This window comes from Oncorhynchus tshawytscha, linkage group LG01 (genome assembly GCF_018296145.1).
Source record: "Oncorhynchus tshawytscha isolate Ot180627B linkage group LG01, Otsh_v2.0, whole genome shotgun sequence".
NCBI classification, from domain to species: Eukaryota; Metazoa; Chordata; class Actinopteri; order Salmoniformes; family Salmonidae; genus Oncorhynchus; species Oncorhynchus tshawytscha.
The window spans coordinates 18,806,896-18,878,984 of NC_056429.1; the positions used below are offsets into that span (position 1 = coordinate 18,806,896).

The following is a 72,089-nucleotide window of genomic DNA, read 5'->3' on the forward strand; positions in this document are numbered from 1 at the left end:
AAAACGCAACAATTTCACTAAGTTCATATAAAGAAAATCAGTCAATACAAGTAAATTCATTAGGCTATAATCTATGGCTTTCACATGACTGGGAATACAGATACGCATCTGTTGGTCACAGACACCTTAAAAAAGATAAGGGTGTGGCTCAGAAAACCAGCCAGTATCTTGTGTGACTACCATTTGCCTCATGCAGCATGACATCTCCTTCACAGAGTTGAACAGGCTGTTGATTGTGTAATGTTGTCCCACTCCTCTTCAATGACTGAAGTTGCTGAATATTGGCGGGTAATGGAACAAGCTGTCGTACACGTCGATTCAAAGCATCCCAAACATGCTCAATGGGTGACACGTCTGGTGAGTATAAAGGCTATGGAATAACTGGGACAGTTTCAGCTTCCAGGAATTGTTTACAGATCCTTGCAACATGGGGGCTGTGCATTATACTGAAACATGAGGTGATGGCAGATGAATGGCAAGACAATGGGGCTCAGGATCTCATCATGGTATCTCTCCATTCAAATTGCCATCAATAAAATGCAATTGTATTCATGTCCGTGGTTATGCCAGCCCATACCAAAACCCCACCATAACACACACTTTTCACAATGTTGACATCAGCAAACCACTAGCTCACATGACCATCTGCCCGGTACAGTTGAAACCGGGATCCACCGGTGAAGAGCACACTTCTCCAGCGTACCAATGGCCATCGAAGGTGAGCATTTTCCTTCTAAAGTCGGTTAACGACGCAGAACTGCAGTGAAGTCAACACCCTGGTGAGGACGACAAGCATGCAGATGAGCTTCCCTGAGACGGTTTCTGACAGTTTGTGCAGAAATTCTTCAGTTGTGCCAACCCACAGTTTCATCAGCTGTCCATGTGTCTGGTCCTAGAATATCCTGTAGGTGAAGAAGCCAGATGTGGCGGTCCTGGGCTGGCCTGGTTGCACGTGGTCTGCGGTTGTGAGGCTGATTGGACGTACTGCCAAATTCTCTAATATTGGTGAAGGCTTACGGTAGAGAAATTAACATTCAATTATCTGGCAACAACTCTGGTGGACATTCCTGCACTGCATGGTAATTGCACACTCCCTCAAAACTTGACATCTGTGGCATTGTGTTGTGTGACAGCCTTTTGTCTCAAGCACAAGGTGCACCTGTGTAATGATAATGATGTTTAATCAGCTTCTTGATATGCCACACCTGTCAGGTGTATAGAAGATTATCTTTGCAAAAGAGAAATGCTCACTAACGGATGTAAACAAATTTGTGCACAAATTGAGAGAAATAAGCTTTTTGTGCTTATGGAACATTTCTGGGATCTTTTATTTCAGCTCATGAAACATGGGACTAACACTTTACATGTTGCATTTATATTTTTCTTCAGTATACATTTCTAAAAAGATAATTCCACTTTGACATTATGGGGTATTGTGTGTAGGCCAGTGACAACTATTTAATCAACTCAAAATTCAGTCTGGAACAACATTTGGAAAGTCAAGGGGTGTGAATACTTTCAGAAGGCACTGTACCACATCACTTCTTACCATTAATAGATGCATTGTTTTAGAAACATCTCAAAGCATGCTCATCCGTATGTGGTTTTCGGGGTAAATATAGCAAAAAAAATTACAGCAGGTATAAAAAAAAAAAAATCTACCTGCCACAGTGCCTAGTGGACCAAAATGTTAATTTCAGTCCCTGGTGCTGATTCAATAAACAAAATGACTGCCTTCACTCAGCTTGGTTGTCAGAGATGGCTGCCATGGTGACTGATTCCCTGTTGACATATCACTGATTAAGCAGAGTGAACTGTCACAGTGGGAGTAGCCTATGGGGGAAGAGACGAGTGCCACTGTCGGCATCATTTCGGGAAACAACGTTAATGGAAAAATACTGAGAACAATTTCAGCTACCCAGGCTAAAAATTAGGGTGGCAAAAAAAGGTGGAGTTCATAACCTAATTCAAGTCTGCACTTGCGACAAAAAGGCCAACCTCTTACATCACTGAGACATGTGCCAGATTACCGACTGCACTGATCAGCCATTTTGCCTAAGCCACAACAGTGTGATCTTGTCCATAATAAGCTTTTCTGTTGGGGTTGCGCTAGCAGAACTGAGAGTAGGTCTATTCTCCAAGCAGGAACAAAACCCATAACCCATTAGCGGTGGTGTTACTGTTCAGACTATCATATGCAAACGCCACAGCAGACATGTGAAAGCAAAGTAAGAACCATTGTCAACCTTGGAGCTCAAAAATCAGAGTAACAGTGATATTAAGTATGAGCGACGTCATAGGCTCATCACTCATTACTACGGTATATTGACTGGAATCACTTGTGGTTCTAGTGAACGAGGTTCCTTTGGAAACAACCTGACCAGATAATTGCAAATAAAATAAAACTAAAACTAGCATCCTTATGTAAAATCCCTGGCCGTTCACAATCCACCTGTAAATTGTTCCCACAGATTCAACTGCACTGCTATTCTACGCCATTCACAAAATTTCTCAAAATCCCCAGACACAAACCATTCATGAAGCGCCTTAACTTGACAGCTGGCTTAGTCAGGTGGGAGATGAGTCCACCACTTGCGTAACAGACTTTACCAGTTGAATGAATCTGATGTGGAAAAATACTGCCTGGCAGAAAATAGAATAGATATTTGGCCAAAGGGGAATGATTTTGGGGCAGTTATGGACACCTTGCAACCTGTACTCAAAGCACTTAAATGGTGGCACTTGGGACTAAGTTTCAAGAGACATTTAGCATTATGCTCAATGCCCCACCCATACAACAAACCATAACAGCATTTCACACCCATTGGGCACAGACTTGACCAAAACGTGCAAATAGTGCTGTGTCCATTCTGATAGAAAACTATACTACACAAGTCAACAGTAGTTGTACTTAGTGAGACTCAGACTGCCGAGGCTAATCATGACGATTTGCAACTATTGAGAATAATCAAATGGAAAATACTCCATAGTGAGCCGACGTGTGTTAGGGCAAGGTCTTTAGTGTTGTCTAGGCTTTATTGGTCTATACTAGTTTTAATTCCCACAGATGAGAAGGGATGTAAATTCTGATAGGGTTAGTGTACACTGCTGTTCCTTAGCTGGGTTGTTTTTAGCTAAATAACCAACTTTTAGACTGCACATCCTGTACTTTGGTTTCTAGGCACAAGTACTGACTGGGAACTGAGCCAATGGGTAAGTTAACTAGTTGTCACTCATGTTACCTAGCTAACCTAGGTCGAAAGTATATTGTCGACCCAGTCAAGTCGTCGCAGGTTTTTATTGGCCAAACATATGCGAGTGCACGTATGATATTGATACCTGCAGGTGAGAAGCTACAAGTGTTGAAGGGTTGCAAGCTACATATTTGCCGCAATGGCTAACTAACGTTCGCTAACTGGCTGTGTGACTCTTGCTTAAAACGCACTGTCACTACGTTTCTAGCTACTAACGTCGACAAACGTCTTCCAGAACATTCGACGAAATAAGGTGTTAATCCAATTATCCCAACATTATTGTGAAAACATTTTGCCGTGGCTAACGTTAGTTGGTTTATTAATGCATCGCAAATAGAGCAATTAGCGTTAAACAGTGCATTGACAAAACCAAAGTAGCTAGTCAAAGAACGAGCTGGCTAGTTAGGTAGCTAGTTAGGTTACCAGCTAATGCTAACGTTAACCCGTTAGCCAAAAACGTCAGCATAATGCTAAATGACAATTTGTTCGAAATAAACAGCAACCAACTTTAATAACATTATACAGACTTCAATTAGAGCTAAATATAGTAAACTTTGAGATAAAATGGCAGTTCGGCACAATATTGTTCCACTGACTTACATAATATCAACTGTAAAAACAGTAAACAAGTTGCTATCGGAGTAAGGTTACAGTTAGCTAGGCCTCTGCTACTGACCCAATGAGTAATCAGCCCTTCTGACAATTACAACACTATCTCAACTTACCTTTCACTCTCGGGGTTATTACCGGGCAGTTCGTTAACTGGCATTGTGGATGTGGTTTTCTCTTTTTCTCTGACAAAACAGTGGCTATTTAATATCGTCTGAAGGTTGGATTTAACCATAAGGCCAACAGCGTCCAAGACTGCAGATCCCTTTTGCTTCTCTCCTCACCAAATAATTTTTCTCGTAGGCTCAGGCTGCCACAGCATAAGGGGAGGGCTGCTCGAGTCAGCAGTCACAAAGGAAAGGGAGTGTCCTAAAACCATGACGTTTGATGAATTAAACTTTGGAATTAAACCATAGAATTGGGAATTACAATAATTTAGTAGGATCTCTATTGTCGTGACTGTACTTTCATTAATCTGATGACTGTTATTTATCAAATCAACTATGTTTAATTATTACCCGATTACCTGAATCATGTAACAATTAACTCATTAGGATTTGGGGGACTACAAGAGCGGTTCTTTAAGGATCGTACCGTTTAAAAAAAAATTGTTATCCTAAAATTACATACAGGCAGTTAGATTTGGGTATCTCAGGACCTGAAGCAAGGATATGAGTATTCTTGGTGTCATTTAAACGGAAACACTTTGAAGTTCGTAGAGATGTGAAATAAATGTAGGAGAAAATAATACATGAGACCTGGTAAAAAGGTAATACAAACAAAAAAAACATTTGAAATGCAAGAGAAAGGCCATACTTTCAGATAGGAGTCTAGGTGTAATTTAGATTTTGGCCAACAGATGGCAGCCGTGTGTGTGAAAAGTATCAGACTGATCCAGTGAATAATTACATGACAATATTACATGACAATAGTTTGTATCAAGTCTGCCAGGAGTTGGCCAATTTGTACATAACTATTGAGAACATACAAAAATGCTATGGTAATACAAATTTAAGTTTACAGAAATGTCATACATGATGGATCATTAGCTTATACACTAACTTTCACAAATCTAGATTTTTTAAATTTGAACCTTTATTTAACCAGGTAGGCAAGTTGAGAACAAGTTCTCATTTACAATTGCGATCTGGCCAAGATAAAGCAAAGCAGTTCGACACATACAACAACACAGAGTTACACATGGAGTAAAACAAACATACTGTCAATAATACAGTAGAGAAATAAGTCTATATACAATGTGAGAAAATTAGGTGAGATAAGGGAGGTAAAGGCAAAAAAAGGCCATGGTGGCAAAGTAAATACAATATAGCAAGTAAAACACTGGAATGGTAGATTTGCAGTGGAAGAATGTGCAAAGTAGAGATAGAAATAATGGGGTGCAAAAGTGCAAAATAAATAAATACAGTAGGGGGAGAGTTAGTTGTTTGGGCTAAATTATAGATGGGCTATGCACAGGTGCAGTAACTGTGAGCTGCTCTGACAGCTGGTGTTTAAAGCTAGTGAGGGAGATAAGTGTTTCCAGTTTCATTGATTTTTGTAGTTCGTTCCAGTCATTGGCAGCAGAGAACTGTAAGGAGAGGCGGCCAAAGAAAGAATTGGTTTTGGGGGTGACCAGTGAGATATACCTGCTGGAGCGCGTGCTACAGGTAGGTGCTGCTATGGTGACCAGCGAGCTGAGATAAGGGGGGACTTTACCTAGCAGTGTCTTGTAGATGACCTGGAGCCAGTGGGTTTGGCGAAGAGTGAAGCGAGGGCCAGCCAATGAGAGCGTACAGGTCGCAGTGGTGGGTAGTATATGGGGCTTTGGTGACAAAACGGATGGCACTGGGATAGACTGCATCCAGTTTATTGAGTAGGGTATTGGAGGCTATTTTGTAACTGACATCGCAGAAGTCGAGGATCGGTAGGATGGTCAGTTTTACAAGGGTATGTTTGGCAGCATGAAAGAAGGATGCTCTGTTGCGAAATAGGAAGCCAATTCTAGATTTAACTTTGGATTGGAGATGTTTGATGTGAGTCTGGAATGCGAGTTTACAGTCTAACCAGACACCTAGGTATTTGTAGTTGTCCACATATTCTAAGTCAGAACCGTCCAGAGTAGTGATGTTGGACGGGCAGGCAGGTAGCGATCATATGAAGAGCATGCATTTAGTTTTACTTGTATTTAAGATCAATTGGAGGCCACGGAAGGAGAGTTGTATGGCATTGAAGCTCGTCTGGAGGGTTGTTAACAGTGTCCAAAGAAAGGCCAGAAGTATACAGAATGGTGTCGTCTGCGTAGAGGTGGATCAGAGATTCACCAGCAGTTAGAGCGACATCATTGATGTATACAGAGAAGAGAGTCGGTCCAAGAATTGAACCCTGTGGCACCCCCCATAGACTGCCAAAGGCCCGGATAACAGGCCCTCCGATTTGACACACTGAACTCTATCAGAGAAGCAGTTGGTAAACCAGGCGAGGCAATCATTTGAGAAACCAAGGCTGTCGAGTCTGCCGATGAGGATGTGGTGATTGACAGAGTCGAAAGCCTTGGCCAGGTCAATGAATACGACTGCACAGTATTGTTTTTTATTGATGGCGGTTAAGATATTGTTTAGGACCTTGAGCGTGGCTGAGGTGCACCCATGACCAGCTCTGAAACCAGATTGCATAGCGGAGAAGGTATGGTGGGATTCGAAATGGTCTGTAATCTGTTTGTTGACTTGGCTTTCGAAAGGCAGGGTAGGATAGATATAGGTCTGTAGCAGTTTGGTTCAAGAGTGTGTCCCCCCCCCTTTGAAGAGGGGGATGACCGCAGCTGCTTTCAAATCTGGGAATCTCAGATGACACGAAAGAGAGGTTGAACAGGCTAGTAATAGGGGTTGCAACAATTTGGCAGATAATTTTAGAAAGGGTCCAGATTGTCTAGCCCGGCTGATTTGTAGGGGTCCAGATTTTGCAGCTCTTTCAGAACATCAGCTGACTGGATTTGGGAGAAGGAGAAATGGGGAAGGCTTGGGCGAGTTGCTGTGTGGGGTGCAGTGCTGTTGACCGGGGTAGGGATAGCCAGGTGGAAAGCATGGCCAGCCGTAGAAAATTGCTTATTGAAATTCTCAATTATGGTGGATTTCTCGGTGGTGACAGTGTTTCCTATCCTCAGTGCAGTGGGCAGCTGGGAGGAGGTGTTCTTTTTCTCCATGGACTTTAGAGTGTCCTAGAACCTTTTGAGTTTGTGTTGCAGGAAGCAAATTTCTGCTTGAAAAAGCTAGCCTTGGCTTTTCTAACTGCCTGTGTATATTGGTTTCTAGCATCCCTGAAAAGTTGCATATCACGTTCTGCATTAGCATCGAACAGCCCGTTCGATGCTAATGCAGAACGCCATAGGATGTTTGTGTATTGGTTAAGGGCAGTCAGGTCTGATTAGAACCAAGGGCTATATCTTTTCCTGGTTCTAAATTTCTTGAATGGGGCATGCTTATTTAAGATGGTGAGGAAGGCATTTAAAGAAAATAACCAGGCAACCTCTACTGACGGGATGAGATCAATATCCTTCCAGGATACCCCGGCCAGGTCGATTAGAAAGGCCTGCTTGCTGAAGTGTTTCAGGGAGCGTTTGACAGTGATGAGTAGAGGTCGTTTGACCGCTGACCCTTTATGGATGCAGGCAATGAGGCAGTGATCGCTGAGAGATGGCCCGAGCGAGGTGGGTGTGGAGCCAGAGACAGCAGTGGGGTCAAACTGTAAATCCCAGTTCCTACATTTGGACATAAACATTGATTGTATCAAATAAAACTATGCTACATTTTATCTCTGAGACCCTTAGGATGACAAATCAGAGCAAGATTACTGAATGTCAGTACATAATTTCCCTTCAGAGATGAATGTATCAAAGCAGTTGCCGTGATAAGTTGTTGGTGTGCACTCTACTCAAACAATAGCATGGTATTTCACTGTATTCGCTACTGTTAATTGGACACTGCAGTTAGATTAACAATAATCAATGCTTTCTGGCCATATAAGACATGTCTATATCCCAGAAAGTTGGCTGTTGTATACAACGTCATTCTAGTCACATTAGTAACAACCTTCCCGGTTTAGGGACACCCACCCTGTAGAGGTTAAAGAGTTACCCTCTCCCGAATTAAAAACTAAAAAAAGTCTCTATCTATCACATCCATAAACAGTCAACGTATAATCTCGTATCAAATCATCATTCTGAAGAGTCGTAACCTCATGCATCTGCAAAAACCTGAGCCTTACTTATGATTCAGTACTACACAAATTGGTTTAATTATTTATTTACTAGCTAATTAAATGGTAACACAGGGTAGACATACACACTTAATACATTAGAAACAGGTCCCTAGCAGACTGACAACAACATGGCTGCTTGTACAAAAGAGATAGAGGTGGGCGGGGGGCAGAGAGACAGAGACATAATACTTTGGTACATTTAGAAACTACTCTCACAGTGATCATATACTTTGCACACGAACCGCCGCCCGATTGGAGTAAGATATCATGAATGTATTTACGTGTAAATGCCTAGATTCTTTGTGTATTTGTCGGAATCAGGCCTTCTTGGAAAGAGTGTTGGGCCTTTTCGTGGCAGGCTCCGATAGTCTCCGATTGTCCGAAAGAGGTCCCCACCCGTCTTCTACTGTTGTTCTCCTCTGCAGTCGTCCGGTATCCGGTGACTTGTGTTTATTTTATTTCTATTCGCTCTGAAAGATGCTTCTTTGAAGATTTGGCTAGCCAGCGGTGTAGATGGTTCCCAGTGGGGTGATGAGAGTAGCATACTACGGTGGATTGAGCCAAGTAGTAGAATGGTTCCACTTCAGTTTGCTTTTCTAGATACTTTTATTAGGACAGCTAATCAGCCGTACCAGTGATTGTCCGGGAGGTGACTTGATCATCTCTACCTTGTGTTGAGATTGAGTTCAAACCACTTTAAAACGTGAGCTGCAGCTTGACGTCTTTCTTGTCTGCTATGCTAATTCTTAACCCATAATTTTATACAGTTTGTTCAAAAGGGGCAGCTCCGTCAGGCTGACACTCTCGGACCTCATTCAAGGGCTCAGTGACTACTTACTTGTACAAAGTTATAGTTTCTATAAGGTTACAAGGCGAGACCCAAATGCAGACACAGGAGGCAGATGGTTGAGCTCCGATATTTATTATTACAAAAGGGGTAGGCAAAAGGAAGGTCGGGGACAGGCGAGAGTTCATAAACCAGGTCAGAGACCAAACAGTACCAGGCGATAGGCAAGCTCGAGGTCAGAACAGGCACAGGTTCAGTGATCAGGTCCGAGGACAAACAGTACAAGGGGATAGGCAGGCTCGAGGTCAGAACAGGCTGAGTGGTCAGGCAGGCGGATTCAGGATCAGGACAGGCAAGGGTCAAAACCAGGAGGACTAGGAAAAACCACTGGTTGACTTGGCAAAACAAGATGAACTAGCACTGAGAGACAGGAAACACAGGGATAAATACACCGGGGACTAATGAGTAAAACAGGTGACACCTGGGTGGAGGTGGGTGGAGACAATCACAAAGACAGGTGAAACAGATCAGGGCGTGACAAACAATTTCCTCTTATAGTTTCTAAAATCATGTCTCTCTCAATGAAAACACTCATCAACGAGCATTTTATAGCAAAGCCCATCCTCCTGGATGTTCATGACCAACAGAAGTATGGAATGGGTCACAAGGTTACTAATAATTCACAGAAAACAGTATCTGCTAGTAAATACTGTCCTCATTGTGTTGAGACCAGGGTCTGCCCCGAGCCATCTCCATTTGTACCTTATAGAATAGAAACACCAACTCATGCTATGGAATGCGGTCTTGTTAGGTTTATCACCCAAAGCATCGTAAATATTCTGTCAGTGTTAAATCTCCCAGAGGCACATCCTCAGTAGAACACACACAGATGAAAGTGTTCTAAGAACCCACTATTCTGTTGCATAAAACAATTTGATGCAATAACAGCATAATAACAATCTTGTAATTTCCCCACCATACAGAACACTTTGTTGTATAGTTAATAGTCTGTAGCAGCAATCAACAGTATACATTGCATTCGCAAGGTATTCAGACCTTTTACACATTTGGTTTAAAAAAATAAATAATTTAAATACTCAGTCTACACACAATACCCCATAATGAAAAAGCTAAAACAGGTTTATAGACATTTTTGCAAATGTATTAAAAATCAAAAAATAAACTGAAATACCTTATTTACATAAGTATTCAGATACTTTGCTATGAGCTCAGGTGCATCCTGTTTCCATTGATCATCCTTGAGATGTTTCTAGAACTTGGAGTCCACCTGTGCTAAATTCAATTGATTGGATATGATTTGGAAAGGCACACAGTTGACAGTGTATGTCAGAGCAAAAACCAAGCCATGAGGTCGGAGGAATTGTCCGTAGAGCTCCAAGACAGGATTGTGTCGAGGCACAGATCTGGGGAAGGGTACCAAAAAACTTCTGCGGCATTGAAGGTCACCAAGAATTGTCTCTTCCTAGAGCTGGCTGCCCGGTCAAACTGAGCAATCGGGGAAGAAGGGCCTTGGTCAGGGAGGTAACCAAGAACCCGATGGTCACTCTGAAAGAGCTCCAGAGTTCCTCTGTGGAGATGGGAGAACCTTCCAGAAGGGCAACCATCTCTGCAGCACTCCACCAAATCAGGCCTTTATGGTAGAGGCCAGACGGAAGCCACATGGCAGCCCTCTAAGAGTTTCACAACATGAGAAACAAGATTCCCTGGTCTGATGAAACCAAGATTGAACTCTTTGCTCTGAATTCCAAGCGTCACATCTGGAGGAAACCTGGCACCATCCCTACAGTGAAGCATGGTGGTAGTAGCATCATGCTGTGGGGATGTTTTTCAGCGTCAGAGTCTGGGAGACTAGTCAGGATCGAGAGAAAGATGAACACCCCAAAGTAGAGAGAGATCCTTGATGAAAACTTGCTCCAGAGCGCTCAGGACCTCAGACTGGGGGGGAAATGATTCACCTTCCAACAGGACGACGACCATAAGCACACAGCCAAGTCAATGCAGGAGTGGCTTCCGGACAAGGCTCTGAATGTCCTTGAGATGCTCAGCCAGAGCCCAGGCTTGAACCTGATCAAACGTCTCTGGAGAGACCAGAAACTAGCTTTGCAGCAACGCTCCCAATCCAAACTGACAGAGCTTGAGGATCTGCAGAGATGAATGGGAGAAACTCCAAAAATAGGTGTCCAAATAGAGTTAACATAATTTAAAATACTACTTAAGTAGTTTGTGCTCAGTCCTCATTGCCTATGTGATTTTAGAGCAAATGTTCAGTTAACACTCTGTAAATAAAATATTTAGTCTATACCGTCACTGGGATGTTTAATAAGTTTACCTTTCAAATATCTTGCATTAACAAAACCCCAATATTTACCTGAATTTACAGGACACAACAGATCCAGAACAACATCATCTGAGTGTCTTAGCAGTAATAAAATCCTTATTCATTACATTTCCATTTCTACATTCAGAAAATAGTATATTTTGTCCCATGTTGACCAACCACTCTGTCTACTTCTAGTGTCATATGAAGGTATTTTGTCCATCCAAAGTTTGAAGGAGGTTGAGAACCCATGGAAAGGCATTACTCTAAACCGTTGCATAGTGTTGGCCATCATCATTGTGCTTGTGAGCTCAGGGGTGAATGAAGTACATGGTGAGTGTTGAAACTTATAATATTAAAAATATAATCAATGCACACAGACTAGCTCATGCATTATCTCTTGTGGTTTAGATGCACTGGGAGTATTTCTAGAGAAGAATGATCTTACTCAGATGTTACTTGGAGGCACAGATCCACAGCCAGATGGCACAGCTCAGGTACAGGGACTTATAGCTTACACTGAGTATACCAAACATTAGGAACACATTCCTAATATTGAGTTGCAACATGACATCAATAAGGGTCCATCGCTTTGCCATGGATTCACCTGGTCAGCCTGTCATGGAAAGAGCATTAGGTGTTCCTAATGTTTTGTATACTCAGTGTATTTTCTGTCCCCTTCTCATTTGTTATTCAGTGTGTTAGTTATAAGTGCCCTGCTTTGGAACCTTATGTTGTGTACCTGGTGTTTCCCCTCTTCCTGCCCTCCAGCCTCTCTGTGTGACAGCTTGCCGAGTTGGGGATAAGACCATGGAACAAAAGGAAAACCAGAGAAAGAAGGGGAAGTCTTGAGGATCAGAAACAGAGATGCCTGACAAAGGGCTGTGAAGGAATGAGAGAGCATGATGGAGAATAGTAAAGCGGCTAATACAACAAATAGGCTGACATTTTCAGAAAGAATAATCAAATCATGTCAGTTTGCCCGGTGCCTATTCTATCAAAGTGTATATATATACATACACACACACACACACGTGTGTATATATATATATATATATATATATATACACAGTGTAAGCTATATATATAGTAGTTTACTACTGTAGAAAGAACCAATTTATAGAACAATTACCAAACATCAAATACAATTTTACTTGTCACATGCACCAAATATAACAGGGGTAGACTTTACAGCAAAATGCTTACTTACAGGCTCTTTCCCAACAATGCAGTCAAAAAGTCACACATACTTCACAATGTGTTTCGGGGCTGTGTTTCGGGTCGTTGTCTTGCTGGAAGGCCCAGCCACGACCCATCTTCAATGCTCTTACTGAGGGAAGGAGGTTGTTGGCCAAGATCTCGCGATACATGGCCCCATCCATCCTCCCCTCAATACAGTGCAGTCGTCCTGTCCCCTTTGCAGAAAAGCATCCCCAAAGAATGACGTTTCCACCTCCATGCTTCACGGTTGGGATGGGTGTTCTTGGGGTTGTACTCATCCTTCTTCTTCCTCCAAACATAGCGAGTAGGGTTTAGACCAAAAAGCTCTATTTTTGTCTCATCAGACCACATGACCTTCTCCTATTCCTCCTCTGGATCATCCAGATGGTCATTGGCAAACTTCAGATGGGCCTGGACATGCGCTGGCTTGAGCAGGGGGACCTTGCGTGCGCTACAGGATTTTAATCCATGACGCAGTAGTGTGTTACTAATGGTTATTTGAGACTGTGGTCCCAGCTCTCTTCAGGTCATTGACCAGGTCCTGCCGTGTAGTTCTGGGCTGATCCCTCTCCTCATGATCATTGATGCCCCACGAGGTGAGATCTTGCATGGAGCCCCAGACCGAGGGTGATTGACCGTCATCTTGAACTTCTTCCATTTTCTAATAATTGTGCCAACAGTTGTTGCCTTCTCACCAAGCTGCTTGCCTATTGTCCTGTAGCCCATCCCAGCCTTGTGCAGGTATACAATTTTATCCCTGATGTCCTTACACAGCTCTCTGGTCTTGGCCATTGTGGAGAGGTTGGAGTCTGTTTGAGTGTGTGGACAGGTGTCTTTTATACAGGTAACGAGTTGAAAAGGGTGCAGTTAATACAGGTAATGAGTAGAGAACAGGAGGGATTCTTTAAAGAAAAACTAACAGGTCTGTGAGAGCTGGAATTCTTACTGGTTGGTAGGTGATTAAATACTTATGTCAAGCAATAAAATGCAAATTAATTACTTAAAAATCATACAATATGATTTTCTGGATTTTTGTTTTAGATTCTGTCTCTCACAGTTGAAGTGTACCTATGTTAAATTACAGACTTCTACAGACTTCTACATGCTTTGTAAGTAGGAAAACCTGCAAAATCGGCAGTGAATCAAACACTTGTTCTCCCCACTGTATATACAATAAACAAAATCATTGACTTATATGAGTAATGGTCCACCCATTCAGTTGGCCTGGCCCTTGCCATTATTACTGTCATTGGACCACATGGAGGAAACAGTGGCAACCACACTCCTTGGCACACATGTTGGGTTTGATGGAGATCTTGGTTCCATTTTGATCCAACTCCACCACCTTGAGGTCTTCATTGTCAAAAGGCACACAAAGGTGAGCGCTCCAGGGCCCCTCTGGACCTGGCTGTTCAGGAGGGCCTGGTTGTTACCGTTGGTCAGGGGAAAGTTCAGTAATGTTGTAAATGAGTAGGTAATGAGTTCTAACCTGTTTGTAAGGCTGTAGATTAACTGGTGAAAGTGATGGCGCTTAAGGCTGCTGTTCTAGGTTTTCTAAAGGCAAGGAGCAGTATGAACTTGATCTTGGAAGGGAGGCAGAGAGTATCCCATTTCATTCAGAATCAGATCCATAACTGGTTGGGTGCCAAACATGTAGCCCATGTTTCTCTTTGTTGGCGTCTTCAGCTAGATTGCTCACACAGCTGGTGCTCCAAACTCCAACACCAAGTCAAATCCTGTCTCAGATCGCTTTCCTGGACCTAAACGTCACAAATTGCTGAAAGCATATCCTCAACTACCTCTACATGAGCTGGTGTACATCCAAAATATGGAGTGTCCCCACACTGGACAGCATCAGCATCAGGCAGAATGCGCACCACAGCCTCATGGCAGCCCGTCATGTCTGGATCTAACACATGGTTTGGTTCAGGTCAGCAAGGGAGAATGGTTTTGTGTAGTACACTGCCTCAATACCATGTGATGTGTCCATTGAAAGATGGGGGAAACATTGTTTCCTCAACATGTAGAGGAACAGTATGCTAAAATAAATGTTCTGTCAGACACCTGGATAAGTGCAGTGAAATGGGTTGTTTTACATGGTCAGCCATACTAGTACAGCCACCCTGGGGCAAATGAGGGTTAAGTGCCTTACTCAAGGGCATACCGACAGATTTTTCCCCTTGTTGGCTCAGGTATTCGAAAAAGCAATCTTTCGGTTACTGGCCCAACACTAACCGATAGTATTCACAGCTTTGGGTGGCAGGTAGCCTATGGTGGGCTGAGAAAGCTATGGAAAGGAAGCACAAGACTACGGAGCGTTGTGTATGTCGCAGATTGACACCTGGCCTCCCTGTGGGTGAGGATAGACTGGGGACTCACAAACACCGAAACAAAGATAAGGACGCTTGGAGACAGAAAAACATGAATGTAATCACGTTTCTAAAGGCCTTTCATGGACAACTGGCCGACTCTAAACACTATCCTATCGTTTCAATCTCCTGCCTTTTCTTAGTTTTTCTACATAATGTTTTTTCTTCCAATGCACAAACAGATATTGGAATGTTCATTGAATTGCCTCACAAGTGGCTGCTTTTAAAGGTGACGAATTGGATGACAGATTAGACACATTTGCATTCAAAAGTCCTCTCAGCAGTTATTCTAAGGACAGTGGGATGGATGTGCTACATGCTAGATAGATTACAAGTGTGTGCGCTAAATAGGAGCGCCCTTTACGTCTGACCGATTAAAGGATCTCTGATGGCCAGACCATGAGATGCTGCTGTTGAGACCTCTGGGGTTGAGAAGGGCCTCCTGGACAAATTCCACAGCTGCAGCCTTCTTTTGCAGACAACCAAGGTCATTGAGTTGAGGCTGTCCTGCATGGTGGTCAACCATGCCAAGTGATAAAACCAAGGTTCATTTACAAATTCCTACAGGGATTCACAAATCCACAAACAAAATTACAAGAATGGTAATTTAACAGCTTGAAAACAGACGTAATAATGCAAAACACTATTTAACAATGTGTACTTCAGAGTAATCCCAGAACATGACATCAAATGTTGCTATTATTTACTAGGCCTACAGGAAGATGGTAACAAGTCCATTATTTCCCCAATTGTGGACATTTTTTTCTGAAATGTGCATTCCCCACTAGACAGACAGGACTGAAGAGTAATTTCTCAAAACACTTGTCCATTTTTGGGCAAACCGATAAACCTAGCTTTGTACAGAACGTACTACTCTAATAGTAGTAGAAAAATTATGAACTTATCCCACACCTACATAGCGTCATTGTCGGGCTCCTTCACTTTAAAGCCTAAAAATCTTGAATAAAAAGCATAAAGAGCACCTTTTTAATATGCATAATATCACCAATAAGCAGAGACGGAAATGAAACACTTCATAAGAAAACATTTTATTAATCATAAAAAGCTAAACAAATTTCAATTTGTCATTAATCATATTTAAGATAAAAGCACCAACACCAAGAGTTTACATGACAACCCAGGGTGTTTTGGAAAATATGTCTGCCTATTTCACATCAAACCTGCCCTGGATTTACTGAGTTAGTTAAATTAATTCCTTCAACTACACAGCGTTCTCCTATGTAAGGATCACAACACTGAAGGTCAAAGGACATTTCATTTTGAGAAAGAGGAGAGGGATTGAGACGTGTGAGAGAGTTGGAAGAGATGAGGCTTTTCCACGACATCTTCAGACTAGTCGAACAAACCTGCAGTCTTTCGCTGACGTGGCTGGATGTGTGTGACAGTGAGAAATTGAGACGACAAACATACATCTAAGGCAGTTTGTCAACTCATAGCACCAATATCAATTTAAGTTACATCAAAATATAAATGCGGTCCCTGGTCCTGAGAAAGGGAGAAACATAAGTCCCAGTTTTAAGATAAGTGGGACATACAGTATTCAAAGTGTTATAGCATTTCAAGTTCCTGAGAGAGACTTGGCAGGATTCAGTCTTGGTATGTGGAAAAGTCTTCACTGTAAGTTATGCATTGAGAAAATGTATAGAGCACTATATGACTTCAATATATATCATCCACATTTGCCAGAGAGATCATAGGCGTAGTTCTTCAGTGGACATATTAGAAATGGGGCATGTTGTTAAAGTTCGTTAAAACCTGAACAATATTCACTACCCAATACTATTCTCACTCCCACACACATTGCCACTCCAGCCAACTAGGAAGTATATATATATATATATTCAGATTAAAAAGTAAACGAGAGCCTGTGTTGAAGTTTAAACCTCCCCCCTCTAGCACAACAGGAGAAGTGTATTAATCAATAGCTGCATTTTCCCTCATTTTAAGTGTAGGAGAGCACCGCACTGTCTGTTTAAGAGTATTAAAACTTGTTCTGAATCTTGTCATAAAAGCATAATTGATACCAACTGTGATGAAATCAAACACCAAGGGAAAAAATGAAAACAATAATTACAAAAAAGGCCTGTCAACGCTGTTAACAATGGAATTCGCTTTTTTGTTCATGTCTGACATGAACAAATCATTGTCCTCACTTCACTTGAACAGAAGGGTTGATAAACATTCCTGGTTACAAAGCACTCGTTTACCGGACCACATTGTGACTAATGCTTTGATGAGTCATTTTTCTTTGAGGGTATAGGTGAAACAAACAAAACAATGAAGAGAAATGAATGTCCTGCTGCTTCACGTCCTCAATTAATAAAGACTCATTTGGCAATCAGATCAAAAGGAATCCTGATTGTTGCAAACTCACATAATACCTACTAGTTATTCTACTACCAGTTATATTGGAACAATTAACATGTAATTACAAACAGATGTAACATGCTCACACTATGGGAAGGAGGCAGTTTTAAGACATATCCCAGGCAGTAGAAATGAGATGACATTTGGTTTTTGGATGCACCCAGAACATTTTCTGAAATCAGTTTGTGTGGTTGAAAGAGCACCAGTATACGTTTTTCTTTAAAAAGCGTAAAGTAAATCTGATACAATCCAGACAGTCTAGTTTCACCACAAAATCTCTGTCTGCATGTGTTAAGCACATAGCACAAGCGTCGAGTTTCTCTAGATAAATATATACATTATCAGTCAAAAGTTTAGACACCTACTCATTCATGGTTTTTATTTTTAATATTTTCTACATTGTAGAATAGTGAATAGATCAAACTATGAAATAACATATGGAATCATGTAGTAACCAAAAAAAGTGTCCAAACTTTTAACTGGTACAGTACATCTCAGAGGAGCCCTCATTGACACTGAATATAGTCATGGTGTTTCTCACTATTAAAGCACTGGCTTAACAACTCTGCACCTCTGTCTCCCTTGGGTCCTGGCCCAACCTGTTTGACAGGTTGTAGAAGTTGGCCACATGTCAGCCCCCCCCAAAAAATAATAATTAAATAATACCCCAAAGCAATCTAGGCGTTTCATATTCAGCAACACACCCTTAAACTTAAGTTAAAATTAAGAATACAAGAAAAACATTTACAAATAGTCCTGAACAAGTGGCAAGTTTCTGAAAGCAAAAGGGTGTTTCGCAGTATGCCAAAAATACTGTGTGAAAACATCTAATGAGAGCGTTACCTATTGCCTTAACTCTGAGCCAAATCGTCTGCAGTTGTACACTAGTACAACAATTCAAAAATCTGATAACTACACTTTAAATAAGAGAAAGAATGCCAGAAAATGGCATTTAAAACGTCCCTGTGTACAAGAAGCACCAAGTATCGACAGTTATTGATGTTCTTAATATTGTATAAATAAAATGAGGCACAGTCCAGAGTTATACAGATTGTAGCACCAATGTTTTCAGACTACGTTAAGTACACACTTATACCTAATGCATTCTACACTGTTACACATTTCAGGAGAACAAAATAAACAAAAAACATGACAGCATAAATATAATCAAAATTATACACAATTAAACAGTCAGAATGTCTCCCATTCACAGTACAATGTTGTTTACAAAAATGAAATAAATCAAGTGAAAATTGCCCAGTAGTTTGTTGTTATTCATGCATTTACCAGTGTGTGGGTGAGGGTGTTCGTATACCAGTGTGTGGGTGAGGGTGTTCGTATACCAGTGTGTGGGTGAGGGTGTTCGTATACCAGTGTGTGGGTGAGGATGTTCGTATACCAGTGTGTGGGTGAGGATGTTCGTATACCAGTGTGTGGGTGAGGATGTTCGTATACCAGTGTGTGGGTGAGGATGTTCGTATACCAGTGTGTGCAGGTTGGACAGGCTGCAGAAAGTACCACTACAACCTTCAGTGGACAAAAGGTGACACGTAAAACATTTTTTTTTTACCCATCCCCTGTGAACTCCGTGAGATAGGGTTCCAGAGACTTGCCGGAATACAACACGGACCGTATTAAAAGTCCCAAAATTACACCTGCATTTTTCATCCTAGCAGTGTTTCAGCAGGGCTATAAAAACAAAACCAAGAAGCTTAAGTTAGAGTAGTTGAAATTCCTACTTGTGAAGAATGCACACTGCGTTGCAGGTCCCTACTCCCTAGCTGGCTCTATAAGTAGTGATTATCAACTGACTGTCTCAGTAATTGAATCCTGTTTTCCCATTACATCCTCAAGTCTTTCTGCTGTTCACTTCTATACATTTTGACACAGCATTCAGATGAATGAGAAGACCCTAGAGGCTTACTATTACATTTCCAGAAACTGTCGTTATTAACATAAATGATCACACCAATAACTTTTTTCCTCTGAGCTGACTATAGTGCTGTCCCTGCACCAGGGATGTTGCCACAGTGAGGGAACACAAATATGTTATCCAGTGTGTTTGAACCAACAGCTTCTCGTTTCATACTGTATCCTAAAGCTGATGTGGTCAAATCATATTTAATTCACTGTAGAAATTATCAGGGTTAAAGGTCAGCTAGCAGAGCGACAGAGATGCAGTCACAGCTGCATGGTCCCTAGTCCTGTACAGAGTCGGGTTAAACTGGTCTAGACTGTGTGTGTGATATATATATATATACACACACACAGTGGGGCAAAAAAGTATTTAGTCAGCCACCAATTGTGCAAGTTCTCCCACTTAAAAAGATGAGGCCTGTAATTTTCATCATAGGTACACTTCAACTATGACAGACAAAATGAGAGAATTTAAAAAAATAAAAATAAAGAAAGAAAATCACATTGTAGGATTTTTAATGAATTTATTTGCAAATGGTGGAAAATAAGTATTTGGTCAATAAAAGTTTCTCAATACTTTGTTATATACCCTTTGTTGGCAATGACAGAGGTCAAACGTTTTCTGTAAGTCTTCACAAGGTTTTCACACACTGTTGCTGGTATTTTGGCACATTCCTCCATGCAGATCTCCTCTAGAGCAGTGATGTTTTGGGGCTGTTGCTGGGCAACACGGACTTTCAGCTCCCTCCAAAGATTTTCTATGGGGTTTAGATCTGGAGACTGGCTAGGCCACTCCAGGACCTTGAAATGCTTCTTACTGCCTCCTGGGTAGCGCAGTGGTTAAGGGCGCTGTACTGCAGCGCCAGCTGTGCCACCAGAGACTCTGGGTTCGCGCCCAGGCTCTGTCATAACCGGCCGCGACCGGGAGGTCCGTGGGGACACACACAATTGGCCTAGCGTCGTCCGAGTTAGACTGGTAGGGAAATCCTTGTCTCATCGTGCACCAGCAACTCCAGTGGCGGGCCGGGCGCAGTGCGCGCTAACCAAGGTTGCCAGGTGCACGGCGTTTCCCCCGACACATTGGTGCGGTTGGCTTCCGGGTTGGATGGCACTGTGTTAAGAAGCAGTGCGGCTTGGTTGGGTTGTGTATCGGAGGACGCATGACTTTCAACCTTCGTCTCTCTCGAGCCCGTACGGGAGTTGTAGCGATGAGACAGGATAGTAGCTACTAAACAATTGGATACCACGAAATTGGGGGAGAAAAAAGGGGTCAAATAAAAAAATAAATCATTTAAAAAAAATGCTTCGTGGCTGGGCCACTCCAGGACCTTGAAATGCCTTGACCTTGAAAAGCCACTCCTTTGTTGCCCGGGCGGTGTGTTTGGGATCATTGTCATGCTGAAAGACCCAGCCACGTTTCATCTTCAATGCCCTTGCTGATGGAGGTTTTCACTCAAAATCTCACGATACATGGCCCCATTCATTCTTTCCTTTACACGGATCAGTCGTCCTGGTCCCTTTGCAGAAAAACAGCCTCAAAGCATGATGTTTCCACCCCCATGCTTCACAGTAGGTATGGTGTTCTTTGGATGCAACTCTGCATTCTTTGTCCTCCAAACACGACGAGTTGAGTTTTTACCAAAATGTTATATTTTGGTTTCACCTGACCATATGACATTCTCCCAATCTTCTTCTGGATCATCCAAATGCTCTCTAGCAAACTTCAGACGGGCCTGGACATGTACTGGCTTAAGCAGGGGGACACGTCTGGCACTGCAGGATTTGAGTCCCTGGCGGCGTAGTGTGTTACTGATGGTAGGCTTTGTTACTTTGGTCCCAGCTCTCTGCAGGTCATTCACTAGGTCTCGCCAAGTGGTTCTGGAATTTTTGCTCACCGTTGTGATCATTTTGATTTCTCATTTCTCACGGGGTGAGATCTTGCGTGGAGCCCCAGATCGAGGGAGATTATCAGTGGTCTTGTATGTCTTCAATTTCCTAATAATTGCTCCCACAGTTGATTTCGTCAAACCAAGCTGCAACAACCCCAAATTTGAGATTCAGTCTTCCCAGCCTGGTGCAGGTCTACAATTTTGTTTCTGGTGTCCTTTGACAGCTCTTCGGTCTTGGCCATAGTGGAGTTTGGAGTGTGACTGTTTGAGGTTGTGGACAGGTGTCTTTTATACTGATAACAAGTTCAAACAGGTGCCATTAATACAGGTAACGAGTGGAGGACAGAGGAGCCTCTTAAAGAAGAAGTTACAGGTCTGTGAGAGCCAGAAATCTTGCTTGTTTGTAGGTGACCAAATACTTATTTTCCACCATAATTTGCAAATAAATTCATAAAAAATCCTACGATGTGATTTTCTGGATGTTTTCTCTCTCATTTTGTCTGTCATAGTTGAAGTGTACCTATGATGAAAATTACAGGCCTCTCTCATCTTTTTAAGTGGGAGAACCTGCAATTGGTGGCTGACTAAATACTTTTTTGCCCCACTATATAGATGAGTTTACACAGGCAGACAAATCTTTTTTTTTTATTTTTTTTATTTTTTTTACAGTAATTGGTTATTTGACCAATCACATCAGATCTTTTTCAGAGCTGATCGGTCAAACGACCAATTACTGGAAAAAAATCAGAATTGGTCTGCCTGTGTAAACAAATTATTTGTGTGTGTGTGGGGGGAGGGGGGGGGGAACAGAGAAAACACCCTGGTGGTCAGATAATGACAGAACAAAGATGATACTGGGATGAAGGTAGAACAGGAGTCTCCCGCCATATACAGTCTGTCTTTAGTAATATAACATGTACAACTACTCTGCTAACTGTGCTTTCTTCTGTCATCAAATGTCTGAGTTGAGTCTTAAAGCTCAATATAGTTATCTATATTTCATACTTAGTAGCACCAGGTTACATGGTGACAGTGATGTACCTGTATAACTTACTGCCATGGAAACAGTGCATGCCCTGTGTCTCTATAACGTTAATGTTCAGAGCAGGCAGCATGGATGGGAGGTACACAACTCACGGATTACGGTCAGCCTCAACCCACAACACAAAAACCCCCGTGACCGCTCAACTCCGCTCAGGATGCCATGCTGTGTGTGTCAATGTGAGAGTGTGTGGCAATTTAACAGGCTTAGGAGCACCAGTGAAAGAGTACCGTGGTCCACACCTGGCCATTTGCATAGGTTACGTTGGGTTGAGGTAGATATTCTTCAGTTACCTGCCAGGGAGAGGAAAGAGCCAGGTTCAGAAAACAAGACAAAATTCTGCCGTGACCAAGGGCACATAACAGGATAGGACATGCCAGACATGAGACGGCTCATGAAGAACGGATTTATCATAGAGCTAATAATCTATTCAAAAACCTAGAGTAGTAGTCTAACTTACCTTGTTGGGACTGAATAGCAGCTTGGGAAGAACAGGGACAACCAGATCTCTCCTCCTTATCCCTCTGACTGACCTACTCCCCCCCCACCCCCCACCCTATCTAGGCCGGGAACCGGTGTGCTGAGAGGACGACATGTAGGAAGCAGGCAAGCCCAGAGTCCTCCACATGATGCCCCCACCTCCTGATATACTGGCCGGGGTTGGAGGGGGCAGGTGAGGGGGGTGGTGTGCTGTGAAGTTACGAGAGGAAGGAGGAAGGTGGGCAGAAGCAGCAGCAGAGGAGCCAGAGAGAGAGATTGAGGAGGACTGTGCTCTCTGATGCTGGAGGGAAGAGGCAACTAGTCGTGAGGAGAGGAAGGACTCAGAGCGAGACGAGGGAGTGGGCTCAGAGGAAAAGGGGACAGAGGAAGAGTAGGAGACATTAAGTAGAGGCGGGGGAGGTGGAAGAGAGCGCATGGGGAGCAGAGGAGTGTGCAGTACTGTCTGGGTGCGGCTGTGCTGGGCCTGTGAGAGGGGCGGGGGGATGGTGGAGGACACAGAGGCCAGGAAGGAGGAGCATGAGTGAGGGGCAATGTGCTGATGCTGCTGGGAGGAGGAGAGACTGAGCAGAGAGCTGAGGCCTCCTGTGGCTGGCAGCACAGCCCCAAACTGATGGGACGACACTGAGGGCACCACGTGGTGAAAAATACCTGCGGATTAAACAGCAAGAGAGAGAGATGGGGGGAGGACAGAGAGATGGGGGAGGACAGAGATGGGGGGAGGACAGAGAGAGAGGGGCTGAGCCAGGATTTGCATAGCGCCAAGCAAGTCATACAGACAAGCACACAGAAAGCAGACAGACATTTCACTTTGACACATCAACTCATTCAAGTATTACAATATAGCTCAATGGCCATTCCTCTGCTTTAAATGTATTGTGGTGTTCTAATAAAACAGCAATGTGGCAAATCATAGTGAAATGTCTATAAATTACACAGAAGACAAGCAAGTGGCACAAACACCCATAGAAAATGGCCATGTTGATTAGGTTTCTTTGATTCAATTTTCAATGCTATATCTTACCAACACAGATAATCACAGATGCAATATGTCTTTATTATATTAAAGGACATTTCCCATGTCCGTGGCCATGAATTCATTAAACAATTTTGTCATCTTAAGGATCTGTACTCTCATTGAAGTATTAGGCATTTCCCAAGGGTGTCTAACTCAGCTTCTGTACAGCCAGTCCATGGCAAAGCAAAGCAGCAAGGGCATTGAGACAGGCAGCAGCACAGGGCTCCCACACTTACCTGTGTCCAACTTCGGGCCTCTCCATTGAATCCCTCTGGAGCTGTCTAACATAGCAACCCTATCTAAGGACTAATCTCACAGGAAGAGTAGCTCCTGCAACAGCTAATGGGAATCCTAATAAATGCTAAATCCTCTATCCCAACCCATAGTTAACAGTGCTGCTGAAGGGAAGGTAACTGATTAGAATATGTCAGTGGGCCTCACCTCCAGCTGCTCCGCCTGCCAGCCCAGCGCTGGAGAAGCTCCCCAGGGAAGAGTGTCCATTGACCAGGCGAGAGGCCCCGCTCACCGAGGTGCTGGGTGTCTGGGCCCCAAACAGGGACTGAAGGACAGAGGCCCCCCCGAGGGGGAACTGGGCCCCCAGGTACTGTCCCACAGAAGCCCCTGAGGCTGAGGACACAGCTACTGGGCTTCCCCCCACCTTCCCACTCAGGATACCACCGCTGGCAGCCGCAGAGATGAAGAGGTTTTGGCTGTTTCCTAGGCTGCTGGATGTCTTCAGCTCCCACTCCCCCCTGGGCTTCTGTTTGGGCATAGCCTGCCTTTCAGAGCTGCTTCCTCCCTGGGGGCCTGCCCCTGGCCGGCCACCAGCCTCCTGGCTGAGGAAGGGGCTAGGGGGAATGTACGGAGATGCTGAGGACTCGCCTCCACCCCCTTCCCCCCCCCTCCTCTGCTGCGGTTTGTGATCAGAGTCTGAGTCGGTGCCTAGGCCCAGTGGCTCTCTCCCCATACCGAAGGGGGAGCCCCCCTGCCTCAGCTCGCCTGGGGGCTGCTTGGTGTCTGAGATTGGGGAGAAGGTAGACTTCCACTTGCTGTTGGAAGATGAGGATGAAGAGGAGACTTCACTGCCGGTGCTGTTCCCGCTGCTGCCTCCCGATTTCCTTCCTGTTGACCCAATAGAGAGAAGTAAAGTGGGGAAAAAAAAGCAAAAAGACAAAGTACAGTAGACATTGGACAAGTGACAGTGCTGGAACGATAAACTCAAGTTACCGACACGGCCTTCCTCTTTCCGAAGCAGTTTATGTACGCCAGTAATTTTTCTACACAACGTTCCTGTAGATTGTTCTGAAACCATTATTTGGTCAACAGTAATAGCCTATGCATTGTTGATTCCTGCTATGACAGTATCTGCCTGTCCCCGTTTCACTATCGCCTGCTGTGTGAGCAAGCCACTCACAGAGCACAAAGATATGCCTTTTGAGAAGCACAAGGATGACTGTTGCTAAAAATGCAATTGTTGGGGAATACAGTTTAAGCAACTACTTTTGTTCTCCACTGAAAATGTTGCATGTTAGGTTTGTTTTCAAAGATTTTACTGAGTTACAGGTCACAAGAAAATCTGTCAATGGAAATCAATTAAATCAGGTCCTAAACTACAGATTTCACATGACTGGGAATACAGATATATAAATAAAAAATTAGGTATCTGTGATGAACAAATATATATATATATATATATTTACACACACTGCTCAAAAAAATAAAGGGAACACTAAAATAACATCCTAGATCTGAATGAATTAAATATTCGTATTAAATACTTTTTTCTTTACATGGTTGAATGTGCTGACAACAAAATCACACAAAACTGATCAATGGAAATCAAATTTATCAACCCATGGATGTCTGGATTTGGAGTCACACTCAAAATTAAAGTGGAAAACTATACTACGGGCTGATCCAACTTTGATGTAATAAGTCAAAATGAGGCTCAGTAGTGTGTGTGGCCTCCACGTGCCTGTATGACCTCCCTACAATGCCTGGGCATGCTCCTGATGAGGTGGCGGATGGTCTCCTGAGGGATCTCCTCCCAGACCTGGACTAAAGCTGCCGCCAACTCCTGGACAGTCTGTGGTGCAACGTGGCGTTGGTGGATGGAGCGAGACATGATGTCCCAGATGTGTTCAATTGGATTCAGGTCTGGGGAACGGGCGGGCAAGTCCATAGCATCAATGCCTTCCTATTGCAGGAACTGCTGACGCACTCCAGCCACATGAGGTCTAGCTTTGTCTTGCATTAGGAGGAACCCAGGGCCAACCGCACCAGCATATGGTCTCACAAGGGGTCTGAGGATCTCATCTCGGTACCTAATGGCAGTCAGGCTACCTCTGGCGAGCACATGGAGGGCTGTGCGGACCCCCAAAGAAATGCCACCCCACAGCCAAACCGGTCATGCTGGAGGATGTTGCAGGCAGCAGAACGTTCTCCACGGCATCTCCAGACTGTCACGTCTGTCACATGTGCTCAGTGTGAACCTGCTTTCATCTGTGAAGAGCACAGGGCGCCAGTGGCGAATTTGCCAATCTTGCTGTTCTCTGGCAAATGCCAAACGTCCTGCATGGTGTTGGGCTGTAAGCACAACCCCCACCTGTGGATGTCGGGCCCTCATACCACCCTCATGGAGTCTGTTTCTGACCGTTTGAGCAGACACATGCACATTTGTGGCCTGCTGGAGGTCATTTTGCAGGGCTCTGGCAGTGCTCCTCCTGCTCCTCCTTGCACAAATGCGGAGGTAGCGGTCCTGCTGCTGGGTTGTTGCCCTCCTACGGCCTCCTCCACGTCTCCTGATGTACTGGCCTGTCTCCTGGTAGCGCCTCCATGCTCTGGACACTACGCTGACAGACACAGCAAACCTTCTTGCCACAGCTCGCATTGATGTACCATCCTGGATGAGCTGCACTACCTGAGCCATTTGTGTGGGTTGTAGACTCAGTCTCATGCTACCACTAGAGTGAAAGCACCGCCAGCATTCAAAAGTGACCAAAAACATCAGCCAGGAAGCATAGGAACTGAGAAGTGGTCTGTGGTCACCACCTGCAGAACCACACCTTTATTGGGGGTGTCTTGCTAATTGCCACCTGTTGTCTATTCCATTTGCACAACAGCATGTGAAATTTGTCAATCAGTGTTGCTTCCTAAGTGGACAGTTTGATTTCACAGATTGACTTGGAGTTACATTGTGTTGTTTAAGTGTTCCCTTTATTTTTTTGAGCAATATATATATATGACGTGTGGATCAGAAAACCAGTCAGTATCTGGTGTGATCACCATTTGCATGATGCAGCTGGACACATCTTCGCATAGAGCTGATTAGGCTGTTGATTGTGGCCTGTGGAATGTTGTCCCACTCCTCAGTGGCTGTGGGAGGTTGATGGTTATTGGCGGGAACTGGAACACGCTGTCGTACACATCAATCCAGAGTATCTCCAACATGCTCAATGGGTTTACGTGTCTGGTGAGTATGGAGGCCATGGAAGAACTGGGACATTTTCAGTCCCATGCTAGATCATGAGGTGATGGCGGCGGATGAATGGCACAACAATGGACCTCAGGATCTTGTCACCGTATCTCTATGCATTTGAATTGTTATCGGCAAAATGAAAGTGTGTTCGTTGTCCGTAGTTTATGCCTGCCCATACCATAACCCCACCACCAAGGGGCACTGTTAACAATGTTGACATCCATAAACTGCTCACCCACATACACACTGCTGCCATCTGCCCGGTACAGTTGAAACCAGGAATCACTTAGTGTGTTATGGAATCTGTTATGAATGTATTGTAATGTTTTAAAAATGGTATAACTACCTTAATTTAGCCAGACCCCAGGAAGAGTAGCTGCTACCTTGGCAGCAGCTAAGAGAACCAGGGTAGCTAACCTGGGGTGGCAGGGTAGCCTAGTGGTTAGAGCGTTGGACTAGTAACCGGACTGTTGCAAGTTCAAATCCCCAAGCTGACAAGGTACAAATCTGTTGTTCTGCCCCTGAACAGGCAGTTAAACCCACTGTTCCTAAGCCATCATTGAAAATAAGAATTTGTTCTTAACTGACTTGCCTAGTTAAATAAAGGTTAAAAAAACAATCTAATATTTCTTCAGCGTGCCAGTGACCATCGAAGGTGAGCATTTGCCCACTGAAGTCAGTTACAATGCCAAACTGCAGTCAGGTCAAGACCCCGGTGAGGACGACGAGCACGCGGATGAGCTTCCCAGAGACGGTTTCTGACAGTTTGTGCAGAAATTATTAGTTGCGCAAACCCAGTTTTATCAGCTGTGGCTGGTCTCAGACTATCCTACAGGTGAAGAAAGCAGATGTGGAAGTCCTGGGCTGGTTGGACTTACTGCCAAATTCTGTAAAATGACATTGGAGGCTGTTTATGGTAGATAATATTTGAATTCTCTGGCAACAGCTCGTGGACATTCCAGCAGTCAGCAAGCCAATTGCACTCTCCCTCGCATCTTGAGACATCTGTGCCATTGTGTTGTGCCAAAACTGCCCATTTTAGTGTAGTGGCCTTTTATTGTGCCCAGCACAAGGTGCACATGTGTAATGATCATGCTGTTTAATCAGCTTCTTGATATGCCACCTGTCAAGTGGATGGATTATCTTGGCAAAGGAGAAATGCTCACTAACCGGGATATAAACAAATTTGTGCACAAAAGTTGAGAAATAAGCTTTGTGTGTAAGGAACATTTCTGGGATATTTTATTTCAGCTAATGAAACAGCATACATTTACTGATAGATTAATCTATTAGCCTACATGGCTATATAGCAACAATATAATATTTTGAGTTAGCAATCTAGCTTGTATTTTGAGTCAAACCTTTTGAGTTCCCACTTCCTCAGGTGGTGAATAATAAAGCCTTAAGGCCAATATGCACAAAGATGTCAGCAAATTCTTTGAAGAGCACCCCAAAATTATAATGCAGATAATTTTGGACCCTATTTAATCATGCATTCCCTGGATATGTGAGATGAAATAGCTTACTTTTTAAACCATAGGCTACGATCTCAGTTGTCTTAATTGGGACTGAAAAAGAGCCCTGTAAAGTAAACATTTTTATCATTGAATGTATTGTTATCGAGCAAAATAGTAACATTTATCATGATATGACACTGTCCATATCGGTCAGCTCTATAATATCATGTTTATTATGCAGGCTTCAGCGGTCACATTTGGACGTTCCTTACCCCGCTCGCTGTTCCCTGGTCTGCCTGCTCCATCTCTGCTCTCCAAGGAAATAGTGGCAATCTTCCTTTCAATTCTAGAAAAAAAAAGACAAATTAAAAGAAAATATAAAACTTCAAATGTACTCTTGTGTAGAGAAGCAGCAACGTGGCTTTTCTGCTTCACCATTTACTATACCTTGAGCTGGAGCTGTCAGCAGGGTAGCCAGAGTCGTCGTCGGAGCTGGGTGCAGAGGAGTAGTGTCCTGAGCCGTTGATCTCCAGAGGGCGTTCTCTCTTCAGTACGGGAGGCTGGTCCATGTCTGGCCCACAGGGGCTACAACCAGACTGCTCCGGGGAAGAAATGGCAGCAATCTCCAGAGGCTGGTTAATGTTGTTCACCTGACACGACAAACACAGAAACCATTAGGGAATCAAACATACAACTCTTGTTGAAATATGTATAGAAATATGTATAGATATTTGGGAATCAAACAACTCCTGTAGCAAGTACCACGCTGCAATCAACTTAGCCATGGACCACATACTGAAGGACAGGGAAGCAACTTGAATGTGGCTTGACTCACCATGGAGTTGATGTTGAGTGGGGATCCTGAGGGTTGGCTGGTGGAGCTGAGCCCAGGAAAGGACCTCCTCTTTGGGGAGCCGCTGGCAGGTTGAGCCCCCGTGGAGCTGCGCTTTCTCCTCCCACGCTTGCGCCCCTCTTGTGATCCATGGCCGTGGGTGTGTGTGTGCTGGGAGCCCGGCGAGCGGTGGTGGTTAATGGTGTTGTGGTTGCCGTGGTGATGTTTGCCCTGCCTGCCCGAGCCAAGGTGTAGGCGAGTCACTGCGCCCCCTGAAGAGGATGAAGATGAGGAAGAGGAGGAGGAAGAGAAGAACATGCGGCGTCTGGACTCGCTGTCCTGGGGCTCAGAGTCAGACTCACCGTGCCGCTCGGCCCAGTCCTCAGGGAGGATTCTGGGGGGGGCGTCAGCGTAGTGGAGGACCCCCCCGGTGCTGAGAGGGGGGCTGTGGCCTTGTGTTGGTCCCGTTAGAGGGGCACCGTGAGGGGGAGGGGAGGGGGCAGCACTGTCCTGGTCCTCAGAATGAGAGCCTCCGTTCATCAGCCCTGAGCTAGAGCAGTACCCTGAGGAAGAACAGAGAGCGTTAGACGCTGGTCCTTCAGGAGATGTCTGTCAACACATGCAGGTTTCAATGGATGTGGTTAAGGTACTAGTGTATTTGGGGCTGCTTACCGTTGGTCTGGCCCATCTGGAACACAGGACTCGGTGTGCTCCTCTACAAAAACAAACGTTCGAGTCAACCGTGTTTTATTACAGCACACGTGACCTTTATTACCCAGTCCAAAATCAAACCCTAGCTCTACATGTACCCACCAGTCTCTCAGCTCGGCTGGGTAGCACCACACTGGCCAGGGGGATGCTAACAGGGAGCTTGCTGGGGTGCACCGTGCTGAGGGGGATACTGATGGGCAGGCTGGTGATGGTGTCACCCTGGATATCACACACAGACAGAGGACAACTTAGGGTGGAACATAAAGGGAGAGTAAATAGTGTTTGAGTCAGCATGGTAGGCTGTGTGTCAGGACGGAGTCAGACAGGGTGGAAACAGAGTGGACAGAGTTACCCTCTCAGCACTCCTGGGTGTGTTGTTCTGCAGACTGTCTGATGAGTTGGGAGAGAGGCAGCTCAGTTTAGCTCCTAATGGAGAGGTGACAGCAACCATATCCCTGCAGGAGCAGAAGTGTCAGAAATACAGTACTCTACAAACATGTAACAAACCTATTAGCAGAGTCCCTACAGTGGTTGTAGATATTAAACCTGACTAACCTGAGACCAGTGAAGCCCAGGCCTCTGAAGTGTGCCATACTAGAGTCCTGGTTCAGGTGTCTGCGCAGGGCGATCTTAGCTGGGGAGTACCGGGTGTAGTCGGGGAGGGGGTGACCCAGCTGCCTGTGTCGGGCATCCGGGGTGGGGGGTACAATCTCGTGGTCGGGCGAGATAGGCAGGTAGCGGGAGAGCAGCCCTCCCTTGGTCCCCACACCCCCCCTGTGGAAGCAGGGCGGGGCGATGCTGTTGATGGACAGCTCGGGGCTGAGACTGTTGAGGCCGGCCGCAGCCAGGCTGAGTTTGGGGGTGTGGTGGTCCAGGGGAGGACGGGGGAGGGCCTCCAGGCCGGGGAGGCCCTTGTGGTATAGGGAGCCATCACAGGGACTGTAGGACTTGAGCTGGAGCAGCTCCTGTTGCCTCTGACTCTTCTCCAGTTCCACGATGCTGATCTGAGAACCAACAACAGGGGGAGTCATTGCATAAGGTAAGAAGAGGAACAAAGCTTTATGAGAACATGCCACTGCTTCACAATAACAGTAGACGGATCCTTTCAATTATTTCTGAGTATGTCAGTAGAAACAGGCAGGGGAGGAAAGAGGGGATTCAGGCAGGGCTATAAAAAAAAGGTTGGAGCACCAGAAAATACAATTCTTTAAATAGATTAAGATATAGCCTATAGCTGGCCTATATGAATGTGAGCTACTTCTGAAGCACATGTTGTGCCCTACAAACTAAAAGGTAACCCTGGAAATACATCTGCTTATTATAAAAAGCAAAAATGTTGATACAAATAACTAATAGAAATTACCAAGTAATTTGTTGAATATTCAGTTGTGTAAGTTGTCAGGTTGTGCTCTAAAAAATAAATAAAAACTTTCATATAAACTAAATAGGAAGTTCCATGTCCACAACAATGCTTAAACCACTTCAGTAGACCACTTGGTGTTGAGTGTTCTTAACCTTTAATTTAAGTGTGCACCATGCCCCTCTATAGCAACAGACTATTGTTTGGTTAGCAGTGTTTGTAGCTCACATCTGTAGGGTTTGCAAAACAAATGGATGCAAATAATCATGATGACTTGCTGCAGGGTAGGCATAAGCTACATTGTACTTAACTTTTAATTGAGGTTTTTGAGAAACACAGACAAGAAAGCCTTTAAATCTACCATTAACGTCGCAACAGTGGTAGACATACTCAAACCGCACACAGACGGGCATTCCAGTACGTTGCCTCTTCAGAAAGTTGCAGAAAACACGAATCACTGATGCATTCTGTTCATGTCTTATGCTACACTTAAGCAAATTCATCTTTTGAACTGACAAGCAACAATCTGTTTTCTATGTAGCCTAGTAATGGCGCAATCACAGCACTTTCTTCTTCTTTAAAACACTTCACAACAGTACAGAAAAGCCTAATTACCACAATTATCTGGGAGATTTTTTTCCCTAGACGCACTCGTGCTCACAAATAAATTCCAGGACGCACAGTAAAATTTTAAGGAGCATAAGCGACCAAAATGCCTGCACTTTAGAGCCCTGGGAACAGGTGAGAGGTGTACCTGCAGCTCGAGGCAGTGGCGCTGTTTCTCTGAGATCTGTCTACGCAGGGCCTGCTTCTCCTTCAGCAGGCTCTCAAGACACAGAGAGCTCCAATCCAGCTTCAGCTCCTCACATCGAGACTTCAACTGAGACACACAGACACTTCCAGTTAGTTACATGCCTCTGGTCCAACAGTGTCAAGCATGCAGATGAAATCCAATGTGAAAGCGGCCAGACAGAAGTCAGCCAGGAATACAGTATAAGTCGCTCTGGATAAGAGCGTCTGCTAAATGACAAAAAAAGGTAGAGGTCTCACCAGGAGCAGGCTGTGATCCCTCAGCTCGGCCATGTCTCTCTCCAGCTGCTTGGTCTGCTCCTTCAGTTGACGGTTGTGGGCCGAGATCTCCTTCTGGGCCTCCAATAGGTCCTCCATGGTGAGGGCCTTCACTCCCAGCTGAGTGGAACAGACAGGGTACGACTTTCAGGGATCGAGTACTCAACCACTATTTGAGTCTCAATATCAGCTCGTTTTATTAGACAGTCACCACTGTCTGCCTACCTCATCCAGTTTGTGGTGGAAGAGCCCTTTGATTTTCTCTTTGTGGGTCTGACACGCAGTCTGCAGATGCTCCGCCTGCCCAGAAAGACCTCTGTGTTTGAGCTGGAGGAGAAAGGGAGACGGAAGGAGGAACACAAGCGAGGAAGCTTTACAGGTCAAAGCTAAATCAGATGCAACATTCCCAGGATAGTCTCATCCAACATGACTGATAAAGAGAGGGGTGAGAGTTGCGGTGTGAGTCTGAGGGAGTGAATAATTATTACTTTTTAAAAAGGTGGCAATACCATTAGTGATTGTCAGAGTTCACAAGATGGAGTGAGTGATTTGGACATTCCATTTACCTTCTCCTGCTCCAGGACTTGCTGCAGGTTGTTGCGGTACTGAGGTGTCTTCATGTAGGCCATGAACTGGAGGTACTGGACTTTAATGTTGTCTGTGTGAGGAGAGAGCAATGGCTTATCACGACTGCTGACTCTGACTGACTGATGGATGTGATAACTAAGGGTGGGGTCAGGGTAGCAGTGCTCACCAAGAAGCTGTTGTAGGCCAGGAGGACTGGGGCCCAGCAGAAGTTGGCCAGACGCATAGTGCTGAACTTTGGGAGGTAGCTGGTAGAAGGGACTTTGAGGTGACCTGTATGCATCTGTAGAAACACAGAAAGTCAGCTAAACAGACATGGACCACAATGAGTAAAAGGCTGAATAACACAAATGCACAAGGGTATATGGACACAGCCCTGAGTAAAACTGTCACCAGGTGGCTCACCCTGAGGGGGTGCTGCTGAGAGGGTCTTGGCATGCAGCAGATCCAGGGCACTCTGGCTGCTCTTGCTCTTTCGCTCAGCTGCGGCTACAGCAGCCTTCTTGGGACGCCCGCGCTTCCGAGCACTCAGCTTGCGGCCCTTGAGGAGTTTGGCGCGCCGCGGTTTGGGTGGCGCCTTCACGACTGCCAATAGGCCTGGTCGCTCAACCTCCTCACAAGAATCCTAAGACATATACAGGGAAGGGACCAGCATGAGAGAGAAAATTCTGACCTAGAGCTGCTAAAGTGATCTCATATCATAAGGTAAAGCGCAAGAACTTCGAGACGTGAAAAGACTATAAAGGCAGCTAAGTCACTTGCCTTGTGCTCCTTTGCCTTGGTTGGCGTGGTGCTGTTGCTTTTACTATTCTTTTCTTGACGACGCCTAGCTGCTTCTTGCTCCTCCTAAAAACACATAGAAACAGCTGTTGTTTACCATGTGAATCGTTCAGCAGGGCACGAACTAGGAGCAACAGTAAAGCTGGAGGTGACCAACATTGCCCACAGAGTAATGACAATATAAAATAGTGCAAAAGGAACAAAAAATGTTAAGCTTACCCTGAGTTTAGGATTTTTGAGACTATGAAAATAGTTTTCAAGCTGAAAAGGAAAAAGAAGGTATCAAGTATTGCAGAAGGACATAGGGGAGAGTGACCTCTGCTATCTAAGCGCAGTGCCCTTGTTTGACACTGTCCATAAGCCCTCCAACACGTGGATGAGTTAGTGAGGAGCTACAGAAACAATGCAGCGATGACCTCACTGTTTCCACTGTCTCCAGTGAATAGATACATTAACCTCGAAGGCTAAGCCGTTGGATCATTTAGCTATTTGATTTAGAATTTTAGGACCCCTAGTTATAATTTCGTTAACGATTCCAATTTAATTAAATATTAAAAATAAATTGTCTACTACTACTGCAGCCCACAGAAATGCAATGAATAACTCCTTCATAAATGTCAAAGACAAAATAAATCATAAGGAATACGTTTTTGAATTGTCTGTCCTATTTCTAGGACATAAGAAAGCTCAGGAAATATTTGTTTTCTGGACATATTAAACCCCTTATTTTTGTTCACAAAACTACCTCCATACTTTATTTGTTTGTATGGGTTACCTTCAGACGAGTCCCGTGACACTTGTGGGGGTTGTAGAGCAAAAGAGTCATCTTTCCATAGAGTGGTCATATTAGTTTGTAGGCCAAACCGTTCGGACGCTAGAGACGTTTGTGAGAAGACCGATTTTCAGGATGTCTCATGGTCTGACAAACACCGCTGTAGCTCGGCCACCTTCCACCACAGATGCGGAAGGCCGACATAGGCAGATGGTGGATTGAGAGGCAGCCCATGCAAAAAAACAGATATCTCCATCTTAAAACTGACGGATGCGTCAATCGATTTAAGGATTAAAGACTTAGCCAGTTATTTCACTTGCACTGAGATGGTACAAACCAGTATCAAGACCAAACATAACTAAACAGAAGGACACATTTCTAGGTCAGGATTCTCCAACCCTATTCCTGGAGAGCTTACCATCCTGTAGGTTGTCTTACTAACCTGATTCATCTTATCAACCAGCAATACTGAACAAAAATAAAAACGTAACATGAAATGATTTTACTGAGTTACAGTTCATATAAAGCAAATCAGTCAATTTAAATAAATTCATTAATCTCTAATTTATGGATTTCACATGAATGGGCAGGGGTGCAGCCACTGGACAGCCATAGGCCCAGCCAACCAGAAGTTTTCCCCACAAAAAGGGCTTTATTACAGACAAAAACACTATGTGTCATCAGCTGTCCATGTCGCTGGTCTAACATGCAGACCACACCGCTCTTGTTACGTGCAAGTTGCAAATTAAAATGTACACGTTATTCAATCATTTAATCTGAACTTGATATATTTTTTAAGATTGATGTGCTTGCAAGTCACAACCTCTCCCATCTCCTCATTGGTTTTTAGGAACATATACCCGCATGGATGATTGAAAGATGAAGTGAGGTCCACACTCCAGCCAAGTTGGTGGTGGTAATGCACCTTAAAGTTGGTTGCCAACTGCCATGTAAAGTCCACAGAAGAAGATTACTAGAAAATAGCTAGGTTTCCCTTTTAATCTGTGGATTAATTGTCGGAGTAGAGGATCTTGTGCATTTCAGGTCAAATAACCCAATGTTTATATCTCAGGACAAATTATAATGAATGTTTGATGCGTTTCAACCTGTCCCCAAATTAGTTGTCTCAGAGTTCATTTTGATATTTCAACCTGCGTGTCCTGATCGCGTATGGTCTGGATGGACAGAAATCAACATTCGCACGCCCCGTTCTAGTCAGCATGTAAGACGATCCTGCAGGTGAAGAAGCCAGATGAGGAGGTCCTGGGCTGGCGTGGTTAAACGTGGTCTGTGGTTGTGAGGTCAGTTGGACCTACTGCCAAATTATTTAAATTCTCCGGCAACAGCTCTGGTGGACATTCCTGCAGTCACCATGTCAATTGCACACTCCCTCAAAACTTGAGACATCTGTGGCATTGTGTTGTGACAACTGCACAGTTTTGAGTGGCCTTTTATTGTCCCCCAGCACAAGCTACACCTGTGTCAGCTATTTGATATGCCACACCTGTCAGGTGGATGGATTATCTTGGCAAAGGCGAAATGTTCACCAACAGGGATGTAAACAAATTAATGGACAATTTTATAATTAAGCTTTTTGTGCATATGGAAAAATTTAGACATTTTATCTCAACTCATAAAACCAACACTTTACATGTTGTGTTTATATTTTTGTTGTGTTTATATTTTTGTTCAGTATAATTATTAGAATCAGGTGCGCTACATTAGGATTGGCAAGAAACCCTCCAGGACCATAGCTCTCCGGGAACAGGTTTGGAGTGTCCTGTTCTAGGTTCTATTGGCACAATATGCCACCACAACCAACAGGCAGAAAAGAGAAGATTTCCTGCTTGCAGTCAGGCTAACTGAGTGCAAAAGTAAGCAAGCAAGTCCTGTTTTTAATGTTTCTAAACAAGTTGAAAACACTCATGGTACAACATGTAGGCTAGTAGTAATGTTGGTTGCGCCATCACCTGTCTCAGTATCACCTCTCCTCTGTCCACTGCAGGGCTATACCAGCAGATGCAGTTGTTTCCTGCAGGGATATGTCCGACTAAACATGTTCTGAGTACTGCTACCGTACGCATTGGTATTTTATATACACATGAACTGATTGAGAGCGCTCATTCAATTCAAAGTTGCCCTACTATAAACAGACTTTCCCCCCCCTTTTTTTTTTTTTTTACAAGGAGCACATGGGCACCTAAGTTGGAACATGTAGGCGCACATAGAAATGTAGGAGCACAATGAAAAAATATTGGAGGTAATAAAGCTAGAATCCTTTTTTTTCTTTTCTAGGCGCACGGGTGCTCCCAAATAAAAATTCTAGGTCGTACAGCAAAATATTTAGGCGCATATGAGTAAAATGGTGGCACTGTAGAGCAACTGCCATTGCAACATTGTGAATGTATTGGGACAGAGGGGATGAGCGTAAAAGAGGGGAAAGCTTGACTCACTATGGTGCGGTCTATCGTATGAAGGTAGTAGGAAACTGGTTTTCCAGTCCAGGACACTGAACCCCTCAACGGAGACAACTCCACGACTCTCATTATTGTGCCAATGTCTGAAAAGGAGAAACAAAGAGCAGAAAGGCAATCCATTTAGTTCATGAAAACACACTAGAATCTTTGAGGTCCATAAGAATGATATGAACATGATGAAAACCTACCACTCAAGTTTCGACTGTTGATTCTAAAATTTAGAGGTGCAAAAGGTTTTGAGGATACAATTTTCCCACCTAAAAGAGAAAAAACATAATCTTCCCATGAAGGCACTTCACAAAAGGCTATTTGAGAATGACAGCTTAAAACTAAACAATACAAACACAGATCTATAATGAGTCCCAGATTGATCTGTGTATGTGGCTGCAATAAATAATCAATGGCAGCATAGATCATGCTTTCATGTCTAGCTTTTAAAACACAAGGGTCATGTGGAGGAGAGGTCAAATGACTGAGGGTTCAGAGGTCAAGTGTGTGGTATTGACACAGCTGACATTAGCTACCTGCATGTTACCCTCTCTCTTGTTATCTCTAATGAAAGCAGCTGAATCAATAACCTATTGAAATTATCCAAGGTTCTTAATTTGCTGTACCAAAATGGCAGGGTGGGCTTGACACAGGGTAACAGAAGGGCCATTTACTACATACCTTCCTTCATGTTAGCAAAGCGCTCCTTCAGCTGGTGATCAACCTCTGGACCAAAAGCAAAGTTGTTCACAAAAATTACACTACTAGACAAACGGGGAAGAGGAGAGAAGGGAGAAGAGGAGAAAACGATTTAGAGTTGAAGCTGTGCAGACGTTTCCCTTTTGTTCAGACGTTTCCCTTTTGTTCAGACGTGTGTAAATACACAGTGACATCTCAGTGGGAGTGGAAGCCTCCAGATTATATAGAGGTACTGTACCTTGTGTTGGCTATCCTCTCCTTCCACACTTCAGACAGGAAATCACCCCTCTCCAGCTTGAAAATAAACAGGAAAATAAGTTGCATGTCTGCAATCCAAAACCATTTGTGTATTTCTGAATGACACTTCTGTCAGATCAACTCATAATCTTACCGAGTAGTCCCCGTGTTTCTTCCCATACCACTTCATCCACCTCTTAAATTCTTTGTCCATGGACTGAAAGAAAAAGCACACAAATTACTTTTATGACAACCATCTGGAATAGATGACAAACCATCAAGCTCGGTGTGGGATGTTAGGAACTTACCTCTGCATAAGTGGCTGGAATGTCTGCCTTCTCCACACCAAAGTAGTGTTTACAGTTTGTTGCTGCAGCAACCTGCAGCACCACTTGTCCCACTCCTGCAATTACAGATGATTAAGATGGCAAATAATACACCGGGCTGCGAGTCACATTAAGACTGATTATCTCATTAGGAACTAAACATTGAGGTAAACACTGACCGCTGCCGAGGTCTACAAAGGTATCGTCCTCCATCATTTCCATCTCGTTGATGATCTGGGCCACCAGGTCAAAGGATGTCTCACCGTACACCTCGGGGGAGAATGGCTCATAGTTGTTGAGCTTCTCTGGGTCCGTGACCGAGTGGTTGTACACCTGCTGCAGGATATGCCTGAGGAGCCCATTGGACGGCCGCTTGTTCAGCTTCAGGGGCGGGGTGGTGCCTTTCCACTGACACACAGGACAGGGAGTTCAGTATGACTATATTACATAGCTAGGTTATAAACATGTCGCTGTGCACAAGTGAGCTAGGTTTTCCCTACGGTGACAAGAAAGATAATTAAATGTAACATTTCAACATTTTAACATAACGTGTTCAGAAATAAGCTTTGGACTAAACTGTAGAGACATTCCAACTCACCAGCTGGTGGATGCTGTCGATGGCTCTGTTGTATTTGTCACAAAGTCTTTGCATACTCTCGAAGCTGTAACACACAGAAAAATAAATAACGTCTATCAACATCTTATGACAAGACATGGACAAGGAAGCTAGCAGTCCATGACTTGTATTTTTGTGCTGATGTTAGTTTGGCCAGGACCGTGGATACAAGGCGGCTAATTGCATATCAGTTTGCCTCCACTCTACGAGACTCATCTCTCAGGCTGCTACCACACCAAAACATTCCTAAATGAGCATCCCTGTCATTAGCATCTGCACCCCCGGGAAGAACATTTAAATGTAAAAAAAAAAAAGTGCTAGTCCATTCTACTCATACTCTGGATGTTACTATGGTATTGGACTGTGACTACGGTGCTCTGGTAGACTGTGCTTAAGATCAGCATCACAGTCCTTGTTCTTCATATTCTGATGCTCAGCTCACCTCTTCGTGTCGTAGTCGATGAGGACATAGTTCTCCATAGCCAACTTAAGGTCTGGGATCTCCTCACACACCCAACTGAGAACAATGATCAATACAGGGGTTAGTTTACAAAGACCTAGTCTAACTCAATCAAGAAGTACAGTCACTCACTGCACCATGCTTTTGAGATAGAAAGGTGGTAGTTACTTACCGAATGGTCTCAATGATTTCATGAGCAGCATCATGGTGTTTATCCTGGAGATAAAGTAAACAAAAGGGGAGAAAAGATAGTGGGTTTGAATAGATCCTTTTCCAGTACATGACACATGACTCTTGGCTGCAGATGGCTGCTGCCATTCAACATGGCCTAGATTTAAATTTGTATTACTTCCAAACAAAATGGCTTTTTTTTGGTTCTCATACGCTTAACAATTCTATGATTATTGCTTGATCGGTTGCTAAGATCATATTTGTTGACTGCCTTCATGACCTGTGACCGCCGGGGTGGCGGTAATACAGTCACCATAACAGCCCTAGTCAGTCAGAATCCAAATAGAGGAGACAAAGAATGTACACAGATATGCTAACAGCTACCAACACGAGTTCAGCCAACTGGCTCATATAAGGCCAGCAGCACTCAATGACTTAACAATCCACACAGTGCAAACCACAGTAGTTAGTGTGACTCATTCACTACGACTACCTCCATAACAATTCAAGAGACCACCGAGTGTATCACTTATCAAGCTGACATTCTCTAAAATGGCTGTGGTCTGGGAGAATGAGTGCATTTAAAGCTCAGTAACTTAATTAGATGGGTTGTCAGGCCACTGCTGTACCTACTGCTATTGCAGCATGGGAGGAACTGCAGGATTCCAGTCAGACTGGTTGCCAGCAGCCTAAGATGACCCAGTGACCTACTTTTTGCTCCAACGCGGGACCTCCTGGGAGGGCCTCGGCGGGAAGGAAGAAGGGAAGGAGGTAGAAAGCCAGGCCTAGCTGCACTCAGCTGGACTGGCTCTGGCACAACAGCAGGCTAGAGTTACAGGGCTCTGCTTTTCCTGTCCAATACCTCCACAAATTTCGCCATGAAAACGCTTACAATAACATCAGGTCTGAGATTACAGGACCAGAGAGCATGCCATGAAATAAAATATATTTAGCCACAAAGGAAGCAAAGCATTTCACAAAAGGAGCAAACGCTGCTATGAATAGCCTAGTAATAAAATAACCAATGAATTCAGTGCCTTCAGAAAGTATTCACAACCCTTGACTTAGTCAACATTTTGTCTTAAAGCCAGAATTAAATAGAGATTTGACGCCACTGGCCTTTACACCCCATAAAGTCAAGGTTGAATTATGTTGTTGCTTGGTTTTTGCTCTGTCATGAAGGGTCAACTGTGGGACCTTATATAGACAAGTGTACCTTTCCAAATATTGTCCACTCAATTGAATTTACCACAGGTGGACTCCAAATCAAGTAGTTGAAACATCAAGGACAATCAATGGAAACAGAATTTTTAAAATTTAACTAGGCAAGTCAGTTAAGAACAAATTCTTACTTACAATGACTGCCTAGGAACAAGGCAGTCTGACTTGTTCAGGGACAGAATGACAGATTTACCCTGTCAGCTTGGGATTCGAGGAAGCAACATTTTGTCTACTGGCCCAGCACTCTAACCACAATGCACCAGAGCTCAATTTCAAGTCTCATAGCATACCAACATAAATACTGTAGTTTAATTTATACATTTGCAAAAAACATATCTAAAAACCTGTTTTTGCATTATCGTTATGGGTTATTGTCTGTAGATTGGAGGGAAATAAATACAAATTAAAACATTTTTAGAAAAAGGCTGTAATGTAACAAAACGTGGAAAAAGTCAAAGGGTTTATGATAATATATTTTGATACATTCAATGTAAAGATTGTGAACCCATGTTACATTTACCACCCATTTCAGGAAGTGAGGTCACTGGGTACTGCCCCTATATACAGTGCCTTCGGAAAGTATTCAGACCCATCTACTTTCTCCACATTGTTACAGCCTTAATCTAAAATTGTCATCTCTCTACACACACCAAAAAACAGGTTTAGAAATGTAGCTAATTTATTAAAAATACAACTGAAATATCAGATTTAAATGAGTATTCAGACCCTTTACTAAGTACTTTTAAGCATCTTTAGCAGCGATTACAGCATAGATTATTCTAGGGTAAGACGCTACAAGCTTGGAACACCTATATTTGGGGAGATTCTCACATTCTTGTCTGCATATCCTCTCAAGCCATGTCAGGTGGGATGGGGAATGTTGATGCACAGCTGTTTTCAGGTCTCTCCAGAGACGTTAGAACAGGTTCAAGTTGAGGCTCTAGCTGGGCCACTCAAGAACATTCAGAGACTTGTCCCGAAGCCACTCCGGCGTTGTCTTGGCTGTGTGCTTAGGGTCATTGTCCTGTTGGAAGGGGAACCGTCTCCCCCAGTCGGAGATCCTGGGCGCTCTGGAGCAGGTTTCCATCAAGGCTGGCTATACACTTTACTCCGTTCAGCTTTCTCTCGATCCGGACTCGTCTCCCAGTTGCTGAAAAACATCCCCACAGCATGATGCTGCCACCACGCTACACTGTAGAGATGGTGCCAGGTTTCTTCCAGACGTGACGCTTGGCATTCAGGCCAAAAAGTTCAATCTTGGTTTCATTAGACCAGAGAAGCTTGTTTCTCATGGTTTGAGTCTTTAGGTGGCTTTTGTCAAACGTCAAGAGGGCTGTCATGTGCCTTTTACTGAGGAGCGGTTTCCATCTGGATAGTCTAAAGGCCTGATTTGGTGGAGTGCTGCAGAGATGGTTGTCCTTCTGGAAGGTTCTCCCATCTCTACAGAGAAACTCTGGAGCTCTGTCAGAGTGACCATCAGGTTCTTGGTCACCTCCCTGATCAAGGCACTTTTTTATTTATTTCACCTTTATTTAACAAGGTACAAGTTCTCATTTACAATTGTGACCTGGCCAAGATAAAACAAAGCAGTTTGACACATACAACAGAGTTAGACATGGAGTAAAACAAACATACAGTCAATAATACAGTAGAAAAATAAGTCTATATACAATGTGAGCAAATGAGGTGAGATAAGGGAGGTAAAAGGCAAAAAAAGGCCATGGTGGCAAAGTAAATACAATATAGCAAGTAAAACACTGGAATGGTTGATTTGCAGTGGAAGAATGTGCAAAGTAGAGATAGAAATAATGGGGTGCAAAAGTGCAAAATAAATAAATACAGTAGGGAAAGATGTAGTTGTTTGGGCTAAATTATAGATGGGCTATGTACAGGTGCAGTAATCTGAGCTGCTCTGACAGCTGGTGCTTAAAGCTAGTGAGGGAGATAAGTGTTTCCAGTTTCAGAGATTTTTGTAGTTCGTTCCAGTCATTGGCAGCAGAGAACTGAAAGGAGAGGCGGCCAAAGAAAGAATTGGTTTTGGGAGTGACCAGAGATAAATACTTGCTGGAGCGCGTGCTACAGGTGGGTGCTGCTATGGTGACCAGCGAGCTGATATAAGGGGGGACTTTACCTAGCAGGGTCTTGTAGATGGCCTGGAGCCAGTGGGTTTGGCGACGAGCACGAAGCGAGGGCCAGCCAACGAGAGCGTACAGATCCTAGTGGTGGGTAGTATATGGGGATTTGGTGACAAAACGGATGGCACTGTGATAGACTGCATCCAGTTTATTGAGTAGGGTATTGGAGGCAATTTTGTAAATGACATCGCAGAAGTCGAGGATCGGTAGGATGGTCAGTTTTACAAGGGTATGTTTGGCAGCATGAGTGACGGATGCTTTGTTGCAAAATAGGAAGCCAATTCTAGATTTAACTTTGGATTGGAGATATTTGATGCGAGTTTGGAAGGCGAGTTTAGTCTAACCAGACACCTAGGTATTTGTAGTTGTCCACATATTCTAAGTCAGAGCCGTCCAGAGTAGTGATGTTGGACAGGCGGACAGGTGCAGGCAGCGGTTGAAGAGCATGGGGCTTTGGTGACATTTCGTTTTACTTGTATTCAAGAGCATTTGAGGCAATGGAAGAAGAGTTGTATGGCATTGAAGCTCACCTGGAGGGTTGTTAACTAGGGGGCACTATTTTTACTTTGGTAAAAATAACATTCCCAAAGTAAACCGCCTATTTATCAGGACCAGATGCTAGAATATGCATATAATTGACAGCTTAGGATAGAAAACTCTAAAGTTTCCAAAACTGTAAAAATATTGTCTGTGAGTATAAGAGAACTGATATTGCAGGCGAAAGCCTAAAGAAAAATCCAATCAGGAAGTGACTCATGTTTTGAAACCGTTGTGTTCCTATGCACCCCTATTGATCACTGAAAGGGATATCAACCAGATTCCTTTTTCTACGTATTTCCTAAGGTGTCTACAGCATTGTGACATAGTTTCACGCCTTTATGTTGAAGAATGAGCGTAAACGACTACATTGCGTAAGTGGCCAGCTGAAGGCTCTGAGTGATTCTTGCGTAAAAGACAGAGGTAGTCATTTTTCCTCTCGCGCCTACTGAAAAGCCAAATGTCCCGGTTGATATATTATCAAATAGATATTTGAAAAACACCTTGAGGATTGATTATAAAAAACGTTTGCTATGTCTGTCGATATTATTCACATAATTTGGATATTTTTCCCCGGCGTTGTCGTGACCGCTATTTCCGGTGGATTTCTAAACATGACAAGCAAACGGAGGATTTTTGGGTATAAAAATAATCTTTATGGAACAAAAGGAACATTTGCTGTTCAACGAAGTCTTGTCAGTGAAAACATGTAGCTCTGTTTTTAGCCACCTCGTGTGTTTCCGTCGGTAGATTAGTGGGGTTCCGTGTGGTAGAGGGGATCAATCCAATTGGCAAAATAGATAGTGACCCAGGAAAAATTGTCCGACAGACCTTTTCAGATAGCAGCCGATAAGACCGCTAACGATTAGCAGGCCGCAGATGGGCGTTCAGGTCACGCCGTGACGGAGGGGCCAGTTGGATAACTCCCTCAAGCAGATAATGTCGGTAGTCCAGTCGTGAAGGCCCGGTGGGGCTCCGAATTGGCAGTAAAACGGGTCCGGATAGGTGATTGCAGCCCAGGAGTGGCTGATGGAACTCTTCAGCTGGCTAGCTCTGGAATTTGCGGTTGAAATCCGGGGATATGGAGAGAAAAATAGGTCCGGTATGTTCTGGTCTGAGTCGCGTTGTACAAAACTGCCGATAGATTTGAGCTTAATGATAGCTGATGACCACAAACCGTGGTTAGCTGAATACTAACGTTAGCCAGTAAACTGGCTCTAGCTTCTGGCTCTAGCTTCTGGCTCTAGCTTCTGGCTCTAGCTTCTGGCTCTAGCTTCTGGCTCTAGCTTCTGGCTCTAGCTTCTGGCTCTAGCTTCTGGCTCTAGCTTCTGGCTCTAGCTTCTGGCTCTAGCTTCTGGCTCTAGCTTCTGGCTCCTTCCCCGAATGCCCAGTTTGGCCGGTCAGCCAGCTCTAGGAAGAGTCTTGGTGGTTCCAAACTTTTTCCATTTAAGAATGACGGAGGCCATTGTGTTCTTGGGGACCTTCAAATGCTGCAGAAATGCCACGACACAATCCTGTCTAAGCTCTTTCAACCTCATGGCTTGGCTTTTGCACTGACATGCATTGTCAGCTATAGGACATTATATAGACAGGTGTGCCTTTCCAAATCATGTCCAATCAATTGAATTTACCACAGGTGGACTCCAAATCAAGTTGTAGGAACATCAAGGATGACCACTTGGGCTCAATTTAGAGTCTCAAAGGGTCTGAATACTTGCGTAAATAAGGTATCAGTTCATTTTAAATACATTTGCAAACATTTCTAAAAACCTTTTTGGCTTTGTCATTCTGGGGTATTGGGTGTAGATTGACGAGGATGTTTTATGTATTCAATCCATTTTAGAGTAAGGCTACATAACAAAATGTGGAAAAATTCAAGGGATCTGAATACTTTAAGGCACTGTATAGGACCTTCCACCCGTCTGGGATATGGATGCCCCATGAAGACCTAAGGGTCGAAATGTTATAAATAAAAGCACCTGGGAGAATGTGCTGCGTTTTCCTCTGTTTTCCATTAGTTTGCCTACAACTCCAGTACCTGGATGTGCACATGTTCTTCAGCTTTTGTACAATAGTGTTTAACATGATTTTTGAATGACAACCTCATCTCTGTACCTCACACATACGATTATCTGTAAAGGTCCCACAGTCAAGCAGTGAATTTAAAAAAAAAAGATTCAACCACAAAGACCAGGGAGGTTTTCCAATGCCTTGCAAATAAGGCCACCTATCAGTAGATGGGTAAAAATACAGATTGACATGGAATATTCCTTACAGAATGGTGAAGTAATTAATTACACTTTGGGTGTATTGATACACCATCCAGTCACTAAGAAGATACAGGCTTCATTCCTAACTCAGTTGCCAGAGAGGAAGGAAACCGTTTAGTGACTTCACCATGAGGTGAATAGTGACTTTAAAACAGTTTAATGGCTGTGATAGAAACTGAGAATGGATCAACAGCATTGTAGTTACTCCACAATAATCTAAATTGACATAGTAAAAATGGAGAAGCCTGTACAGAATAAACATATATTCTAAAAACAACAGCAATTGTGGCAAAGAAATTAACTTAATGTCCTGAAAATGTTATGTTTAGGGGAAATCCAACACAACAAATCCCTGAGTACCACTTCATATTTTCAAGCATGAAGATGACGGCATCATGTTACGTGCATGTATGTCATCGGCAAGGACTAGGAAGTTTCAGGATAAATTTAAAAACTGAGCTAAGCACAGGCAAAATCAGAGGAAAATCTGCTTTCCACAAGACACGGAGATGAATTAACCTAAAACACAAGACCAAATCGACACAGGAGTTGCTTAACAAGAAGACAGTGAATGTTCCTCAGTGGGTGAGTTACAGTTGACTTAAATCTACTTCAAAATCTATGGCAAGACCTGAATATGGTTCATCTAGCAATGATCAACAAACAATTTGACAGAGCATGAAGAATAAAAACATTTTTTTAAAGGCAAATGTTGCACAATCCAGGTGTGGAAAGCGCTTAGTGACTTACCCAGAAAAACTCACAGCTGTAATCATTGCTTAAGGTGCTTCTACAAAAGTATTGACTCAGGGGTGTGAATACTTAAAGAAATCTCATTTACACATTTCAATACTTCTAGAAACATGTTTTCACTGGCATTATGGGGTATTGTATGTAGGGATCCTGAGTGGCGCAGCGGTTTAAGGCACTGCATCGCGTCACTACAGACCCGGGTTCCGGCAGTAATCGAGAGTCCCATAGGACAGTACACGATTGGCCCATCGTCGTCCGGGTTAGGGGAGGGTTTGACCGGGGTAGGCAGTCATTGTAACTGACTTGACTAGTAAAAAAATAAAACAAAAGCTGGATGAGAAATCTATTAAATCCATTTTGAATTCAGGCTGTAACAACAAAATGTGAAGACAGTCAAGGGTTATGTATATTTTGAAGGCACTGTACATGCAGCCAAAATTAGAGGGCTCCAATGAGCTTACTGTGCTACAATTTTGTGACGGGTTAATATGCTGGTCCCAGACAGACCGCGTGTGCACATACAAATCAGCCTCTTCACAGTGTGGGTGTGTGGAGGTGGCGAGAGAGGGGGGAGTTCCTGCTGCTCACACACAGACAGCACGCAGCAACACCAGCGCTGCTTCTAAAAATAAATGCTGGCTTAGAGAAAGAATGCGTGTGACGCTTGAGAGGCACTCTAACAGCCAATCATCCTCTCTTCCCCTCCTAGCCCCCTGTTGTGGGCATGATGAAGGAACTGACTCAACCACTCACTACCTTCCCCGCCTTTTCATTCTGTCGTTACCTCACCATGACGCACTGCCAGGGAATAATACCGCTCCACTACGCATTACTCATGACCAACAAACAAATAACTAACCAGGTGCAGCAGCGATATTACCACAGAGATAAACTGATTCATCAACCCATCCATCACAGTCTAGCTCTTAGGCAGAACTGCCTTAATATGCCTGTATGCTTGATCTTCCCTGATAACACCACAGGTCACGTTGGCCCAAGGAGTGCTTCTTAATTCATTGATGTATGGCTTGTTAGTTTCACTTTAACATAGGTAGAAATACTGGAAGAAACACACACATCTGACAACACAAAATAGGCAAGATGACATCGATTCAAATATGGTCTTGTACGAAAGCATTCTGGCTTTAGTTAGAGCCAAGAAAATAATTTAACAAAGGGCTCTGCAGCACAAGAGCTGTTCCTCATATGGAAGCAGTTACAAATTTAAATCCGCAGATGGTGACAGTGAGAGAATGAGCGTTTAAGCATGTGATTGGTAGCAGCTTCAGCGTGGGGAGACAGGAAGGCAGCATATATTACTATCATGTTGTGCAGTGAACAACAGAAGAGTGCACGTTCCGTCTCTGTGGGGGGAGTGGAGTAATTTGGTCAGAAGTACTGGAATATGTATGATGTACAGCATCTTTTGGCTGGGCAGGAGCACTGGGCCTAAAGCACGTGTCAAACTCATTCCCCGGAGGGCTGAGTATGTGGGTTTCCGCTCCTCCCTTGGACTTTAAGAATTAAAAAGACACTGATTAGTATGAAACTCCCCTTACCTGGTTGTCTAGGTCTTCATTGAAAGGAAAAATCAAAAACCAGCAGACACTAGGTCATCTATGGAATGAGTGACACCCCTGACCTGAAGCATTATTACTGAGAAAGATGAACAAAATACAACCCAATGAATACCAAAATATTGCACCATTATACATTAATATGCTTAGGAGTTTGTCATAGTCCTCTTCAATAGATCAAACTGCAAAAAAAGAAACCACCCCATTGAAACATCCACAGGCTTGTGATGTGTAGACTGAAGAGCCAGGCAGAATCTGCAGCTAATCAAGTGCTTTGTAACGCTGGCCTTATCTTCTGCCCCTCCCAGTGGTGCATATTGAGAAGTCTAGGAGGCCCTTATTTTAAAAACATGGCCAGAACTCCACACAGATAAAGACTAGAATCCAGTTAGTCTGGTGCGGGGCGGAAATTACAATTAGAAGAATTTTAGATCTGCCTTTAGAAAATGCAGAAAGATACTTTTGGTCAAGTAGTGTATGTGGACACCTGCTCGTCGAATATCTCATTCCAAAATCCTGGGCATTAATATGGAGTTGGTCCCCCCTTTACTAATATAAACAGTCTCCACTCTTCTGGGAAGGCTTTCTGCTAGATGTTGGAACATTGCTGTGGGGACTTGCTTTCATTCAGCCACAAGAGCATTAGTGAGGTCGGGCACTGATGTTGGGCAGTTAGGCCTGGCTCGCAGTTGGCGTTCCAATTCATCCCAAAGGTGTTCGATGGGGTTGAGGTCAGGGCTCTGTGCAGGTCAGTCAATTTCTACCACACTGATTGACAAACCATTTCTTTATGGACCTCACTTTGTGTACAGGGGCATTGTCTTGCTGGAAACAGGAGGGCCTTCCCCAAACTGTTGGCACAAAGTTGGAAGCGCAGAATCGTCTAGAATGTCATTTGTTTGCTTTAACCATGAAAAAAAAGCCCCAGATCATTATTCCTCCTCCAACGAAGTGATGTTATTGTGAAATGGAAACGTCTAGGCATAACAACGGCTCAACCGTGAAGTGGTAGGCCACACAAGCTCACAGAACAGGAAGGGCGTGAAAACTCGTCCTCTGGAATGAATTAAGCATCACCATCTTCCAGTCCAACAGACCAATCTGGGTTTGGCAGATGCCAGGAAAACACTACCTGCCCAAATGCATAGTGCCAACTGTAAAGTTTTGCGGAGGAGGAATAATGGTCTGGGACTGTTTTTCATGGTTTGGGCTAGGCCCCTTCGTTCCAGTGAAAGCAAATCTTAACGCTACAGCAAACAATGACATTCTAGATAATTCTGTGCCTCCAACATTTGTGGCAACAGTTTGGGGAAGGCCCTTTTCTTTCAGCATGACAATTCCCCTGTGCACAAAGCAAGGTCCATACAGAAATTGTCGATATCAGTGCAGAAGAACCTGACTGGCCTGCAGAGAGCCCTGACCTCAACACCTTCGGGATGAATTGGAAAGCTGACTGCGAGCCATGACTAATTGTCCAACATCAGTGCGCACATTCACTACTACACGTGGCTGAATGGAAGCAAATCCCCGCAGCAATGTTCAAACATCTAGTGGAAATTCTTCTCCAGAAGAGTGGAGGCTGTAGTAGCAGCAAAGGGGGGGACCAAATCCACATTAATGCCCATGATTTTGGAATGACAAGTAGTTGGTTTTCAACAGCGGAGATTTGTAATAACCATGCTGTCTGTCTCTCCGATATCTGCAACATTGCTTTAATATTGAAATTCGATCTCCATCTGTCCTATGGTAAACACGTTGGGACTTAGGACGAAACAGACAGGCTGGCTGCTTCTCAGCCAGGCAAAATCATCAATAAGCTGACAATATTTGTTGGATATATACATCGAAATGTCAATAGAAAAAACACAAAATTCAGCAAGTATGCTGTCATTCCAGCTTCAGTTTGAAGTGATTGTGTTAGTTGGCTCTCTTCTGAAGAGTGGCCTGGAGAGAGAGCACATGTTCTATGCCAGGTGAAATTGCACATCATTAGCTCATGCATTGTTATGTTGTCCCCCACCACAATTTTTTTTCGCTGTTATTCTGGTTGCACTGTTTGACATGACTGTGTTAGCCAAAGCTGGCTAGCTAGAAAGGGATACGAATGGTGCCAGCCATCACGGCAATGAAACAATCTGGTCACGTCCATAGATTTATAACAAAAACTGGTACCCTGGCAACTGAAACGATAGAATGAACAACCAGCCGTCTTAGGTAGCAACACTATATTTGTCAGGCCTGTATCTTGTGGAAGGATGAAATTGTATGAATGAATTCATCAAAATAAAGTTGATGAAAATATGGCAATAATTATTTGAATATGTCGGTAACCCATTGTATAAAAGTGATAATGCCCTCAAAGCAGTCATGCCAATATATCCTCCAAACACCAGTATCTCAGGCATTATCACTTAAATAATGCCCTTCAAGGCAATTAGAAACGAGTATTCAACAATTCCATGGTATAACACAGAAGCAGTTGTTGTGATGGAGCTGCCTCACCAAAACATTACATATTGTGTATTTATTGATTGTGTTATTTTTCTACTATTCTCTCAGCTTTGTTGGGAAAGGCCTGTAAGAAAGCATTTTTCCCTGTTAATCTACAACGGTTTATGAAACATGTGACGTAAAATATTATTGATTTGTTTGCGGTGCCTTTTTCTGAGGATGCCAGTCATGCAACAGTCCGGTTATCAGTCTCTGGTGTAATGGGAGTGAAGTCAGCCAGGGCCAACTGTGGAGGATTGCATCAGCAGCAGTACTGCTTAGTTCCTGAACTCAGACGTTAAAGGGTATTACCCAGTGTGACACAGAACACTAGACACGCCACAGACAACACTCCGCTGTTCTGAGAAACACACTTTCAGGTAGTCCCCCCAGCACCGTCTTACCGCAATTTTCTATAAATGAGTAAAACAGCTGAAACACACTTGAAGCCACCAGAGAAACCACAATGATTTCATCTGCTTCCATTTCGTTCCCCTTTGTACAATCTGGCAAACTATAGTATGAACTTCAGCTAAAAACAAATATGTTCAAAGCATGCTGCACACACTCAAGGTGCAAACACAATCAACTCTGCCTTAACAATAGAGGTCGACCGATTAATCGGAATGGCCGATTAATTGGGGCCGATTTCAGGTTTTCATAACAATCAGAAATCTGTATTTTTGGGCGACAATTTTTAAATATACCTTTATTTAACTAGGCAAGTCAGCCTGTTAAAGATAGGGCTGATTTACTGCCCCCTTTGGGGTGATTGCGTGCCCATAGTAAACAGAAAAAAAATCTGTCAAAAATTGCTAATATATGCATATAAAAATTATTATTGAATAGAAAACACTCTAAAGCTTCTAAAAACGTTTAAATTATGTCTCTATGTAAAGCAGAACTCTCAGGGCACTCATTCTCCCAAACTCTCTCGTCATCATAAAAGTTGGCCCAACTTTGACGTCATCGCCCCCACCCTTCCCAAGCACCTACAGTCCTGGGAACAGTTTCTATCTCTTCAGCGCGATGTCTGCTTTCAATGGGGCTTCTCATTGTGAGAATCGCGCGCTCACGAGAGTTTTGGCGGGCCGAAACCTTTCGGTCACGCGAGAAAACAGGTTACTCTCATGCGCGTTCTGCTCGGGTGATGTCTTTGTTCCAAGATTGATTAAACGACTTGTGTGTTTCTGATCGTCCTGAGAATTGCTGTGAAGCTAGATAACATGCTAACGCTGTGTTCTGAACATAGTTTGACAAGTTTAGTCGACATATAATATGTAATTTCGACGTTTTGGTGCGCACCCACTTGACTTTTGGCTGCATTTCAACCGAAATGTGTCGTGTTTGATCACCGAAAGACACAGACTTCCAAACTAAAGCTGTTTTTGGTAAGTATAAACCCTTCCAGGTCTACTGATGGAAGAACAGCAAAGGTAAGGGAATATTTATGTGTTTATTATGGGTTTCTGTGGACTCCGAAGTAGAGGAGCCAAAATGCTAATTCCTGAGCGCCGACTCATATTATAGCCTAGTGAACGAAATCTGTAACGTTAAAAATAAAAGTAACACAGCGATTGCATTTAGAAGAAGTGTATCTTTCTATACATATGTAGAACATGCATATTTAGTCTAAGTTTGTTGTGTATTCCATGTTAGCTGACGGCATATGGCGGAGCTATCGTCATTTCTCCGGACATTTGAGTAGCATTTTTTTTGAACATGCCGTCATTGTAAACAGATTTATGGATATATATAGCATATTATTGAAAAAAAAAAATGTACTGTGTAACATGTTATATTACTGTCATCTGATGAAGATTTCAAAAGGTTAGTGAAATTATTTTTCTTTTAATCCTGCGTTTGGTGATTGCATATTTTGTGGAATTTGGCTATGGAAATAAGCTTGGTCTTCGGTGTGTCTTCGGTGGTGGTTTGACATAAATATGTGCTATGTTTTCGCCGTAAAACATTTTAGAAATCTGACTTGCTGGCTAGATAAACAAGTTGTTTATCTTTCATTTGAGCTATTGGACTTGTTAATGTGTGGAGGTTAAATATTTTTAAGAATATTTTTTGCGTTCCATGCGCCACATTCCAGCTGACGGTGGGAGGGCTGGTTCCCAATTGGGACTCAAGATCCTCAACAGGTTTTAACGTCTTGCATCGAGCAATCCCGTATCCGGGAGCGTAATCATAGCCTCAAGCTCATTACCATAATGCAACGTTAACTATTCATGAAAATCGCAAATGAAATAAATATATTGGCTCACAAGCTTAGCCTTTTGTATGTATGTACTGTCATCTCAGATTTTCAAAATATGCTTTTCAACCATAGCTACACAAGCATTTCGTAAGAGTATTGATAGCTAGCATAGCATTAAGCCTAGCATTCAGCAGGCAACATTTTCACAAAAACAAGAAAAGCATTCAAATAAAATAATTTACCTTTGAAGAACTTCGGATGTTTTCAATGAGGAGACTGTTAGATAGCAAATGTTCAGTTTTTCCAAAAAGATTATTTGTGTAGGAGAAATCGCTCCGTTTTGTTCACCACGTTTGGCTAAGAAAAAACCCTGAAAATTCAGTCATTACAACGCCGAACTTTTTCCCAAATTAACGCCATAATATCGACAGAAACATGGCAAACGTCGTTTAGAATCAATCCTCAAGGTGTTTTCACATATCTATTTGATGATAAATAATTTGTGGCAGTTGGGTTTCTCCTCTGGAGCAAATGGAAAAATGCACGCAGCTGGAGATTACGCAATAATTTTGACGGGGGACACCAAGCGGGCACCTGGTAAATGTAGTCTCTTATGGTCAATCTTCCAATGATATGCCTACAAAAACATCACAATGCTGCAGACACCTTGGGGAAACGACAGAAAGTGTAGGCTCATTCCTGGCGCATTCACAGCCATATAAGGAGACATTGGAACATAGCGCCTTCAAAATCTGGGCCATTTCCTGTTTGAAATTTCATCTTGGTTTCGCCTGTAGCATCAGTTCTGTGGCACTCACAGATAATATCTTGGCAGTTTTGGAAACGTCAGAGTTTTCTTTCCAATGCTGTCAATTATATGCATAGTCGAGCATCTTTTTGTGACAAAATATCTTGTTTAAAACGGGAACATTTTTTTATCCAAAAATTAAAAGAGTGCCCCCTATGTTGAAGAAGTTAAGAACAAATTCTTATTTTCAATGACGGCCTAGGAACAGTGGGTTAACTGCCCTGTTCAGGGGCAGAACGACGGATTTTCACCTTGTCCGCTCGGGGGATCCAGTCTTGCAACCTTAGAGTTAACTAGTCCAACGCAATAACGACCTGCCTCTCTCTCGTTGCACTCCACAAGGAGACTGCCTGTTATGCGAATGCAGTAAGCCAAGGTAAGTTGCTAGCTAGCATTAAACTTCTTATAAAAAACAATCATAATCACTAGTTAACTACACATGGTTGATATTATAACTAGATATTATCTAGCGTGTCCTGCATTGCATATAATCTGACTGAGCATACAAGTATCTGACTGAGCGGTGGTAGGCAGAAGCAGGCGCGTAAACATTCATTCCAACAGCACTTTCTTTGAGTTTTGCCAGCAGCTCTTCTTTGTGTCTCAAGCATTGCGCTGTTTATGACTTCAAGCCTATCAACTCCCGAGATGAGGCTGGTGTAACCGAAGTGAAATGGCTAGCTAGTTAGCGCGCGCTAATAGCTTCTCAAGCGTCACTTGCTCTGAGGCATCTAGTAGTTGTTCCCCTTGCTCTGCATGGGTAACGCTGCTTCTTTGGTGGCTGCTGTTGTTGTGTTGCTGGTTCGAGCCCAGGGAGGAGCAAGGAGAGGGACGGAAGCTATACTCTTACACTGGAAATACTAAAGTGCCTATAAGAACATCCAATAGTCAACGGTTAATGAAATACAAATGGTATAGAGGGAAATAGTCCTATAATAACTACAACCTAAAACTTCTTACCTGGGAATATTGAAGACTCATGTTAAAAGGAACCACCAGCTTTCATGTTCTGAGCAAGGAACTGAAACGTTTCCTTTCTTAAATAGCACATATTGCACTTTTACTTTCTTCTCAAACATTTTGCTTTTGCATTATTTAAACCAAATTGAACTTGTTCCATTATTTATGAGGCTAAATTGATTTTATTGATGTATTATATTAAGTAAAATAAGTGTTCATTCAGCATTGTCGTAATTGTCATTATTACAAATACATTATTTATTTATTATTACTATAAAAAAATTATTTATTTTTAATCGGCCGATTAAATCAGTATCGGCCTTTTTGGTCCTCCAATAAATCGGCATTGGCGTTGAAAAATCAATCGGTCGACCTCTACTTAACACATTAGGGCCTAACTAGGAAAATATGTTTTTGCATATAGCCTATCTAGTAAGATCCACATAGGTTAAAATACAGCATCATAGTCTGTGCATGCAACAACAACAAAAAGCAATCTACGGGAGATCAAGAAGCTTGGTCATAACACACAGCAATGATTCACTGTTTTTAATCTACACAGGACATGCATGCAAAAGTAAAAACAAAAAGACTTAAGTGTTATTCAGTAGGCCTTTGCCCACAGTCAACCCACACTACTGGTTTATTTCGTGGCATTTGCGTAGAACAACCAAAACTTAGCCTGTATACCTTGAGAAATCTGTGGAGGACTAGGCTATCTTCTGGATTCCAAAATAGTTGCAATTAGGCTTCTGTCTAACACCCTTTCGGTTGGATGTTAGCAGTCTCCTCTGCACTAACAAAAACATGTTTTGAGTAACCTACATACTGCAAAACAGTATTGGATGTTCACATTTATGGTTGAAACTAGGTTTCAAGTTCAAGTCTGTCAGCTAATCCACTGAATTTGTGGAACTGGTTTTAGAAGTGGGATGGATAACTGGTCAAACCATGTGAGACACATGTGAGTCATATGGGATGGTACTACCCAGAAGCGCTATTTATTTGATTTACTGGACCTAGTGGAAAAGCAACTTATATATCCATACAAGGGACTAGAGTTGTGGGGAATTGTGCAATGTTTCTGCTATATTAACGCAAATTATACCATCAGATTGTACTCTATTGGCATGAGTGCAGTATTGCATCAAGAGTGCAGGATTTTAGGTGCAATTCCAGCTGGCAGCTCAAAATCAAATCAAATCAAATTGTATTTGTCACATACACATGGTTAGCAGATGTTAATGCGAGTGTAGCGAAATGCTTGCGAAATGCTATACCCTAAATTCAGTCAGACTGGAGTATGCAACAATCTTTCTGTGCAATAACAGTAACAGTAGATCTCAACAAGACAGTGACCACCAGGCAGAGAGTCATTTGCAGTCCAGCTACTGTAGTAATAACGTTTCAGCAAAATATTTTGAAAAACACATGGTACAATATATTGTTTAAGTTCTGGCAAAATTCCTTGCATGCATGAGTCGAATTACACGTATTGCAAATGACAATGGTGTTAAAACATCGCTCTCGGACTCACTTCAAAATGATGGCATGGTAGCTAGTTACATTAAATCATGGATAGATGCATAAAATAAAAAGTTAGCGAGCTAGCGTTCTAAATAGCTAAATAAATGCTTAACGTTACTCAGAACTATAATGCGAGTCAAAGAAAGCCGTTAAGAACGCTAGCTAGCAGAGTTTAACCAAATATATTTATAACTAACCCTTTATGTGGTAGAACCTTAACTAGTTAGCTACAGTACCTAGCTAACTTACTGACCCAACAGAAACCAAATTGTGGAGAGCTTCTTCTAGACTTCTGAGAGTTACCGGGACCTATAACTAGCTAACATACTGTACTTAGCTAGCCAAGTGTGCAGCGCTTCTCGTGTGTAATTTGTGTCATGCTCCATCTAACGATGTGTATACTTTAATCCGTTAGTAATCTATTTACTAGTAAGGTGTTCCGCACAGTCAGTAGCCACATTGTTGGCTATACACTCCACTGAGAATCGGTGGATATAACGTTAATGATACCCACTTCGAACAGCTTCTGGCTAGCCCTGTGATGGACCGTCTGTCTGGCCTGTATGCATGTAACCTTAGCTAACACATAAACTAGTAGCTATACACATAGCTAGCTAACAACAGCTAGGTAGGTACATTAAGAGATGAATAGCTAATCCTCACTTGGTTGGCCAAGTTATAACTGGCAACTTGGTTGGTTTAATTAAATACTCACGTATACTGGTAAAGGCCACGAGTAGCCAGCAGCTTCGGCTCCAACTGGCGACTTCAGCTTGAGTTCTAGCTTTTCTCCCATTCTACACTTTCTCCGGCGTTTCCTAACGTTAGCTAGTTTAGCGAGCTACTACAATTATCATTTTGTCAGAAATAAATCCTTATCACAACATATAAAATTAGATATCGATGAATGTAATGAGTGGTAAGTGATCCTCGCTCCCTGTAGTCCGGTGTTCAAATATTTGTTTGATTTTAATCAATTTGTTAAAAAATGACTTCATGCCGAGCGGCTCCTACACCTCGGCAGTACAGCCGCCATCTTGCCCGGCGTGAAAATCGGTCACTACCAAAGGGACAGAAACGCCAGGGGGGGGCTGTTTTAATGTCTATGTGGGGGGAGCGGCAGTCGGAGAATGGGAACTATCAACGGTTACCGGGGCTGTACAACCGGATTGTTACTTTTCGAAAGATGAGTATGACGAAAACAACCAACCATTCTCCTCTGTATAAAACAGTTTGAATTAGAATTTCCCGGGACCAATAACGGACAACTGGCGGGAGATACCATTTTACTCGATTACTCACTGCATGTGATGACATTGAACAAACAATAAAACCAATGTTTTGGATGGAGCAGACCGAGGTCGTTTGTTTTCCTCAATTTACCTAAAGTGTGTCAAGTGTGTTTATCAAGGAGCCAATGACTGTATATAATATAAATTGACAAAGCCATTGATCACGTGACACCATTCATTCCTATGTTTAGACTAAATAGCGAATTGATGCCAAATTAAGTCGATTAAAATGAGTTGTCTCGAAGGGTTACAGCTTTTGTCAAAATTGACTTTTCGTAGCAGGTTTAGGATCACTTATGCAGCAGGTTATGATAGCAGGTTAGGATTAAGAACGTCAAATGCGCACAACAATCCCCCCCAAAAAAATGTTTTTTATATATATATATATATTTTATATATATATATATATATATATATATATATAGCTATTGTCAAAGTGTGTGTGTATATACCGTGTGTGTGTATATATACACACACACTTTGACAAAAGCTGTATCCCAGCTTGACATGACCCTAAAAATGGTTTCTCATGGAGACAAAGGTTGTGTCCCCTGCTCAAACATTGCACACATCAACCAATGGTTGCATGCTACGTCATCGACCAACATAATACTTTAACATATGAGAGATGGCATGTGTCAGCAATGAATGGGCAGAGGAACGCACCCATATAACATGCACTGTTTGAGCTACTCCAGGAAGTGACGTTACAGGCTTGGTCAGTGCTGCCCCCTCGCATTGACTAATTTAACCACCGCGGTATAAAATGAACTGAGGAATGCACCCAAGATATCTTAACATTGTTTTCAAGGTAATCTACTCACATTAGCATACGCCTATTCATGGACCGACTATATCCGGGTTGCATCCGGTTTATATGGAATAACGTCAAATGCGCACAACGTCAACACGTCATCCAAACACATGGCAGACATTGTATGAATAGAAAATGTTGATCTCGGCTGTGAGTGATAGAAAAAATAAATCTGCTTCAGCAACAACGATTTTAATAATTTAATGGATATTTTTTTAGCAATGTTCAAATCTTTTAGCAATGTTCAAATCTGACTTCTCCGTGTTAAACAGCAGTACCGAAGCAAAACTGTAGGAGCAGTCGAAATCTGGGCCATTGAACTCAAGCAGGGGTGAACTCCCTGTCATTGAAGCCAGGGAGTTCAAGGCCAACCATGGTAGTGCAGCATTGTTAGCAGAAAACAGGATCCCCTATTATTGTGAATCGAAACATGGCGATCTTCGTGGTCAATCTTCTTGTAAATAAAAGTTTTGAAGATAATCATGTTACCAATAATTGCTTCTAATAGACCAGATGTATTTCCTCGAACCAATTATTTTAAAATCGCACACAGAAAAAGTAATGATAATTTAGTTGCTAATTGCAGCCTGGAGTAACCCAGTCGGCCTTCAAATCAAAAGGTAATTGCTCACATACGCATGTTTAGCAGATGTTATTGCCAGTGAGGCGAAATGCTTGTTTTCTAGCTCCAACAATATAGTAATATATAACAATTCTCAACAATACATACAAACCTAAAAGTAAAAGAAATTAAGGAATATAGAAATATTAGGATTAGCAATGTCAGAGTGGCATAGACTCAAATACAGTAGAATAGAATACAGTACATACATATGAGATGAGTAAAGCACAAATTTGTAAACATTATTGAAGTGACTAGTGTTCCATTATTAAAGTGGCCAGTAATTTCAAGTCTTATGTATATAGGGCAGCAGCCTCTAAGGTGCAGGGTTACGTAACCGTGTGGAAGCCGCCTAGTGATGGCTATTTAACAGTCTGATGGCCTTGAGATAGAAGTTGTTTTTCCAGTCTCTCGGTCCCAGCTTAGATGCACTTGTACTGACCTTGCTTTCTGGATGATAGTGGAGTGAACAGGCAGTGGCTCGGCTGGATGTTGCCCTGGAGGGCTGATAGTTTGCCACTGGTGATGCGCTGGGCAGACCGCATCACACTCTGGAGAGCCTTGCAGTTGCAGGCGGTGCAGTTGCAGGCGGTGCAGTTGCCTTGCCAGGCGGTGATACAGCCCAACAGGATGATCTCAATTGTGCATCTGTAAAAGTTGAGGGTTTTAGGTGCCAAGCGAAATTTCTTCAGCCTCCTGAGGTTGAAGAGACGCTGTTGCACCTTCTTCACCACTCTGTCGGCGTGGTTAGACCAATTCCGAGTGGACCGTCGGTGATGTGTACGCTGAGGAACTTGAATCTTTCCACCTGCTCAACTGCGGTCCCGTCAATGTGGATAGGAGCATGCTCCCTCTGCTGTTTCCTGAAGTCCATGAGCAGCTCCTTTGTTTTGTCGACATTACCAGGGCTCTCACCTCCTCCCTGTAGGCTGTCTCGTCATTGTTGGTAATCAGGCCTACTACTGTTGTGTCATCTGCAAACTTGATGATTGAGTTGGTGGCGTGTGTGGCCACACAGTCATGGGGGAACAGGGAGTACAGGAGGGGACTGAGTACAGGAGGGGGCTGAGTGGAGGTGTTGTTTCCTACCATCACCACCTGGGGGGGGCGGCCCATCAGGAAGTTCAGGACCCAGTTGCACAGGGCGGGGTTCAGACCCAGGGCCCGGAGTGTAATTGTGAGCTTGAAGGGTACTATGGTGTTGAATGCTGAGCTATAGTCAATGAACAGCATTCTTACATAGGTATTCCTCTTGTCCAGACGGGATAGGGCAGTGCGATGGTGATTGCATCATCTGCGGATCTATTGGAGGCGGTAAGCAAATTGAGGTGGGTCTATCTACGGTGTCAGGTAAGGTAGTGGTGATATGATCCTTAACTAGCCTCTCAAAGCACTTCATGATGACAGAAGTGAGTGCTACGGGGCGAGAGTCATTTAGTTCAGTTACCTTTGCTTTCTTGGGTACAGGAACAATGGTGGACATCTTGAAGCAAGTGGGGACAGCAGACTGGGATAGGGAGAGATTGAATATGTCCGTAAACACTCCAGCCAACTGGTCTGTGCATGCTCTGAGGACGCGGCTAGGGATGCCGTCTGTTCCGGCAGCCTTGCGAGAGTTAACACCTTCAACTTGAGTTCAATGACTGTATATGAATGGACAAAGCTATTGATCATCTGCCACTATTAATTCCTATGTGAAGACTCAATAATGTATTAAAGCCAAATAAAGTATTGAGCAACCCCACTTCTGACCATTGAAGCAAATTCGGGGTGGGTGTAGGCAGCTCAAACCTGTCACTGCACATTACACCAGAAGGTCAAAAACTCTTGATGAAGTCACTAGGCATTGTTCTAAGGTAAACAAATACCTATAGGCATCCCATCGCTGCCACCAATGTAGCCAACCGATGTAGCGCGAGGAATGCTATAGTGCCTTCCAGGGGGTTTTCAAACCTCTCGTAGCGGACCTCCAGTCATGTATTTGAACTATTCCAGAGCTAGCACGCCTGATTCAACTAAGCAACTAATTATCAAGCCCTTGATTAGGTCAGCTACATTGAACAAAAATATAAACCCAACATGTAAAGTGTTGGTCCCATATCTCATGAGCTGAATAAAAGATCCCATAAATGTTCCATACGCTCAAAAAGCTTATTTATCAAAAATCTTGTGCACAAATTTGTTTACATCCACATTAGTGAGCATTTCTCCTTTTCCAAAATAATCCATGGCATATCAAGTAGCTGATTAATCAGCATGATCATTACACAGGTACACCTTGTGCTTGGGACAATAAAAGGCCACTCTAAAATGTGCAGTTTTGTTACCCAACACAATCGCATAGATGTCTCAATTGTTGAGGGAGCGTGCAATTGGCATGCTGTGTGCAGGAATGTCCACCAGAGCTGTCGCCAGAGATTTTAATGTTCCATTTTGTACCATAAGCCTCCTCTAACGTTGTTTTAGAGAATTTGGCAGTACAACCAACCGGCCTCAGAACCGCAGACCAAATGCAACCACGCCAGCCCAGGACCTCCACATCCGACTTCTTCACCTGCGGGAACGTCTGAGACCAGCCACCCAGACAGCTCATGAAACTGTGGGTTTGCACAGCCGAAGAATTTCTGCACAAACTGTCAGAAACCGTCTCAGGGAAGCTCATCTGCGTGCTCGTCATCCTCACCAGGGTGTTGACCTGACTGCAGTTTGGCATAGTAGCCGACTTCAGTGGGCAAGGGCTTGCCTTTGATGAGCACTGGCACGCTGGAGGTGTGCGGATTAATCCCGGTTTCAACTGTACTGGTCAGATGGCATTGTGTGGGTGAGTGGTTTGCAGATGTCAACGTTGTGAACAGTGCCCCATGGTGGCGGTTATGGTATGGGCAGGCATAAGCTAAGGACAACAAACACAATTGCATTTTTTTACAATTTGAATACACAGAGATGCCGTGACAAGATCCTGAGGCCCATTGTCGTGCCATTCATCCACCGGCATCATGATAATGCACAGCCCCATGTCGCAAGGATCTGTACACAATTCCTGGAAGCTGAAAATGTCCGTTCTTCCATAGCCTGCATACTCACCAGACATGTCACCCATTGAACATGTTTGGGATGCTCTAGAGTCTGGCTTGACGTGTAAGACAGCGTGTTCCAGTTCCCGGGAATATCCATCAAGTTCACACAGCCATTGAGGAGGAGTGGGACAACATTCCACAGGCCACAATCATCAGCCTGATCAACTCTATGCAAGGAGATGTGTCACGCTGCATGAGCCAAATGGCGGTCACACCAGATACTGCCTGGTTTTCTTATCCACTCCCCTACCTTTAAAAAAAAGATATGTGACCACCAAATGCATCTGTATTCACAGTCACGTGAAATCCATAGATTAGGGCCGAATTAATTTACTTGAATTTACTGATTTCTGTAACTGTAACTCAGTAAAATCTTTGAAATGGTTGCATGTTTCGTTTATATTTATGTTTAGTGTAGTTCAGGGCTACAACCAAATTGTGAAACTGGGGGTCCCCAAAGAGAGCTTTGAAAACCACTGCTGTAGTCAATGAGTTTTACCACCTCCACCGCAATAGCCCAGGCCTTGGACAGAGTCGGTAAAACTCCCACAACTCTTTCTCACGCCGGGCTGCTACACGGATGCCAATTAGCAATACTCAACCAGGGTGGTGTTCAGTACGCATGAAAGGACAAAAATGGTAAAAACGGGAAGGTACTATCTGGACTAGCCCAATAAGATACGCTTTATTCCCTTTTCCGTTGCAAACGTTTTTACACTGTCTTCCCTAATGAACAAGAACCGGCTCACCAATCACAACAGAAGGCACAACTTGATAAAAATGTCCCAAAATGGTGACCGTGAAAAGATCGATGTTCCTGGCTGTGGAGCAGTTGGGATCTCCCCGGTGGCAGCGCTGCAGGCAGAGTTGGGCGAGATGCCATTAAAGTTAAGACAACAACTAACCATGACATATTGGGTTATTCAAGAGTTCTGGCCAGGTGTCCGGTTGGTGTATGCCATTCCTTAAACCAAGGATAACACATTGCGGAAGAGCTGACAGTAACGTGTGTAGAACCTTAAACTTTTTTGTCTGCACTGAGGTGAGTAGCTAGCTAGTGCATTTGCTAGGCTAGATATACACTACAGTGCCTTGCGAAAGTATTCGGCCTCCTTGAACTTTGCGACCTTTTGCCACATTTCAGGCTTCAAACATAAAGATATAAAACTGTATTTTTTTGTGAAGAATCAACATCAAGTGGGACACAATCATGAAGTGGAACAACATTTATTGGATATTTCAAACTTTTTTAACAAATCAAAAACGGAAAAATTGGGCGTGCAAAATTATTCAGCCCCCTTAAGTTAATACTTTGTAGCGCCACCTTTTGCTGTGATTACAGCTGTAAGTCGCTTGGGGTATGTCTCTATCAGTTTTGCACATCGAGAGAGTGAAATTTTTTCCCATTCCTTCTTGCAAAACAGCTCGACTCAGTGAGGTTGGATGGAGAGCATTTGTGAACAGCAGTTTTCAGTTCTTTCCACAGATTCTCGATTGGATTCAGGTCTGAACTTTGACTTGGCCATTCTAACACCTGGATATGTTTATTTTTGAACCATTCCATTGTAGATTTTGCTTTATGTTTTGGATCATTGTCTTGTTGGAAGACAAATCTCCGTCCCAGTCTCAGGTCTTTTGCAGACTCCATCAGGTTTTCTTCCAGAATGGTCCTGTATTTGGCTCCATCCATCTTCCCATCAATTTTAACCATCTTCCCTGTCCCTGCTGAAGAAAAGCAGGCCCAAACCATGATGCTGCCACCACCATGTTTGACAGTGGGGATGGTGTGTTCAGGGTGATGAGCTGTGTTGCTTTTATGCCAAACATAACATTTTGCATTGTTGCCAAAAAGTTCAATTTTGGTTTCATCTGACCAGAGCACCTTCTTCCACATGTTTGGTGTGTCTCCCAGGTGGCTTGTGGCAAACTTTAAACAACACTTTTTATGGATATCTTTAAGAAATGGCTTTCTTCTTGCCACTCTTCCATAAAGGCCAGATTTGTGCAATATATGACTGATTGTTGTCCTATGGACAGAGTCTCCCACCTCAGCTGTAGATCTCTGCAGTTCATCCAGAGTGATCATGGGCCTCTTGGCTGCATCTCTGATCAGTCTTCTCCTTGTATGAGCTGAAAGTTTAGAGGGACAGCCAGGTCTTGGTAGATTTGCAGTGGTCTGATACTCCTTCCATTTCAATATTATTGCTTGCACAGTGCTCCTTGGGATGTTTAAAGCTTGGGAAATATTTTTGTATCCAAATCCGGCTTTAAACTTCTTCACAACAGTATCTCGGACCTGCCTGGTGTGTTCCTTGTTCTTCATGATGCTCTCTGCGCTTTTAACGGACCTCTGAGACTATCATAGTGCAGGTGCATTTATACGGAGACTTGATTACACACAGGTGGATTGTATATATCATCATTAGTCATTTAGGTCAACATTGGATCATTCAGAGATCCTCACTGAACTTCTGGAGAGAGTTTGCTGCACTGAAAGTAAATAGGCTGAATAATTTTGCACGCCCAATTTTTCAGTTTTTGATTTGTTAAAAAAGTTTGAAATATCCAATAAATGTCGTTCCACTTCATGATTGTGTCCCACTTGTTGTTGATTCTTCACAAAAAAATACAGTTTTATATCTTTATGTTTGAAGCCTGAAATGTGGCAAATGGTCGCAAAGTTCAAGGGGGCCGAATACTTTCGCAAGGCACTGTACATCACCAAAAGTTTGTGGACACCTCTTCAAGTTAGTGTATTTGGCTATTTCAGCCACACCCGTTGCTGACAGGTGCCCGCTTTGAGGACAATACAGTGCCACTGACACTGCCCGCAACTAAAACATGCAGACTCTCCTTCACTGCAGCCGACGTGAGGAAAACATTTAAACGTGTCAACCCTCGCAAGGCTGCAGGCCCAGACGGCATCCTCAGCCGGGCCCTCAGGGCATGCGCAGACCAGCTGGCTGGTGTGTTTATGGACATATTCAATCAATCCCTATCCCAGTCTGTTGTTCCCACATGCTTCAAGAGGGCCACCATTGTTCCTGTTCCCAAGAAAGCTAAGGTAACTGAGCTAAACGACTACCGCCCCGTAGCACTCACTTCCGTCATCATGAAGTGCTTTGAGAGACTAGTCAAGGACCATATCACCTCCACCCTACCTGACACCCTAGACCCACTCCAATTTGCTTACCGCCCAAATAGGTCCACAGACGATGCAATCTCAATCACACTGCACACTGCCCTAACCCATCTGGACAAGAGGAATACCTATGTGAGAATGCTGTTCATCGACTACAGCTCGGCATTTAACACCATAGTGCCCTCCAAGCTCGTCATCAAGCTCGAGACCCTGGGTCTCGACCCCACCCTGTGCAACTGGGTACTGGACTTTCTGACGGGCCGCCCCCAGGTGGTGAGGGTAGGCAACAACATCTCCTCCCCGCTGATCCTCAACACTGGGGCCCCACAAGGGTGCGTTCTGAGCCCTCTCCTGTACTCCCTGTTCACCCACGACTGCGTGGCCACGCACGCCTCCAACTCAATCATCAAGTTTGCGGACGACACAACAGTAGTAGGCTTGATTACCAACAACGACGAGACGGCCTACAGGGAGGAGGTGAGGGCCCTCGGAGTGTGGTGTCAGGAAAATAACCTCACACTCAACGTCAACAAAACTAAGGAGATGATTGTGGACTTCAGGAAACAGCAGAGGGAACACCCCCCTATCCACATCGATGGAACAGTAGTGGAGAGGGTAGTAAGTTTCAAGTTCCTCGGCGTACACATCACAGACAAACTGAATTGGTCCACCCACACAGACAGCATCGTGAAGAAGGCGCAGCAGCGCCTCTTCAACCTCAGGAGGCTGAAGAAATTCGGCTTGTCACCAAAAGCACTCACAAACTTCTACAGATGCACAATCGAGAGCATCCTGTCGGGCTGTATCACCGCCTGGTACGGCAACTGCTCCGCCCACAACCGTAAGGCTCTCCAGAGGGTAGTGAGGTCTGCACAACGCATCACCGGGGCAAACTACCTGCCCTCCAGGACACCTACACCACCCGATGTCACAGGAAGGCCATAAAGATCATCAAGGACAACAACCACCCGAGCCACTGCCTGTTCACCCCGCTATCATCCAGAAGGCGAGGTCAATACAGGTGCATCAAAGCTGGAACCGAGAGACTGAAAAACAGCTTCTATCTCAAGGCAATCAGACTGTTAAACAGCCACCACTAACATTGAGTGGCTGCTGCCAACACACTGACTCAACTCCAGCCACTTTAATAATGGAAATTGATGGGAAATGATGTAAAATATATCACTAGCCACTTTAAACAATGTTACCTAATATAATGTTTATATACCCTACATTATTCATCTCATATGTATATGTATATACTGTACTCTATATCATCTACTGCATCCTTATGTAATACATGTATCACTAGCCACTTTAACTATGCCACTTTGTTTACATACTCATCTCATATGTATATACTGTACTCAATACCATCTACTGTATCTTGCCTATGCCGCTCTGTACCATCACTCATTCATATATCTTTATGTACATATTCTTTATCCCCTTACACTTGTGTCTATGAGGTAGTAGTTTTGGAATTGTTAGCTAGATTACTTGTTGGTTATTACTGCATTGTCGGATCTAGAAGCACAAGCATTTCGCTACACTCGCACTAACATCTGCTAACCATGTGTATGTGACAAATACAATTTGATTTGATTTTATAAGATCGAGTGCATAGCCATGCAATCTCCAAAGAAAAACATTGGCAGTAGAATGACCCATACAGAAGAGCTCAGTGACATGCAACAACGGATCAGCCTCAAAGTGGTAGGCCACACAAGCTCACAGAACGGGACCGCTGAGTGCTGATATGCATAGCGTGTAAAAATCGTCTGTCCTCGGTTGCAACACTCAATACCGAGTTCCAAACTGCCTCTGGAAGCATCGTCAGCACAATAACTGTTTGTCGGGAGCTTCTTGAAATGGGTCTTTATGGCCGAGCAGCCACACACAAGCCTAATATCACCATGCGCAATTCCAAGCGTCGGCTGGAGTGGTGTAAAGCTCACCGCCATTGAACACTGGAGCATTGGAAACGCGTTCTCTGGAGTGATTAATCACACTTCCCCATCTGGCAGTCCAATGGACAAATCTGTGTTTGGGGGATGCCAGGAGAATACTACCTGCTCCACTGCATAGTGCCATCTGTCAAGTTTGGTGGAGGAGGAATACGGGTCTGGGGCTGTTTTGCATGGTTCGAGCTAGGCCCCTTAGTTCCAGTGAAGGGAAATCTTAACGCTACAGCATACAATGACATTCTAGATGATTCTGTGCTTCCAACTTTGTGGCAACAGTTTGGAGAAAGCCCTTTTCCTGTTTCAGAATAACAATGCCCCTGTGCACAAAGTGAGGTCCATACAGAAACCCTATCAAACACCTTCGGGATGAATTGGAACGCCGACTGCAAGCCAGACCTAATCGTTTGGCTGAATGGAAGCAAGTCCCCGCAGCAATGTTCCACCATCTAGTGGAAACCTTCCCAGAAGAGTGGAGGCTGTTATAGCAGCAAAGGTGGGATCAACTCCATATTAATGCCCATGATTTTGGAGTGACATGTTCGACGAGCAGGTGTCCACATACTTTTGGTCATGTAGTGTATTTTGGATGTAGCTAACGAATCAGGATCCTGAATGCTCAGATGTACTGTGAGCCTCACTGTATTACAATTTACATGGTAGTTTAGTTCAGTGTATAGCGTCTACAGGCCTCAAACTTGACTCTAGATCTCGAAGCCCGTTCCACTGCATTTGTTCATTGTTCCCCTCTAATCAGGGACTGATTTAGACCTGAGACACCAGGTGTGTGCAATTAATTATCAGAACAAAAAGCAGCAGGATCTGGACCTCGTACTGTTAGAGTTGAGTACCCCTGATCTACAGTATGTCTACATTGGGATTAAACAACTCAACATTGATTTGACTTAAAATTGTTATATCACAGCAGAGCCAACAGTGACATACCCTCCCTGACCAAGTGCCTTTTGATCCTCAAGGTATACTTGTCATAGGGAAGAGAATGATAACGCCCAATGACAGAGATAGAAGTCATTACATCTCAAAAAGCACAAGAAAGAGGATTTCGACAGCCACCATCTCAGATTGTTCTGAAATCGTTTCTGTTGTTAAAAATGGTTAAGATTAGCATTCCTAGTCTTATTTATTGCACCCAAATTAGCCCGTTTAATTTACAAGATTCTTGTACCTTAATCTGATTTGGACCATAACTACATCTAACAATGAATAAGACATGGAGAATCCAATGAACTGATCATAAGCCACCAACGGACCCCACACACCCCACGTCAATCCCACCCCAACATCCAGTATACAGTATCAGTTCTCTATGTTTGACAAGTAGTGTGCAGCTGCTGCTTAGACTATTGCTTCTTCATCCTTTGTAATGTATTCCCTGTGAATCTGGTGATGTTTTTTTTTCCTTTCAAAGAAATTAGAGAATTGAAGTTGATGCATTATTTACTGTAATAATTAGTGGGAAAGTACCACGTTTTGCCCACTAGACGCCACTGTTCCTGCTACTGCCACCACACTATTTTATCCATGTTGCTGGTCTTTTGTGTTTATTAAATGGATCACAACATTTTCTTTGTAACTTTGGGTAGAAAACCAATAGATTTTGCTCATGATGAAAATACATTGTATGGTCATCCTCACAATTCAAGCAATTCAGTTTGTCCTTCTCTTAGGCTTTATTTGTGTCCTGGAAACTGAATGATTCATTCTGTTCAAAAACAGGTCTGGATTTTGACTAAAATGTTGTGACTAAAAATGTTGTACTTTCACACTAATTTATGGTAAATAATTCCATGTCAAATTTCTCTGAACAAAGGGGAAAAAAACAACATATTCACAGGTAATATATATCAAATGGTGAAGAACAATACTCCAAGCCTGGTTGTAGACTGGTTGTTGGGGTGGGATTGCTGTGGAGTGTGGGGGTCCATGGGTGACTTTCAACAATGTTTTGGATTCCTCATGTCATACTCAAGGGTAGGAAGAATTTTGGTCCAAATTGGTAGTTGGGTACTGTATTTGTTGAATATTATATGAATCCTATAAATAAAAAACGGTCAATTTGGGTGCAAGAAATTAGCCTAATTTCCCAGAGATCAAATACAATTTAAACAAACAAGATTAGCATTCCTGATTTAAAAAAAAAAATCTGTTTTGAACACAAGAAACGATTTCAGAACCATCTGAGATGGTGGGTGAAATAACATGGAATGACCCACAGGTTAGTTATTTGCAATATACTAATTCCTATTAAACAACTGAAGAAATTATTTAACCTCTACGGGATTGGTGTCCCTAAACCGGGGCAGTTGTTGCTCAATATGCGATAATGTGACTAGAAAACATTGTAAACAACAGCCAACTTCCGGGACATAGACATGTCTGACATGGGCATAAAGCTTATATTCTTGTTAATCTAACAGCAGTGTTGAATATACAGTAGCTATTACAGCAAAAGACTACCATGCTAAGACTACCATGCTAAGAATACCATGCTGTTTGATGACAACAAAATACTTTTCTCACGGTTTGATACATTCCCCTCTGAAGGTAAATAATGTACTAACATTCAGTAATCTTGCTCTGATTTGTCATCTTGAGGGTCCCAGAGATAAAATGAGTGTAGATTTGTTTGAAAAAATATATTTCTATATTCAATTGTAGGAACTAGTTCTACAGTTTGAACCCATTGCTGTCTCTGGCTCCACACCCACCCTGCCCGGTCATCTAGATGTGTGAAGGTTAGTGTCTTTTCTGTAGGGAAGCTAATTATCTTTCATGAATGACATTCCTGGGAGTGTGTACAGTCATGGCCAAAAGTTTTGAGAATGACACAAATATTAATGCCACAAAGTTTGCTGCTTCAGTGTCTTTAGATATTTTTGTCAGATGTTACTATGGAATACTGAAGTATAATTACAAGCATTTCATACGTGTCAAAGGCTTTTATTGACAATTACATGAAGTTGATGAAAAGAGTCAATATTTGCAGTGTTGACCCTTCTTTTTCAAGACCTCTGCAATCCTCCCTGGCATGCTGTCAATTAGCTTCTGGGCCACATTCCTGACTGATGGCAGCCCATTCTTGCATAATCAATGCTTGGAGTTTGTCAGAATTTGTGGGGTTTTGTTTGTTCACCTGCCTCACGAGGCTTGACCACAAGTCCTCAATGGGATTAAGGTCTGGGGAGTTTCCTGGCCATGGACCCAAAATATTGATGTTTTGTTCCCCGAGCCACTTAGTTATCACGTTTGCCTTATGGCAAGGTGCTCCATCATGCTGGAAAAGACGGCTGCACAGTATTGTCTCTTATCGATGGCAGTTATGATATTGTTTAGGATCTTGAGCGTGGCTGAGGTGCACCCATGACCAGCTCGGAAACCAGATTGCATAGCGGAGAAGGTACGGTAGGATTGGAAATTGTCGGTGATCTGTTTGTTAACTTAGCTTTCGAAGACTTCAGAAAGGCAGGGTAGGATAGATATAGGTCTGAAGCAGTTTGGGTCTAGAGTGTCTCCCCCTTTGAAGAGGGGATGACCGCGGCAGCTTTCCAATCGGATCATTTTAGAAAGCGGATAATTTTAAGAGAGGGTCCAGATTGTCTAGCCCAGCTGATTTGTAGGGGTCCAGATTTTGCAGCTCTTTCAGAACATCAGCTATCTGGGTGAAGGAGAAATGGGGAGGCTTGGGCAAGTTGGTGGTGCAGAGCTGTTGACTGGGGTAGGGGCCAGAAAAATGCTTATTGAAATTCTTGTGTAACACAGATTTATCGGTGGGGACAGTGTTTCCTAGCCTCAGTGTAGTGGGCAGCTGGGAGGAGGTGCTCTTATTCTCCAGTGTCCCAGAACTTGTAAATGGAAATCCTGATGTCTTTATAAGGCAAATGATTTTAATTTATTTATTTGTTTAGCTTTTGTAAGACCGTCCACATTGTGAATTAATTTAAATATCAGAGATTATTTGAGATTATTTTATTTTTTAATCTAGGAGGCCTTAATGACTTGTTGATCATGTTTGTATGGAAATAGTGAGTCAATGGTATGATGACACCAATAAAAAGGCAGAATAATTTAAAAAGCCTTTTCTCAGCACCAACTCTTTTGCACTCATCGCAAATTACGTATTGGTTGGTATCATATACACTTCACAATGTATATGTAACTGAGTTAAGAACATACAGCTCACTCCATAGCTTGCTTGAAAAATCACCAATGGAGCCATCCAAGAGTTACAGTTGAATTCGGAAGTTTACATACACTTTCTTACATACAAATTTCTTGTTAACAAACTATAGTTTTGGCAAGTAGGTTAGGACATCTACTTTGTGCATGCACAAGTAATTTTTCCAACAATTGTTTACAGACAGATTATTTAATTTATAATTTACTGTATCACAATTGCAGTGGGTCAGAAGTTTACATACAATAAGTTGACTGTGGCTTTAAACAGCTTAGGAAATTTTAGAAAATTATGTCATAGCCTAATTTGAGTCAATTGGAGGTGTTTGAGTCAAAAGGCCGCTCAGCAAAGAAGTAGCCACTGCTCCAAAACCGCCATAAAAAAGCAAGACTACGGTTTGCAACTGCACATGGGGGAAAAGATTGTACTTTTTGGAGAAATGTCCTCTGGTCTGATGAAACAAAAATAGAACTGGGGGAGGCTTGCAAGCCGAACAACACCATCCCAATTGTGAAGCACGTGGGTGGCAGAATCATGTTGTGTGGGTGCTTTGCTGCAGGAGGGACTGGTGCACTTCACAAAATAAGGCCAGCATCACGGAGTCGCCTCTTCACTGTTGACGTTGAGACTGGTGTTTTGCGGGTACTATTTAATGAAGCTGCCAGTTGAGGACTTGTGAGGTCTCTGTTTCTGGACACTCTAATGTACTTGTCCTCTTGCTCAGTTCTGCACCGGTGCCTCCCACTCTTTCTATTCTGGTTAGAGACAGTTTGTGCTGTTCTGTGAAGAGAGTAGTACACAGGGTTGTACGAGATCTTTAGTTTCTTGGCAATTTCTCACATGGAATAGCTTTCATTTCTCAGAACAAGAATAGACTGAGTTTCAGAAGAAAGGTCTT

The 72,089-nt window shown here is 43.3% G+C and overlaps 2 protein-coding genes across 7 annotated transcripts in view; both read right to left on the reverse strand.

Annotated features, from left to right (window-relative positions):
• LOC112233916 (ornithine decarboxylase antizyme 1-like) overlaps window positions 1-4,195 on the reverse strand; it is a 10,914-nt gene extending 6,719 nt beyond the window's left edge. The window contains 1 exon segment of the mRNA XM_024401855.2: window positions 3,980-4,195. Coding sequence (XP_024257623.1) covers window positions 3,980-4,098 — 119 coding nt within the window. The 5' untranslated portion in view covers window positions 4,099-4,195.
• Window positions 4,196-15,862: 11,667 nt separating this feature from the next.
• On the reverse strand, window positions 15,863-59,379 carry LOC112233976 (histone-lysine N-methyltransferase, H3 lysine-79 specific). 6 transcript variants are annotated; one of them, XM_024402039.2, is made up of 30 exons: window positions 56,801-57,205; window positions 39,603-39,646; window positions 39,413-39,487; window positions 38,953-39,016; window positions 38,534-38,762; window positions 38,337-38,431; window positions 38,183-38,245; window positions 38,030-38,085; window positions 37,774-37,856; window positions 37,293-37,361; window positions 37,081-37,187; window positions 34,075-34,116; window positions 33,838-33,921; window positions 33,481-33,700; window positions 33,245-33,358; window positions 33,057-33,148; window positions 32,716-32,817; window positions 32,473-32,610; window positions 32,177-32,302; window positions 30,618-31,066; window positions 30,415-30,517; window positions 30,165-30,281; window positions 30,024-30,066; window positions 29,355-29,914; window positions 28,967-29,169; window positions 28,792-28,865; window positions 24,026-24,706; window positions 22,529-23,217; window positions 22,311-22,361; window positions 15,863-18,909 (listed from the first exon to the last, which is right to left on the reverse strand). In XM_024402039.2, the coding sequence occupies exons 1-28, from the start codon at window positions 56,879-56,881 to the stop codon at window positions 22,625-22,627; spliced, it is 4,707 nt and encodes a 1,568-aa protein (XP_024257807.1). In that variant the 5' UTR covers window positions 56,882-57,205; the 3' UTR covers window positions 15,863-18,909; window positions 22,311-22,361; window positions 22,529-22,624. The 6 variants fall into 6 exon arrangements, with proteins under 6 accessions (XP_024257807.1, XP_024258092.1, XP_024257951.1 ...); XM_024402183.2 differs by lacking the exon at window positions 15,863-18,909 and having other exon boundaries at window positions 21,643-22,361; window positions 29,355-29,623; window positions 29,714-29,914; window positions 56,801-57,206; XM_024402324.2 differs by lacking the exon at window positions 22,529-23,217 and having other exon boundaries at window positions 56,801-57,198.
• Window positions 59,380-72,089: the final 12,710 nt, after the last annotated feature.

Excerpts from the sequence above, each read along its gene's own strand:
- LOC112233976 (XM_024402039.2), bottom strand. The coding sequence starts at position 56,881 with ATGGGAGAAAAGCTAGAACTCAAGCTGAAGTCGCCAGTTGGAGCCGAA. Across the intron at positions 33,359-33,480 it reads CTCAGCAGCACCCCCTCAGG|ATGCATACAGGTCACCTCAA; the intron begins GTGAGCCACCTG and ends GTGTTTCTACAG. Across the intron at positions 31,067-32,176 it reads GCCACTGCCTCGAGCTGCAG|ATCAGCATCGTGGAACTGGA; the intron begins GTACACCTCTCA and ends GTTGGTTCTCAG.